Source organism: Engystomops pustulosus, chromosome 6 (assembly GCF_040894005.1).
Source record: "Engystomops pustulosus chromosome 6, aEngPut4.maternal, whole genome shotgun sequence".
NCBI lineage: Eukaryota > Metazoa > Chordata > Amphibia > Anura > Leptodactylidae > Engystomops > Engystomops pustulosus.
In genome coordinates this window covers 35,036,133-35,097,080 of record NC_092416.1, presented here as the reverse complement: position 1 = coordinate 35,097,080, position 60,948 = coordinate 35,036,133, and the positions used below count along the sequence as shown (strand labels likewise).

Sequence of the window (60,948 nt, the reverse complement as noted above, 5' to 3'; positions counted from 1 at the left end):
TTATTTTTCCAAGTAAAGAGCTCTGTGAGGACTTGTTTTCTGCGTAACAAATTTCACTTCATAGTGATGGTGTTTAATCTTTCATGCCGAGTACTGGGAAGTGGGGAAAAATAATCCAAATGCAGTGAAATTGGTGGAAAAACGCATTTGCACCATTTTCTTGTGGGCTTGGATTTTAAGGTTTTTACTGTGTGCCCCAAATGACATGTCTACTTTATTCTTTGGGTCGATGCGATCACTGGAATACTAAATTTATATAGGTTTTATTGCATTTTTTTTTAAACTTGTAGAAAAATTAAAACATTCTGTAAAAAAAAAAAAATTTCATTTTGCCATCTGGCGTTTAATAACTTTCTCATACTTCAGTATATGGAGCTGTGTGCCATTTTTTGCAGAATGAGCTGACATTTTAATTGCTACTATTTTGAGGACTGTATGACCTTTTGATCACTTTTTATCAATTATTTTAAATGTTGCAAAAAAAGTAGCATTTTTTTACATTTGGGCGCTATTTTCCGTTTATATATTTGACAGATTGGACATTTTGGGTGGTGGTGATACCTAACATGTTTAGTTTTGTTTTGTTTTTTTTTCGTTACGGTGTACAAACCCACTGGCACAATGAAACAGATGATCAGAAACTATACAGCCTTGGGTCTTACAAAGACCCGAGGCTGTCATAGCAACAGATCATTGCCACGGGGAGTGACGTTCTGAAGGTACATTCACACGATGCGTTGCGTCGCGTTTTTGATGCATTCCACTGGCTTCAGCCTTGATTTCATGCTGAGGTTACATTGCGGTTCCACTGCATCTGCTAAAACGCAATGTAACCTTAGCATGTAATCAAGGCTGAAGACAGTGGAATGCGTCGTATGAATGCGCCATTAGCCAAGATGGTGATGCCCACAATCTTGGGTTGTCACCTTGTATGGAGAGGGCTTAGGCCATGTGATGTACTAATATTTCACAAGTCGGTTAGGCTGCGGTCACATGTGGCGTTTCGAACGTGGTTTTTACCTGTTTTTAAGCAGTCCGTAAAAAACCGCATGCGTTTTGTGAAAACTCATCCGTTTTCGACAGGTTTTACCAATTATCTTAATTAAAACTGGTAAAAAAAACGGATGCGTTTTTTTTGACGGGCTGCTTTAAAACGGGCCAAAAACGCATTCAAAACGCCACGTGTGACCACAGCCTAATGGATTAAACGCCACAGCCTGATCACATTCTATATAAAAGCAAGAAGCGCACAGTGTCTTGTATTGCATGGATGAGATCAGTATGTGGCATGCCCCAGTGCACACTTTAATTACGTTTCTAAACGAGGTTGAAGCACCACCTCAGGGCGCATTCACACGATGCGTTGCGCGTTGCATTTTTGACGCATTCCAATGACTTAAGTCTTGATTACATGCTAAGGTTACATTGCGTTTCCACTGCATCTGCTAAAACGCAATGTAACCTTAGGCTGGTGCCACACGTACCGCAGGCAAAGCCACACCCATCGGGGGTGGGCCGCGGCCCGATCGCATCAGCGTTTCTATGCAAACGCCTGCGATCAGGAACGAGCCGCCGGTGTTTTGCATTAAATTGAGGCCCGAACACACTTACGTTTCCAGAGAAACTTCATGCGATCGGCTTATCAATCGCATGCGTTTCCCTGGAAACGCATGTGCGTTCGGGCCGAGGACCTCCCCCTGTGACCGCTCGCTAGCGTCGCGTTATGAACCGACGAATAGCGGTACATGTGACCGTGGCATAATGCTAAATACCGCGGCCTGCCCCGGTGGGTGCGGCTTTGTCTGCGTTTTCAAACACAGACAAAGCGGTACGTGTGGCACCAGCCTCAGCATGTAAAAAATACTGAAGCCAGTGGAATGCGTCAATAAAGCAACACATCGTGTGAATGCGCCCTCAATCTCCCCCACTAAAAAAAAATCCAGATCTGAGCTATTGTGTACAATGTTGAAATGAGACGTTTTTATTAAATGGTGTATTCATAGCTCCCAACCGTCCCGCTTTTGACGGGACAGTCACGGTTTTTCAGACCTGCCCCGCTGCCCCGGATAGATAAGAAAATGTCCCGATAAGTTCTGCATTGTCCCGGACCAATTGGCTTGTGGTTCCGACACAATGCAGAGCGGAGAACACGAGGCAGGAGCTGCAGGGTGTACTACCTGGCAGAGCGGAGTCTTCTGCCTCCTCAGTGCAGGCTCCGCCCCCAGTGTCAGTCTCTGCCGGGGGATGACAGAGACACAATCTCCCGGGTCACAGCAGCAGGAGATGAGCTGATATGGGGCACAGTGTGAGACGTCTCCTCTGCAGCTCCGTTCAGTTGTCGGGTCACAGAGAGGACAGAGGGAGAGATGCCTGACACCAAGGCTGCAGGTGGGAGCAGCCTCACAAGTAAGAAGTAATCTGCTCCGTGCTGTGTCCTCTCTTCCCCCACATTTAACCCTCTGTTGACTGAGGGCTCCACAGGAGACACCAATAAATAACTGAATAGGTGACTGCCACTTATGTCATAGTGTAACATGTCAGTGTATGGTGGAGTACATGTGTCTATGTGTGACTAGAGTGTATTTATATGTGTAGGTATGTGTAACCTGAAGGGGTTGTTATGGAGATAAGCTATTAACCCATTGCCACTGACTGGAGTAACAGTACGTCAGCAGGAGGCAAGGGGGGTATGGAGAGGGGTCACAGACAGAGCTTTCTCCATACAGCAGGGGTAAGTATTGCAGCTAACACCCCAAATTGGTGCGGCCAAGGAGGAGTAAATGTGTAAAGGACTATAGGAGGAGGTGGGAGGACAGGAGGAGGCAAGAGGTTAGGAGGATGAGGCTGGGGGACAATAGGATGAGGCTGGAGGATGCTGGGGGACAATAGGATGAGGCTGGAGGATGCTGGGGGATAATAGGATGAGGCTGGAGGATGCTGGGGGATAATAGGATGAGGCTGGAGGATGCTGGGGGACAATAGGATGAGGCTGGAGGATGCTGGGGGATAATAGGATGAGGCTGGAGGATGCTGGGGGATAATAGGATGAGGCTGGAGGATGCTGGGGGACAATAGGATGAGGCTGGAGGATGCTGGGGGACAATAGGATGAGGCTGGAGGATGCTGGGGGACAATAGGATGAGGCTGGAGGATGCTGGGGGACAATAGGATGAGGCTGGAGGATGCTGGGGGACAATAGGATGAGGCTGGAGGATGCTGGGGGACAATAGGATGAGGCTGGAGGATGCTGGGGGACAATAGGATGAGGCTGGAGGATGCTGGGGGACAATAGGATGAGGCTGGAGGATGCTGGGGGACAATAGGATGAGGCTGGAGGACAGGAGGAGGAGGGATGGAGGATAGGAGGATGCTGGGGGACAGGAGGATGAGGTTGTGTGACAGGAGGATGAGGCTTCGGACAGGAGCAGGCTGGATGACAGGATGAGGATAGAGGACGGAGGGGCTGGAGGACAGGAGCAGGATGCTGGAGGACGGGAGAAGGAGGCTGGAGGACAGGATGCTGGGGGGCAGGAGAAGGATAGATGACAGAGGGGCTGAGGACGGGAGCAGGAGGCTGGAGGACAGGAGGCCACAGGATGAGGAGGCTGGAGGACAGGAGGAGGCAGGAGGGCACAGGGTGAGAAGGCTGGGGGACAGGAGGGCACAGGGTGAGGAGGCTGGGGGACAGGAGGCCACAGGGTGAAGAGGCTGGAGGACAGGGGGCCACAAGCTGAGGAGGCTGGAGGACAAGGGGCTACAGGATGAAGAGGCTGGAGGACAGGGGGCTACAGGAGGAGGCTGTGGGACAGGAGAAGGATAGAGGACAGGGGGGCTGGTGGAAAGAAGGGAGCACAGGAGGAGGATGCTGGAGGTGGAGGCTGGGGAACAGGATAAGGTCGCTGAAGGAGGAGGAGGATAGAGGACAGTGTGGGCTGAAGGATAAGAGGAAGCTGAGGGACAGCAGGAGGAGACTGGAGAACAGGAGGAGAATAAAGTACAGAGGGGCTGGAGAACAGGAGGAGGCTGGAGGATGGGAGGAGGTGGCTGGGGGAAGGGAGAAGGAGGCTGGAGGACAGGAGGCCACAGGATAAGGAGGCTGGAGGACAGGAGGCCACAGGATAAGGAGGCTGGAGGACAGGAGGCCACAGGATAAGGAGGCTGGAGGACAGGAGGAGGCTGGAGGACAGGAGGCCACAGGATAAGGAGGCTGGAGGACAGGAGGCCACAGGATAAGGAGGCTGGAGGACAGGAGGAGGCTGGAGGACAGGAGACCACAGGATAAGGAGGCTGATGGGCAGGGTGCTACAGGAGGGTCTGGAGGACAGGAGGCTACAGGATAAGGAGGCTGGAGGACAGGAGGCCACAGGATAAGGAGGCTGGAGGACAGGAGGCCACAGGATAAGGAGGCTGGAGGACAGGAGGAGGCTGGAGGACAGGAGGCCACAGGATAAGGAGGCTGGAGGACAGGAGGAGGCTGGAGGACAGGAGGCCACAGGATAAGGAGGCTGGAGGACAGGAGGAGGCTGGAGGACAGGAGACCACAGGATAAGGAAGCTGGAGATCAGGGGGCTACAGCAGGAGCTGGAGGACAGGAGACCACAGGAGGAGGCTGGGGGGGGGGGGTTGCCAAAGTTAGGGGCATCATACTATGGACTATGCTTGTGGCTGGGGCAATGGGTGTGGTTTAGAAAAAGGGGAGGGGCTTTTGTCCCTCTTTCTCTCGCCCAAAAGTTGGGAGGTATGGGTGTATTTGTGTGGTAGGTGTTTGCGTTTTAAACAGTTTTCTAATATTTTGTGAGAGGACTCCACACATGGACTTCCCCTTTAAGACTACTAAATAGCCAATGGCCTTCCTTTCTGCGGGGCAGTAGATGAGGAGACTATCCCTGCAGCGTGTCATGGTTACACGGAGCGGCGTGGGGGCTCAGAGGCGGGAAGAGACCGGTGATTCTCCATACACTGACTGTACTGAGGCAGCAAGATGGAGGCGGGCGGGACGTGACGAGAGGCGGGGGCTGTGCTGTCGGTAAGCAGGAATAGCGGCCATATACATTGCTAGTGAGGAGAAATCTCCTCTAATGCCGCTTACACGGCTGAGGGGACGGCAGACAGACGTAGCCGCCATGTTCTGCTGCAGCCTGATGCAACGTGTAAATATGTGACCTGCGGCAGTGCGGTACCGCACATTCACCTCACGCACCTCACACGCAGTTACCTCAGAAGATAACAATTTATCATCTTTCAGGAAGCCATTATGTAGCCTTACATTAGTGCAGAGCTGTGTGGTTATGAATTGGGTACTATATCGAGTCAATATTAATATACAAATTCCAATTAACCCCCTTACACGTTCACATGATGCATTTGAATTGTGTTTTGAAACGCGTTTCAAGCACATTGAGGCCGCGTTCCCACAATGCGTTATGGCACACGTGGTGTGTTGAACCCGCAGCACCACCCGCAGGTGTTAACCATTAAAATGCAAGCGAAAACGTTCTTAGCGTCACAATATGGCGAAACAAAGACATTTTTTCGCTGGTAAAATTCAGCAGTTCCCAGGAGCCAGTCACGTCACAGCTAGCGCAAATGCCGGTTGTGGGAGCCGACAGCGAATCCGTTCCTGGGGGTCATGTGACTTTATTGGCTTCTCACTACTGAATCCAAAAAACGAACCGCATTTCAAGCATTTCTTACGTGGCATCATATGTTGCAACTTACCCAACTCAAGCATTTTTATCTAAGGCTGCGGTCACACGTGGCGTTTTGAACCCATTTTTGGGCCTTTTTTAAGCAGTCCATCAAAAAATGCATGCGGTTTTTGAAAACGCATCAGTTTTTGACAGGTTTGACCAATTATCTTAATGCAAACTGGTCAAAAACGCATGCGGTTTTTAATGCATGGGTTGATTGACGGACTGCTTAAAAACTGGCCAAAAACGTGTTTAAAACGCCACATGTGCCATCACCCTGAAGGCTTCAACCGTGATCACATGCTGAGGTTACATTGCGTTTTGGCAAATGCAATGGAGACGCAGTGTAACCTCAATGTAACGTGACCACAGCTGAAGCTTTTGGAATTGCGTTTTAAAACAAAATGCACTACAACAGCTGAGGAGAGGAGATTTGTGTAATTACGTTGCGCTTAAATGTTTTTGTTTACGTGCGTTTACGTACTGTTTACTAGACTCTTGTGTTAACACATGAGTTTACATAGCATTTTGTAAATGGATATGTTAACAGCAATGTAATTCTATATCTCCTTTTCTCACCTGTTGGATTGTGTTTCAGAATGCAGTGTAAGCTCCTCCCAGAACGCAGATGCATAAGGCTGCGGTCACATGTGGCGTTTTGAACCCGTTTTTGGCCCGTTTTTAAGCAGTCCCTAAAAAAACGCATGCGTTTTTGGCTGGTTTTGCCAATTATCTTAATTAAAACGGGTCAAAAACGGATGCGTTTTCAAAAAACATGCGTTTTTTAAGGGACTGCTTAAAAATGGACCAAAAACGGGTTCAAAATGCCACGTGGGACCGCAGCCTTAGATAAAAATGCTTGAGTTGGGTAAGTTGCAACATATGATGCCACGTAAGAAATGCTTGAAATGCGGTTCGTTTTTTGGATTCAGTAGTGAGAAGCCAATAAAGTCACATGACCCCCAGGAACGGATTCGCTGTCGGCTCCCACAACCGGCATTTGCGCTAGCTGTGACGTGACTGGCTCCTGGGAACTGCTGAATTTTACCAGCGAAAAAATTTCTTTGTTTCGCCATATTGTGACGCTAAGAACGTTTTCGCTTGCATTTTAATGGTTAACACCTGCGGGTGGTGCTGGCATAATGCAGCAAAGACAAAGTATGCTTCAAATATCCTTAAAGGGGTATTCTCGTCTGGGCATTCACATTCAGTTTGATTAATCTGCCATTAATAAACATTTCTTCAATTAGATGTTATTAAAAAAAATGTTCCTGTGTGAAGATAATTTTCCATAAATGTAGTGGTATGGTCCCTTAGAAACGAGATGGCTTCCTCGGATACGGCCACCTCTGCTGAAGGGATTGCACAAATAAACAAAAAGTTTTTGCATATGAAATATCTGAGAATTACTACATGTCCCACAGCCGTCCTGTAGTGATGATCGCTGAAGCAAGGTGGTCAGGCAGGACTCAATAGTACATGTCTGGCCACTGCTGCCTAAATGTGATGTGGTCGTAACCGAGGAAGCTATCTTGTTTCTAAGGGACAACATGGCTATGTTTATGGGAAATTATCTTCACACAGGAACATTTTTTTTAATAACATCCAATTGAAGAAATGTTTATATATGGAAGATTAATGAAACTGAATGTGAATGCCGAGACGAGAATACCCCTTTAACTGCATTGTGACATACTATTACATCACGTATCGTATCCAGGAATTCTGTGTTACCTTGTGGAGGCTGGTTCCTGTGTCGCTCTGGTACTTCTGGTCTGCTCCAAGCAGTACGTTCTGGCGGCTCATGGGACCCTCTTGGCCAATGAGTGACTTCCTTGGACCATGGGAGGTTTTCTCTACATACAAGTGGCGTCCCGTCATCCAAGGAGGCCACTCATTGGCTCCTACCGGAGTACCGGAACATCCAGATGGATGCAGTTGTTGAAGACAGAAGTACCAGAGCAGGCTGAATGTTTCATTTGCAGTGTCCTCAATATATAAAAGGGCAAAAGAGAAACAAAAGCTTTTTTTTTTTTTTAACTACCCGTTACTCCACCCCTCACCCTTGGTGTCAACATCCCTTGATATTGTGCATTCCCCCAGCATCTCCCCTTGATATTGAGTCCCTTTTATAGTGTGCCCAACCCCAGAATCGCCCCCTCATATTGTGTCCCAGCTCCCCCTGATATTGTGCTTTGCCTCCAGCCGATCTCCCTCATATTATTCCCCCCCCTCCCCCCCAGCAGCTCCCCCTAATATTGTGGCCCTTTTATATTGTGCCAACCCGCAGAAGCATCGCCTCCTGATATTTTGGCCCCGCATATTGTGCCCCACCTCCCATCTTCTCCACCTAATATAGTGGCCCCTCATTTCTTGCTTTATAATAAAAAATTTATGATAAACACCAAATACTTACCTCTCCTCGCACCCCTGAAGCTGACCTCTTCTTTGATGCCTTATGCCGCTATAAAGCTGTCAGGCATGAGGACATGACAACATCCTGCCAGCTGCCTCCCTGCATACACTAGCCGCAGGGGCACAGAGATAATGCATCACTTCCATTGATTTAAATGTATAAAGGTCATCTTGAAAACTTAGTGTTACATTGGTCAATGATCCTCCATTCTCATAATCAGTATTTTCCAAAAGTTGGAAAATACAGATACTTTTTATTTTATTTAAAGGGGTTGTTTTTAACGTAAGACTTTCTAATGTGTTATGTTTCAATTCCTCAATATTATCCGGATATCAGGTTGTAAATATTCAGAAAATAAATAATCTTTATTTATCTTTATACACATCCTAGGGCACATATATAAACGAAATAAGACATTATAGAGTAATAAGATGATAGGAATTGGGTCCTGCACCCAAGAGCTTACAATCTATGAGGAAAACGATGAGCAATTGAAATATAAAGTACATTAGATAGTTGTATCCCTTCATTTTTGCAAAATTGAAGAGCCCTGCACAATCTCCACACGGTGATTGTCCTGCAAAATATCCCCATGAACCTTTATACAGATCAATACTAGATCTTGCCGTCAGCAAACAGGTTGGACAGAATGTGCTGTTAGAAGTTGTTGTTCCGTTCTCCATGTCCTGCTTCTTTCTCACTTTTTCAGCTTGTTTGTCGATCTCACCTTTGCAGGAGATTGTTGTCATGAAAAACCCACCGGCTGCGTTCACATGTCTGGGTTGTGTTTCAATTTCACAATGCAAAACATTGGTGGATGGTAAACTTAATTTAGTGACCAGAGCCAGGCGGCTGCTGGTAAAGCAAATAAAAAGATAGGATGTATCAAGAGAGGAATAGATTCTCATGATAAAGACATAGTTTTGTCCTTATACAAATCCCTGGTCAGACCACACATGGAATATTGTGTACAGTTTTGGGCACCAGTGTATAAAAAGGATATAGTAGAGCTGGAACGGGTGCAGAGGAGAGCAACCAGGATTATTAGAGGGATGGGGGGACTAGAATACAATGATAGATTACTAAATTTAACCCCTTACCGACATGTGACATAGCCAGTAAGTCTTTGCTGCATATTGCAGCAAAGGCTTACCGGGAAACAACCACCATCGGTGCCAGCACCGATCACGGGTGTTTTCCCACCGATCAGCATGGGCACTGCCATCTTGCCGAGGATCATCGTCTCCATGACAGCCCCGTGTCTTCCGAAGACCCGAGGCTGCTTCGTGTAAACCCATTCATTACAATGTGTTATCAGCACATTGTAATGAATGAGGAGGAAAATTCCCATATACTGCCATACTGTAGTATGGCAGTATATGATAGGATCGTACAGACAACCCTAGGTTAAACCCCTAGGTTTAAAGTACCCTAGGGAGTCTGAAAAATAGTAAAAATAAAAATAAACAAAAAGTAAAAAAAAAATTATAATAAAAAAGCATAAAAATTCAAATCACACCCTTTCCCTAGAACTGATATAAATATGTTTATGATTTTTACTGTTTATTTATGTTAGTTATCGACGCTTCTGAAAATGCCCGATCTATCAAAATATACCGGTAATAACTTTTTTTCACTTTTTTGCCATTTTAAAAAATATAAAAAATGATCAATAGGTCATACAGTCCTAAAAATTATAAAATTGAAAACGTCATCAAAAGTCGCAACAAATTACACCTCCTAAAGCTCTGTATACGAAAGTATGAAAACGTTATCGGCGCCAGAAAATGGCAAAATCCCCCAAAAATTTTTTGTACAGGAGGTTTTAATTTTTGTAAATGTATGAAAACATTATAAAACCTATACAAATTTGGTATCCCCGTAATCGCACCGACCCAAAGAATAAAGTAGACGTCATTTGGGGTATACAGTGAAATCCGTAAAATCCAAGCCCACAAGAATACGGCACAAATGCGTTTTTTCACCAATTTCACTGCATTTGGAATATTTTTCCCGCTTCCCAGTACACGGCATGAAATATTAAATACCATCATTTTGAAGTGTAATTTTCCGATGGATCAACACTGTGTAACGTAGAAGTAATAGGTTGGACTTGATGGACTGATGTCTTTTTCTAACCTTAATTACTATAGGACTATGAATGGCTGTAGACATGAGCGCCTACATTATGGGATCTGGCCAATGAAGAGACCACAAAGTGTAATGTTATCTTCTACCTACAAGATATACATTGTCATTAAGCGATGTTCCGCCCATCATCAACTCTTGCTGACCGCGTCAGACATACTCACTACTCACGTCTGCACAATCAGCATCTTTCAGGATATAAGGCCAGACATGTGCACATGAAGCGGAGAATGCCTGACGCGGTCAGCCAGAGTTGATGATGGTGGGTGGAACATTGCTTGATGATGTCCGTAGGGGGGATAATGCAGGGAGCATCGCTAATCCGGGTGATGGGTGGTTTTATATACAGGCAACGCCCCGGGTTACATACAAGATAGGGTCTGTAGGTTTGTTCTTAAGTTGAATTTGTATGTAAGTCGGAACTGTATACTTTATCATTGTAATCCCAGCCAGAACTTTTTTGGTCTCTGTGACAATTGGATTTTAAAAATGTTGGGTTGTCATAAGAATCAGGATTAACACTAAAGCTTCATTACAGACACATTTGATGACTGTTACAGCTGATCATTGTAGCCTAGGACTAAAGGACAATAAATTACCAATATACAGAGGTCCGTTTGTAACTAGGGGTCGTATGTAAGTCGAGTGTTCTTAAGTAGGGGACCGCCTGTATTTTGAGAGAATACACAGAGGAGCGGTTTCCTGTGGGTCAGTGGGGGGTACCACTCCTCTATAGCCACTCCTAGGGGACATTTGGCCCAGTCACAGAGCACATGGCAGTGAAGGGTGATATATAACATATCTTTTTTTTTTCTTTAAAACCTATTTTTTTTACAAAAACTCTTGGGCAGTGTATGTGTACACTGTATCATCTATGGGGACTGGGGCTGTGCTAAAAATGGGTTTCCATGTGACAGGTTCCCTTTAAGGGCAAGTTTGAAACTTTGGAGGTTGGTTATTAGTCTGATAGTCCGGGGAAGGGCATTCCAGAGAATTGGTGCAGCTCGAGAGACGTCCTGGAGACGCGAGTTAAGGGTTTGAATCATAATCTGATCGGTGAGGGTCTGAGTGCTGGGACCCTGACCATCATGAGAATTCTCTCTAGTTGATGTAGCACAGCACTCGGCTATCTCGGGCACTCCCATTCACTGCACTTCTTATACTATAAGTGGAGTGGTAGGACGCATGCCCTGCCACTTCATTTAATACTATGGGCATGTTTGAAATTGCCGTGAATGGGAGTGCCGGAGATAGCGGAACAATTTCCACCACTCCTATAGTCAGGCCTCCGCTTGATCAGATCAAAATAGGAGATAACACTCAAACTTGGTACAACCCCTTTAAGTAGGGGCAGTGCAGGGTGTAGCAGCTTCTTTCGATTCACATGAAAACTGAAGTAACCTGGCAACAACACTTCTAAAACTATGAAGCCATAAAAACAATGGAGGGGCACAGCAATATTTGTCCGGGCACCGCCGCCCATTCATACAGCAGGTTATTATGACCTAAGGGACACCACGTTTCTTCTGTTCTTGCCTCTTGCTATGCGATGCAGTAACGTGTTACACCTCCACAGCCTGATCTTTTCTTCTCTTACCTATTTTCTCTGTACGTGTGATTATGACACTATCTTCCTGCGAGTTTTGTCTAATTTATATTAATAATATGAGCAAGTAGATGTCCGGGAATCTGTAAGTAGTATCTATAATTATATGTATGTGTCTGTTTCTTGACCTGTAGCTGTTTTGTATAGATCTGACCGCTGGTTAGTGATTATTTATATACCATTGTATGTTGCAGAGCTCCAGTGTGATGGATTCAGAGTCTTTCCTTTAGCTACAAGCAGTTAACTATCCCTGGTGCCTCTCACTTTGCCCTTTTGCCATTTGAGAAGGGCATCGTGCCAACCCCTGGAGCTGCAGCGTTCAGCATGTTTTATATTTAGTCGGTGCATTGCATGTGTTGTGTACTGTTCTCCAGCCTGCAGGAGGCCGCAGAAGAAGTTACCGAGCAGGTAGTGCGCTCTGTATTATCTGAATGAATGGAGAGATGTCAGGAGCTGGTGGATTTGCAAGGAGTGTTTTATTTATAGCAGTCATTTGCTTCGGCTCCTGGTTTGACGTCTACATTACATTTCTGTCTTTTTGAAATTATTTTGTTCACATAAAGATACTATATGTCAGAAATGTTTATAGCAAATAGTTTGTGGCTTCGTTTCTATAAAACTTCGGAGGCTTGGCTACAGATTTTCTCCAGAATAGCGCATTATTTAGCAATGTTTTTGCTATTAAAACTATAGACGGTGCAGCATATCCTGTAGGGTTCCATTATAAGGCAGTAGGATCTATTGTTTTTTTGGATTACAATTATGACAAAGATATGAACTAAGGTCAACTGTACACACTGAAAATTGTAATTCAGAAAAAATATGCTTGTAAATCTGCAATAGATATATGCAGCCTATATGCTTGTATTTTATGTGAATTTGTATTATGCGTAGTACAATTTTGTTCCAGATTTGGATGTGGTTTTCACGGCCCTGTGTATGAGCTGAATGCCCGAGACAAAAAACTTAAAGCAAGTCCTATTCTTACTGGATATGTATCTTGGACAGTCTTTTCTATTGCTCGCACTTGGCTGGCGCACGGGCTCGCACTCTGTGGCGCACGGGCTCGCACTCTGTGGCGCACGGGCTCGCACTCTGTGGCGCACGGGCTCGCACTCGGCTGGCGCACGGGCTGGCACTCGGCTGGCGCACGGGCTCGCACTCGGCTGGCGCACGGGCTCGCACTCGGCTGGCGCCCGGGCTCGCACTCGGCTGGCGCCCGGGCTCGCACTCGGCTGGCGCCCGGGCTCGCACTCGGCTGGCGCCCGGGCTCGCACTCGGCTGGCGCTCGGGCTCGCACTCGGCTGGCATACAGAGGCTCGCACTCGGCTGGCATACAGACTCAACCTTGGGCCCCTTGTTTGCAACCCATGAAATGTAGACGTTTGTGTGCCAGGGGGCTTACACCTATGATATTACATCATTTCCAGTGAAAATCAGCATGAAATCCACACCAATACATAGATAGCTTGCTGAATTTCACAAGCCCAAAGACTTGTAAAAAAGAGAAAAAAAAGTGCACACAAGGATCTACAAAACCATGGGCAGAAATGTGACATGTTCATTCATTTATTTTCACCGATGTACAATAACATTGAGGTTTTGTATGTTGTGATGCAGAATAAAGAAAAAAACTAATACAAAAGCAATAACGCTTCGATGCCGGACGTAAATGGGCTCCGCTATCAGTGGGCAAAATGGAGCATTTTTGCTGAGACAGCATTAATATGTGAGCATAATCTTTTTGAGTGTTTATGTTCTTGTGCACCCGCACCCCTGATATAATAACAGGTCTGGACTCAGTGGGGGTCATCCAAAGCTGCCCGTCTGGTTTGGCCTGTCCCTGTGGACCTTATGAAGGGTCAGAGTTCAGACCTTGTAAATTTTGTTGTGCTGCAGTCTCCCTTGCTGTACAGAAGAGATGTCTGACCCCGGAGGGATAAAAACACCTTCTGGAATTTGTCCCTTCCCAGCTCATTCACTTTCACAGCTTTTACAACGTAGTTTACTCTTGTGTTTTGTAGGTTTGTTAGATAAGGCAAACCTTTCCCTGACTCCTTTAACACAATACGTGCTAAGGTATTAAAAAGACAAATGATGTGCTCTTCTATCATGTCAGCCTATGGCATTGCTGTGTTGGACTCCCTACCAATAAGTATGTAATCTTCATTCAAATCCCAATAAGTCTTTTGCACTCCTGTGAGTTTGTCACATATACCAGTGTAATGAATTTAGCTGAGAGAAGCCAGAAAAGTCTCTTTTGGGGTGATTTTTGTTTGCTGACTGCACCCATGTAAAATGGGAGCTGACTGATGTGTCTGGCAGCTGCCTAGTCCATTCTCCTCTTTCACAACACTTGTATGCTCTGCCCCCATGTGCATTGGGGGTTGGGAGGAATAGATAATGGCCAAACAAGCTTATGGCAGACAACTATCTATAGTGTATGGGAGCTTTCTTCCCTTCCCCTATTGTAAAGCATACCCCAAGCTCCAAAAAAGTGGTCAGAAAACAACTACGGTATGTAAAGTTTATGGCAAAACTATTAAGTCTGGCCGATAGTGTATGCCTAATCCTTGTACCTAATGTATGGATACATGTTTTTGTCCTCTGCCCTGGAACAGCTTTCTTATAAGTCACATACTTGTTACTTGTTATTATGTTGTGTCCTTCTTACATTAAATGATCTCTGTTCTTCCTGTCCCTGCAGGGTAACTTTTGTGTGACACCTCTGGGTTAATCATTGGCCCCAGAACAGATATAGCAGCCTACCTGGAAGAGGACAGGGAAGAAACTCACAGCTCAGCAGAACACAGGAAAGACTGGCAGAAGCTTTTCCCCTCCTCTCGCTGACTGACTGTCTCCATTTACCAACGTGGGGGCTCAGACTGTGGCTGGGAATCCATCTGTGAGGCGTGCTGCTCTATATATATATATCTATAGGACTGAGCCTGCTCTGACATCTTTAAATGAAGTTCTAGTTCAAAGTCTCTCAGAACACCCTTCGGATACAAGGCAAGATGGGAGCACAGGGCCAGGGATATGGATACTACAGGACGGTCATCTTCGGGGCCATGTTTGTGGGGTACACCCTGTATTACTTCAATCGCAAGACCTTCTCTTTCGTCATGCCATCTGTAATGCAGGAGATAAAATTAGACAAGGATGACTTGGGTAAGTGGCTTTTGATTTGCTGTCTACCCCTATACCTTACTGTGTGCATAGGTCCATGAATGATCTATCTATATATAAGCATAAGAGCACTCTATAGGCAGGAGTGTGCAGGATTACCCTTACAGTAATTTATTTCTCCATGTAAGTATAAAGCCAAGCTCCACTATTTTGCTATAATTTGCAGACCTTGCAAAATATAGCAACGACCAACTTCAGTAAATTGAGTAGATCTTGCGGGGACACTTAGTTACCATCACTGATTCTGCTTTGTTAATCATATAATTTTCCATAAAAGTAAGGCTCTCTGCACACGTTGTGGATTGTTGTCAGGATAATATGCATAAAATCTGCATCAAATATGCGCAGTTTATATGTGCGTTTTTGATCCAGATTTGTGTTGTGTGATGCTTTTTTGGCATGCGTTTTGTTTCACCTGAGTGGTGCAGATTTTCACATGCCCATAGATTTTAACATTAAAAAAAACATGCAAAAATACGCTAGGACGCACAAGAAAAGTGACATGATCATTACTTTATTTTATTTTTGCATTGAGCAACATTTTGGATGGGGGAAAAAAAAAGTACCATCAACATTACTATTTCCAAATGAGATTTACTTCAATGCTACTGTATTATGCTACAGATTTTCCACAACAAAATCCTGGCCTGCTTCTAAACGCTTATTTGACTGCCTCCGCATCACATTGTATACAGGAAAGGAATGGGACGCACTGGTCATAATCACAGCAGGTTATTTCGTAGAAGATTACGGACTTCCATCATTTTATAATAATAATCTTTATTTATATAGCGCCATCATATTCCGTAGCGCTTTACAAATCATAGGGGACAAGTACAAATATAATAAAACATGACAGAGCACAAACATTCGTATGGAACAAGAGGAGTGAAGTCCCTGCTCGCAAGAGCTTACAGTTTATGAGGAGGAGTGGGGAGACACAAGAGGTAAAAGAATATATAATGGTCAAGCCATTCTTCTTATTTGCATGAGAGTAATTGAGATATATTTTGGGTACAGAATTGGGAGAAGTTGTCCTATGGAAACACCTGTAAAGCCAACCTTGTATTGGGGAATAAATATATCATCCATATTGGTCTGATCGCTTGACTCCACCATTCATGGGTCCTGTTCCTTCGTCTGGATGGACATGTAACAAAACACATGGTATATAGTGACCACATTCCTCCTTTACAAATAGCTTCTCCTTGCAGTCTTTGTCATGTGTGGAGCTGATGCCTGGAGCATCTCTAGTTACGTCTTGATGTAATAGAAAGTGCTTGTTGTTGTGACCTTGTGTTCTCCGTCATTTCTACACATTTAAGTGGAATCTGTTGACTGTGCAAAACTGCTGACAATTTTAGTTTGTGAACCAGGAGATCTGGAGCGACAGGACTGTTTGTATTCCATATTTTAGTATACTAAAAAATATTCTATATTCCAGAATGTAATCTTTTCCAGGAGCACTAGATATGTATCCTCACACTGCTGTACTGTCTCTGCATTGAGCTGTTCCAATGCTCCTAATATGTGGTCCGAATAAAAAAAGGTTGCATGATTTTTATTGAATACAACAGCAATCACTAAGAGTGGAGGAGAGAGGCTGTACAGCAGCTCAGTGCAGAGAGCGGAGAACACAGCAGTGTAAGTACATGCCCTAAGTGCACCTGGCTTTAGGGGGCAAGTAAATTTAATCTCTGATGAACCCAAGGAGAGGGCTAACATGAACTTATTTTCTTGTTATAACTTCTTCTTTCCTCCGTAATAAGTGAGCATGGTTTGGCATGGCCTGGGAAGAGCACAGCAGTGTGAGGAAACACCCCCAGTGCACATACAGAAGCTACAATCTTGGAATATAAATGCATTTTTCACAGTCACACAGATTACACAGCTCTCTAGGACAATACCTAACTACTGTCTGCAGCTTTGTATGTTGAGAACTAGTGACGTAGTCCCAGAAATGTAATATGTATTCCTTGTATATAATTAGTATATGGAAGGCTGAGGAAAAGTCGGCTATCAGATTCCTTCTCACTGCTTAGGAAGGGCCTGTTCACTCCTAGCACTGATGGGTGCCATGCATGTTTGACATCCCTGTGGCCTAGTAGAGCATATAGAAGGGAGTGGTTGCGGAGGTATCCATGCTATATTACTATTAGTCTATTTCTATATGCACACTTCTCATCGAGGATTTTTTATTGATATATGTGTAACCAGTTATATGTCGTCCTCAGGTCTTATCACCAGCAGCCAGTCCGCAGCCTACGCCATTAGCAAGTTCATCAGTGGGGTCCTGTCTGATCAGATGAGCGCTCGATGGCTTTTCTCATCGGGTCTCTGCTTAGTGGGTTTAGCAAATGTCCTGTTCTCCTGGAGCTCCAGTGTGACTGTATTTGCCATCCTCTGGTTCTTTAATGGTCTCGCACAAGGGCTTGGTTGGCCCCCATGTGGGAAGGTTCTTCGCAAGGTAAGTGTATTTTCATTGTTTTCTCTTCTAGTGTGTTAGAAGATCAGTCTGTTGTTCCCTGTCCACACAAAGACCCCCCCCACTAATCACAAGAACTGATGATCCCCTAAATTCTTGGCTCAAAAGTGCAGCAGGTCAGGGGTGGCCTGTAGCACCAGTGCCAGAGTACGCCTGTATACTCTTTAGACTTACAAAGAGGACTGTACAACACAATCACAGTCATTTATACAGACTCCCACATACATAGTGCAATCTCTTCACTTGTTAACTGGAGCTTCTATGCACTTTCTTCCAAATACAGCACCATGCCTGACCATGGTTGGTGCCAGTATTGCAGATCATCCCAACTCATATAGGGATGAATAGAGTTTAGGTGCAATACCACGCACCACACATGGTCAGGTGAGGCGCTGTTTTTGGAAGAAAGCATATGGCAGTGCAGTATATGGTGGTGATGTAAAAGTAAGGGATATTATATAGCAGTGCAGTATATGGTGGGGATGTGTATATATATAAGGGATATTATATAGCAGTGCAGTATACAGTGGTGATGTATAAGTAAGGTATATTATATAGTGCAGATTATAGTGGTGATGTGTGTGTATATAAGGCATACTATACATCACTGCATATATGCAGGTGATCTATACATTATAATAAATGGCCTGTGATAACCACTGGATACAGCTGGTATTAGGTCTCCATGTCCCTGTAGTGGACAGGATAGGGCATGATTAATGTGACAGCGGCATTATTGTGACCTTTGGTACAGGGGTTACACAGAATCTGTAGCAGAATAATGGTAGGATGTTTAGTTGGAAAATGTTGCATTTTAAAGGAAACCTACCACTTGGGATAGGGCTTATAAGCAGCACATGCCGTGCACCAGCTCAGGGTGAGCTGGTGCCGGCACTTATCTCCGTTATGTTTTTAAACAGTTTTAAAGTGTTTTAACAGTTTATTGATGTTTGATGTTTATAACCTTACTAGCCACTAGGAAGTGGTAGAGCGCATGGTGCGCCAAGCGCGGACCTCGGTGCGGGGAAGCTAGTAAGGATATAAATATTAATAAAATTTTAAAACGGTTTAAAAACATAACGAAGATAAGCGCCGGCTCCAGCTCACCCTGAGCTGGTACACGGCATGTCCAGCTTATAAGCCCTATCCCAAGTGGTAGGTTTCCTTTAAAGGCAGAAACTAGACATTAATATTGTATGCTCAGATAATTTCCCCTTAGGCTGAACTTTTATATTACGTTATGTTCTTTACAAATACTAAAGCTAAACAATGAGCATTTTAATTTCCTCTTTGGTAGTTGAAGTGCAGGTTTTTCAGGGTTTGTAGTAGTTGACATAACATCAGTTGTTTGTTAATATGGAAATATACATGTGTACATATCTCTTTAATATATTTTATGAAATAATCTCTACTCTTCTTATTTTCAGTGGTTTGAGCCCTCACAGTTTGGCACATGGTGGGCCGTGCTGTCTTGCAGTATGAACCTCGCAGGAAGCCTGGGTCCTATTATCGCCACTCTGGTAGCAGCTAGTTACAGCTGGCGCAGCACCCTGTCCTTCTCTGGTCTCATCTGCGTGGGAGTCTCAGTTCTCTGCCTTATACTCATCAAGAATGAGCCGTCTGATGTGGGGTTAAAGAACATCGAAGTAGGACCCAAGAAGGGAAAGAAAGGTGAAACGCATCTTATTTTGCCCACAGTTATTAATAACATACAGAAAGCCTACGAGTATTACATGTCACCCAATCAATCTGTTTTGAAAAGAGGAAGAATGAGTTGATAACATTTTCTCTGAGGAGAGTCTAGTGGCTCTGTAAAAGCTGTATAAATCTGTATAGATTGAGCTCCCCCTAGTGGTGGCTGCAGGCAGACAGAATTTAGTCAATTTGCCATCAAATATACTCAGTTAGCCTCAAAAAGGTATGGCCTGTTTTCTTTACTCTTCTTCTTTAGTCAATTCTGCATTTAGTTTTATGAGTCGGAAATTGCAAAACTTCCAGCACTTTTCTAGACTGTGAATGGAGCGGCAGGTCATATGCTCAACCTAAGGCTTCCTTTAGTGAGTCGAGGACCCCATTCACATAGACTACAGGGGTCCGTTCTCTTGATTGGCGGAGGTCTCAGGAGTAAGATTGTAATCCCCTATCACCTATCCCCTATGTATACAGTTTAACAATGCAGCTTGGGACAACCCCTTTAAAGGAAATCTACCACCAGGATCAATGATTGTAAACCAAGCACAATGACCTGGTGGTGGATGTCCCCTCTGGCAGGATCTGCTCTTCTTTAAAGTTCCTATACCCCTGTTTTAAGAAAAAAAAGGTTTTAAAAATGATGCAAATGAGCCTGAGGGGCTCCAGGCTCCATTGACACCTATAGAATCTGGAGACCCTCAGGCTCATTTTCATTATTTTAAAAGCTTTTTTTTTTTTTTTTTAAACTAGGTCATTAGAAGCTAAACAAAAGAGTGGGGAGCACACAGTATGTCAGTATGGTTGGTTTACAATCCTTCATCCTGGTGGTAGAGATTAATCATTGTGGCCTCATTCAAGTGTATGGGCCAGCTGCAGTCTCTTGTATACTAAGAGGCCTCGGCTCTGAAAACTGGGAACATAGAGCTATACCAACACTAAGACCCCTATATTTTCAGGATGATGGGCCAGAGATACCAAAGATTGGACCTGGATCACAGTGAGGGTGGGAATGAATACATTTCCAGTAGCTGAGCCTGAGTAATCTGCAGCAGGAGCTATTTACACTGCTGTGATCCCCATGTGTTTATCCCCGTAGGTTGAATGCACATGACCAGGAAAACCCGAAGCTAGATCCAAATGTGTTTCATGCAGTTTTGCTTGCAGATTTTAGATCTCAGAGCAACCTTTAGAATTGACAGATTGCTCATGAGATTTTCTTAATTTCATAGACTTGAATAATGCTTTATTGTGCTACATGGATAATCATTTCATAATGTGGACTCTGCGCATTTGTCCTTAGATGCTCAATAGTGACTTACAGCAACAAACTAACAGGCAATATATTAGACTTTACATGCGTATTATTGCGCCAACTCTTGCTTTTGCACATTGAAAATATCTACATCCATTCCCAGGAACACAGTTTCTGAAATTGTCATACAAATAAATCTGTTTGCAGAAAGAGTTTAAAAACAAGTGTCCTGCCAATAAATAAAGTTAATTGATCATTTATGAAAATTACAGCTTGTCTGACTGCCAAATACATCACAGCTACAATATCAATTCACAATGCATCACATCACAATGACAATTAGCAGCTGAATAAATGTACCATAATTTGTGCATTAAAGGGAATGTGTCACCACTTTGCTTTTATACTTGTTAAAACCAGATAACACGACATATTACATACTTCATATTTGTGTTATATATAAAATACTGAGAATTTTAGACAATTTTGAATATTACAGTCACTCGGACCCTATACTTCAGTTATATGTGAATCCCCCTGCTCCTGTTTTGTACCAGGTTCCCAATCTGCAGATGAGACGACTCTGAGTGAGTTCCTGCTTTCTCCTTACCTGTGGTTGCTTTGTGCTGGGTATCTGGTGGTCTTTGGGGTGAAGACATGCTGTACAGACTGGGGGCAGCTCTTCTTGATTCAGGACAAAGGACAGTCTGCATTAATAGGTAAGTGATAGATGTAGATGTCATTTTCTTCTTCAACCCATGTAATTTATTATAACACTTACACAGGAGAAATAATCAGACGATATAAATAAGTATGTAAATTATTAAAGATTTGAGATCGCGTTGACCATAATTTTTGTACGTTTTTGAACCTTATTGTTTTGTCATACATGTATATAAACACTTTACATAGTGTCCTGTCTGCAGGGAGCATGTTACAGAGCAGGAGGGGCTGAGCAAATTATATATACTGTCCTACCTGCAGGCAGCATGTTATATAGCAGGAGGAACTGAGCAGATTGTACATAATGTCCTATCTGCAGGTAGCATGTTATAGAGCAGGAGAAGCTCAGCAGATTGTATATAGTGTCCTATCTGCAGACAACATGTTATAAAGCAGGTGGAGCTGAGCAGATTATATATAGTGTTCTACTGCAAGCACCATGTAATAGAGTTGAGTAGATTATACATATTTTGCTATCTTCAGTCAGCATATTATAGAGCAGGAAAAGCCGAGCACAGTATTTTATGACAACACTATGGGGTGGGGTTCTTAAAGAAATCTTGCCAGTTAAACTTACCCACACTAACTAAAACTATCTTTGAAAACTGCTATTATACATCAGTACACATATCCCTATATTGTTCCTCCCTATTCTTGAAAAGTTCCACAATACGTTCATAAAGTTGACTCGACCTTCTTTGCAAATTACCTCGTGTTAGTTCGACCATCGTCTTTCCGTTGAGCTGAGTCCAGCATATTTAGGTTCTTCCTGCCCAGCCGCACCTCCAGCTTCTTGATGGACAGGGGTTGCCGCTTTCTCTTCACTTGAGTCACCGTGTGACTGCTCAGCTCCCTCATTCTCCCAGGAATGAGAAAGACATTGGCTCTATGTGACCTCCTGAAGAGAATTCCTGAGAGAGGGAGGAATGAAGAAGTCGATTTCTCTTCAGGAAGTCACACACAGCCAATGTCTCCCTCGTTCATGAAGGATGGGGGAATGAGGGAGTATAGCTGTTACACAGTGACTTAGCTGAAGAGAAAGCACACCCTTTGTCAATCATAAAGCTGGAATTGCGGCTGAGCTGGAAGAACATGAATATGTCAAGAAAGATGATGATCAGTATCGCATCGCATAGATGGGGAGTCAACTTTACGAACGGACTGTGGAACTTTACAGGCATGGGGAGGAAGAATATAGGGATAGTGTTCAAAGATAAGATTAGTTAGTGTGGGTAAGTTTATCTGACAGGTTCCCTTTTTATATTGAATATTATATGAAAAACCTATGGGGAAGATTTATTAATCCTGACGCTTCCTTTAATCTCCCCTGCGTAGGAATGAAAATTCATCTGTTTCAATAAGAGGCATACTGATTCCCAGTCTTAAATCAGCCGTGTGAATAAGTACTGAATTGCTATTTATGTATGAAACCACCACTATGTTGAATATTGAAATATTTAGAGCTTTTTACTTGTTTTCAGGAAGCTCTTACATGAGCGCCCTGGAGGTGGGAGGACTGATCGGTAGTATCGCTGCCGGATTACTGTCTGATCGGGCAGTGGCAAAAGTAAGAATTATTGCAACCATCAAAAAAGTGTGTTTCTTAAAAGCTTGAAAACAAGACAGTGTATTGTACAGTGTCATCCCACAGGACAACTGTGGATCCTGGACAAAATGGTTGTTTGTTTGAAATTGATTTTACTTGGATTAACCAGTTTCTTTACTTACCTGATTCTTTCCTTGGTTGCCATTAGTCAGGTTTGAAGAATTATGGCAACCCCCGGCACGGTCTACTCCTTTCTATGATGGCTGGAATGGTTGTGTCTCTGTTCCTGTTCCGTGTTACGGTCACTCCGGGATCATCGAAGGTAACAAACAATTGAGGATGTATATACATATGATTTCTGTATCCAGTAGCTTCACATCTAGTTCATGTCATTATATACCCGTCCTAGTGCAGTGCTTGCTTACCTCTCATCTTCTCTCTGTACTGAAAAATGTCTACTCTTCTCTTCTTTGCTGTTCACGTTCTCTCAGGTTGATGGGATCTTGTCTCTCGCTCTCCAGCCTCTCGCTGAGATGTCAAATCTGACCGAACAAGAGGTTTCCTATCTTTTTCTTTCCGTTTTAAAGTCTGTCAGTAACTTCTGGTGTTCTCTGCTTTGGCTGCTTGAAACTTTTCGCGACATTCATTTTGCAGCTGAGCCCGATTCCAGTTAGATGACCTAAGTCTAAGTTATTCATATGAAAATCTCACAAACCCCTTTAAAGGAAATCTACCGTCAAAATCCATCATTCTAACCCATTCACACTTACTCATCGATTCAGGCATTGTGGCTGTGCTAATATTCTTATATTTTTTTTATCCATTGCCTCCTTTCTCCTAAAATCAGCTTTTGACATTATGCTGTTGAACCTGAAGGGCTAAGGGGGTGGTTCCCAGGACCACTCTGTGCTGCATATTTACAGACTGTTCCACTGTGCTGCAGCCCTTCCCACTGCATGCTCAAACTTCCTGTGCTGCAGTGAGATTACATCAGGCAGAGTGACAGGGAAGGGCTGAGGAAGCATAGGGTTGGGGAGACAGTGTAATAGCCTCTGAAGCTACAGCACGGTGGGGCTCTGGTAACGCCCCCAGAGCCCTTCAGGTTCATTAGCATTGTTTTAAAAGTTGATTTTTGAAGAAAGAAGACCCTGAATAACAAATATAAGAAGATTCCTAAAGTCACGGTGCCCAGATCTATGAGTAAGTGTCCCTGGTTTATCATGATGGATTTCCTTTAACTGTAGGTCCTAATAATGTAGTTGAAGCAGAGACAGCACTAGGGTGATGTGATGCAGGTTGTGATTCCTAAACACACCATCAAGCACTAGACAAAATGTATATTACATTATCAAACCCAATGATTTATGAATATATCAGAATTGTTGGCATATTATACGAGGATCTGCTCAAAAGGTAAATCCTTTAATATACAGGAAACTACAGAGCTCTAGCAGTACAATATACAGTATACCAGGGCAGCACCTTTGTAATGATATTATGGTTATGTGTATTTTGCTGTTGGTAGCTGATATCCCTAGCAGGATCTCCTGTGTATCAGACATGTGCTCACTGTTTGATCCTTGTATTCTATACCCCCTGTATGTGTCTATTACTTATTTCCGATATTTTCGGGATTCATGATTGTTTCTATCTTTATGACACATATTTTAGTATACTGTATTCAAGAGTGTAGCATAAGGTGAGTGATGGCACATCCTAAATGTTGTGGCTGTCAAAAATCTAAGGCCTCATGCTCACAAACTTTGTTCTAGCGGCTAGCACACGGCCCCCATGTATTTATATGGGCTCATATATACACGACTGTGTTTTCTCATGATCCGTGTGTGAGCAGCTCCTATTCCTGCCCAAGTTTATCATTCGGGCAGACTTGGATCTCAGACGCCAACTGCATACAGTTTACAAAGGACTAAATAAGAGCTTAGCCGGTTGTTAGCATACATCGCTTTATGTCTCAAGATCTCTCTATATTTCGGATGAATGTAGTCTGTCTCTTCAGTGCGGGTTATGATGGGTAGTTTAGAGACTGACATGTCACTCACCATATGCATAATGACCATCTCATTGTTTTACTGCCTTGTTTCTCTTACTACATTAGGTGTGGATTCTGATTCTAGGAGCCATCTTTGGTTTTTCCTCCTATGGTCCCATTGCTTTATTTGGAGTGATCGCTAATGAAAGTGCTCCCTCCAACTTCTGCGGAACGTCTCATGCAATCGTGGCCCTGTCCGCTAATAGTAAGTATCAATACGTGTTCTTATCCTTTCTAGGTATTCATATTTTCACGTGTCATGAACCCCCATCTATCACTACAATAAAGCTACATTAATAATTATGTAAGCTTCATAACAAAAATCTCCCAATTTTCTTGACGCATTCATTTCTGCTCAGAACTTGGTTCTAATGACTTATATTTTGTGTCCCACATCACGTCACCAAATCTAATCATTGTGTAAATAACATTCTGTAAAACATGAACTAAGGCTTGATAATACTATGCTTGATAATGGCTCTTTGGATGAGCTGAAACGTTGCACCTTATTTTGCCATTGGTGAATAAAGATCACCTTTATACTTACCGGAGTGCTGCCTCATTGCATTTTTTTGGATATCTGTACTAAGGCCTGGTGCACACGACTGTATGTGGAGGCCGTGAGATAGCTGCAAAAATGGCAGCTAGTTCACTCCCACCGTAGAGGTGCGTTGTTTCACTGCATCATAACCGAGATTTTAGGGCAGGACCTCTTACTGTCTGTATTTGGAGCGCTCCCCCCTTCCTTTCTCCACTAGACCGAAAACAGTCCGCAAACCAGATTTTGCACACATTCTTGTGTATGAGGTTTTACTGGAAGCAATAATTTTTACCAAAAATTTGTCAAAAAGAGAGTTCCATTCCCGATAATTTCCTGTCTCGTTGATACAGAAGCAGAGAATAACCCCAGACGGGAATGTGTGGTCCGCTCATCTCTGCTGAGAACCAGACCCTACCTAATGCAGGATATAAGTAAGACTTGTTATAGATGAAGAGTATAACATGTTTCCCTTCGTCTGTTTCCTTCCTAGTTGGAGGATTCCTTGCAGGATTACCTTTCAGCACAGTCGCCAAATACTACGGTTGGGACACGGCTTTCTGGGCGGCTGAGGTATCCTGCTTAGCCGTCACCATCGTCTTCTTTCTGCTAAGGAACATCAAGACCAAGATGGGACGTTTACCTAAGAAATCGGATTGAGTCGCATTTCCAGAATCCTCCCCAAACTACACGCAAGAACACGAAAGGACAAACCGGGAGGAGGGTGGAGGGGGAGTGGATTCTGAATTATCGGTAGCGCTCATTTCTGAGTATTGTAGGATTATTACAGCGTGTGCCAAGCAAGTTATATGGCCTTTTACCATGAAGACTCTGGTGTCTCCCACCAGAAGGACATCTCTTCAGTCCTGTGCTCCCGAAAATAATCATGTCACCTAACATTTCTGGCTGGAGGAAAACAGATTTTCATCTCTATAAACACTTGGGACGACTTCTAGGAATCTTATTGTAGTCTGAAATCTTGAAGTCCCTTTACATTTCATGCAGAGTGATGAGCAGTACAGCGCTGATCTCATAGTGATATATGCAACATAGTATTTACCGAAATGAAGAATACTCTCCAAGGTTTGGGTTCAACCTAGGACTTCTCTCCATTATATGATTGTATTATTAGAATTGCTTCTATTTGTAACTATAGAGCTTAAAACAAAATTTGGTAATGTGGAGGAAATTACACAACGTAACATATATACTCGTGTATAAGCATAACGTTTTAAATGTGCTGAAAAACCTCACCTCGGCTTATACACGAGTCAATAAAAAAATAAACTTACATACTCACCTTTGGGTGGTCCCGATGCTCGGCGCGGCTCCTGTTCTGTCTTCTCCGCAATGCTCTTATCACAGAGGCTTCTCATTTTTCTTCTCTCTGCTTTAACAGCCGGCACAGCCGCAGCAAAGCGCATGGCCGGGTCTCTGCCGGCTGTTACAGCAGAGAGAAGACAGAAGAGGAGCCGCAGGGACAGGAGCATCGGGACTGCCCGAAGGTGAGTATGTCAGTTTATTCTTTTAAGTGCTGGGCAAACTGGGGGCAGGCTGTATACTACAGGGAGCTGGTTGGCTATATATTACTGGGGGCAGGCTGGCTATATACTGGGAGGCTGTGACCAATGCATTTCTCACCCTCGGCTTATACTCAAGTCAATAGGTTTTCCCAGTTTTTGGTGGTAAAATTCGGGGCCTCGGCTTATATTCGGGTCTGCTTATACTCGAGTATATACAGTAGGTGTTTTTTTTTTCTCCTTTGTCAGGAAAACCTTTCCTGTGGTCATGTAATGGACACAAAGGTGTATAGCTTTTAAGGCTAGTACTGAAAATGGGTGTGGTCTATTCAGGAAAGGGGTGTGTCTTCTGTAAAAGTAGCCATGGTTTATATTACTCTGCCTTGCAACAAATTTTGGTGTATTTTCAAGCCTAAAACTAAGCCGACTAATAGTTAGACAAGACCGTCTTAAACCTTATCAAGCAGCATCAGACACTGGGGAAGAATAGGACTGTCTAGTGTAGTTGTGCACAGTATATATCACCTCTGAGGAATACACAACACACGCAGATGGGGTTGTGGAAACTCCGTCACACAAAAGCGAAAATCAATCTCAAGTTATCCACGTTATTTACCATGGATTTCACTTTTTAAATGATGCATTGATTGAAATCCATTATCAGATCTGCAGCAGAAGCCTCATGTAATTTATTCATTACATTTGGATAAACTGGACCTTAACTAGTTGTGCACCGACGTGTCCCGAACATAAATTGGATAAATTTGTATCCATTAAAGCTAAACATTTGTTAGTTTTCCATTTAATGATAGAGAGCAGAGATCTTCAAAAAGTTAAAAAACTAAATCTATGGCGATTGATATTGAAAATGGTGGACAATAGGGAACTTCAAATCTTGGGATTAATGTGATTCTTAATGAAGTTTTCTTTTTAAATTAGTACTTGCCTTGGTATAAATACAGATGCTGACGGTTATGGGCGGACCAGGCCCCTCCGTATGAAGTTTAGGACCCTTACATTGTTTTGGTGCAATATAACTCTACATACATTGTGCAAATAATAACTTTAACTGGAGTCTTCTTTGGAAAAGTGCAAGACCTGGGAGAAACTGGATTATGGGCAATCCTTATAGGAAGGCACATGGTACAATGCACAGAATGTAAAGTCATGATGATCTTGTAAGTTATGACAATAAAGATGAAGGATTCAGAAATGTATGTTAAGGCTCAGTGTGAAAAGTGGAAGCACCTTGAATACAGGACAATATAAGCAGAATAGCTCTGGATTGTCAGACAGCAATCACTACAACACTGAACAATCCATGTTAATGAAATCACCTCTTAGTTTTTTTTTACAAATTCAGCTAGTGACTAAATGATGCCCTGCTAATGGCTAAAAATTGTTTCCTTCACATCCCAATACAGCCAGGTTCCATCAGCGAGTCAGAGGGGACTCTGCCGCGTTCAGTGACCACTCCCATCCTCAGTCACTTCTACTCGTCCCAATGCCTCCTTTTCACCATTCAGTACTTCCTGTCATGTGACCAGGGTGATGTCATCTATGGTCCTTTACCCACTTACGTGTGCAACATCTACTACATGTATGTATCTGATGACATAAAATCACAGAAGCCTCCATGGAGGATGGGGAGGAGTAGTCCATGGAGACCGTGCGTAGGTGCTAGATACTCTCTCCCAGAAAGGCTTAATTTTATCACACTCCCACCACACATGAAGCATGGATCCACCATCACTCCCACAGCGCCAGCAGACATCTGGAACACCAGGATAGTACCTATGCAGCATCTCAGGTACACAATACCATCGGGTGAGAATTTTGTCGTTTTTTTCTTGTGCGGCGCAAGCAATAGAGAGTTTATGTGTGAAGGTGTACATCTTTTCCAAATCTTGGGGAGTAAGCTCTGTATCCAGCTCCCGTTCCCACCTGCCGACATATCCCCGGTCGCCTGTGAGTCTCTCCGACTGTAATAGGGAATAGATCTGTGAGATAGCGTGGGGCTGAGGAGACTGTGAGCTGAGAAGATCCTCAAAGGGCGTCCTGCTCGCATCGAATGCAGCCCGTTCGCCTGAAGTAATTTTTAAAGGACCTTCCACCTACCCCTTAGTTTGTCATTGGTGCCAATGTTGACCATGATCACTGGATCATCACCAGCCCCTCCCAGTAATCTGTCATCCCGATCTGCAACATGCCGAACCCGAGCACCCGGCAAACAACACACTGTTCGGTATGCACGGTCTTTGTGACAGATTGCCCTGTGTTTTCCCCTAATAATCGAATCTCCCACTACCAGCACCTGTCTGACCTTGCCTGTGCTCCCATTACCCTTCTTACTGGAGCAGACATTCCCCTGGTTGCTAGCGGCCACGTCTTGCTGCAGCATTGCTACCCCAGAGCTGATATCCCCCTCATCCGCCAGCCTGGCAAACTTATTGGGGTGCACCAGATCAGGACTAGACTCCCTCTACCCCACTTCTCCATGTTACCCAACTAGCTGCCCCCTCACTCTGCACCTCCATACTTCCCTCCTCACACCCATCTTCCTCCATATTGTCAATTGCCCGCAGCCTAGAAACTTGCTCTTTTAGATCCAGAATCTGGGCTTCCAGATGAGCAATTTTCACACACCCCACACAGCAGTATTCCCCCTCGACCGGCTGTTCAAGGAAAGCATACATGGCACAGGATATACACCGCGTAGCAATGCCACTTATGGAGTCCATCGTGCTTATGGGGAATACAAGAGAAAATAATTCACAAATAATTCAAAACTGTACCACAAACAAGAACAGCAGTTACCTGCTAAAATCCATTAATCCTAAATCCCACTTTGAATACTGCACACACACTTGGGACCAATGCAGATTTGCTTTTCTGTTTTCTATATAATAGGTTAGATACAAAATAAGCTGCTGCTTTCACTGCTAAAAAAGAGCTGGCTGCAAGAAATAACATTTACATTTTTATTGTTTTCAAGTGTAACCGTGATATCAATATTTTTCACGTCCGGTCAATAATTGAAATGTACACAATACAGAACTGCCAGGAATTATTATATGTGCCGCATCTTTGTAACTACACATAAACCGGCTGCTCGGGCGCCCACATTGCTTACAGTCCAGAAAACATGAGATTCTTCTAGTCGGCAGAAGCCCCACAGCATGGCACCTTGTACAGGGGTCAGTGAAGGATCTTCCTTACACATTGGAGCCGACGCCTCCTTAACATTTGCTTAATATCAAACAATAGTCATAAGTTACCGACTTTACAATATATACAGTACAAGACAAGGTAAAACTCTAGATGAGGGAACCGCAGATCAGGAGTTACTAGGGTCCCCACAGAGGATTATCCTTGCATCTGCTTTTCATGGAGGTGTTGGTAGCTAAGAACTGGGTCCAAATGTTCCGGCTTTTTCTGCTACTTCCAGGGCAGATTTAAGGTTCTGGTCAAAAAGCTCACACCTAAAAGAAAAGAAGGAGCACCATGGGTCAGACATGTTTTCTCCAAAGACTCTGATGTTTGATAGAAATTAGGAGGATGTTTTAACCCCTTATCAACATGTGACGTAATAGTACGTCACATGTCGGGTCCCGGTACATGGAGAGGGCTCGCGGGCCGAGCCCTCTCCATAGCCGGTAAGTCTTTGCTGCATATTGCCGATTTACCGCTGTTTTACCGCCGGCAAAGATGCCGGCGGCTTCAAAAAGACGACGGCGCGCATGCGCCGCCATCTTTCCGTGGATCGTTGCTCCCCGTGACGTCATTGGGAAGCAGCGATCCGTCACCATGGTAACTTCGGGTCTCACGAAGACCCGAAGCTACTTCGGGTTAACCCAGCACATGGTAAACCTGTCAGCACATGGTAATGTATGAGTAGTAAAATCCCCATATACTGCCATACTGTAGTATGGCAGTATATGATAGGATCGATCAGACAACCTAGGGTTAAAGTACCCTAGGGAGTCTGAAAAATAGTAAAAATAAAAAAAAAAAACTAAAAATTCAAATCACCCCCCTTTCCCTAGAATTGATATAAATATAAATAAACAGTAAAAATCATAAACACATTAGGTATCGCCGCGTCCGAAAATGCCCGATCTATCAAAATATGATAACGGTTTTTCACTGCGTTTAACCTCGTAACGGAAAATCGCGCCCAAAGCCGAAAATGGCACTTTTTTTGCCATTTAAATTTTTTTTTTAAATTATCTAAAAAGTGATCAAGAGGTCGTACAGTCGTAAAAATGATAACATTGTAAACGTCCGTTGTAATCAAAATCCGCAAAAAACGACACCACCCACAGCTCCAAACACCAAAGTATGAAAAAGTTATGAGCCCCAGAAGATGTCAAAATCCCCCAAAAAAATTTTGTACAGGAGGTTTTAATTTTTTTAAATGTATGAAAACATTATAAAACCTATACATATTTGGTATCCCCGTAATCGTACCGACCCAAAGAATAAAGTAGACATGTCATTTGGGGTGCACAGTGAAATCCGTAAAATCCAAGCGCACAGGAATACAGCACAAATGCGTTTTTTACCAATTTCACTGCATTTGGAATTTTTTTCCCGGTACACGGCATGAAATATTAAATACCACAATTTTGAAGTGTAATTTGTTACGCAGAAAATAAGCCATCACACAGCTCTGTACATGGAAAAATAAAAAAGTTACAGATTTTTGAATGTGGGCAGTGAAAAATGAAAACGCAAAATCAAAAAAGGGCCGCGGCGGGAAGGGGTTAAAGGGGCTTTAAAGGAAATCTGGAAAAACACTTGGCCTGGCGTAAGAAAAACAAAAATAGAGAGTAACCTTCCAATCATCTTGTTCAAGCATCAATCCTGCCACTCGTCAATGGTAGTAGGAATACAGGATAAGCCAGATAAGGCCTTATTCACATGGTCCTAATTGTGCCCATGATCTGGCTGCACAAATTTCGGACAGATCACAGTCACGATAGAGGTCTATGGCACCCGGTCATGGTGCGCTCAGCACATGGTGTTGCAGCGCAACTGAGCTGTGGCGGCGGCTGCTCGCCTTTCAATGTAGAGGTGAGGAGTGAAGAGCGCTCACTCCCGCTGAGCGTGTGCTACGCCCGGTATCCAGGCGAGCACACGGCCGTGTGAATAAGACCTTAGTATGAGACGACACTACCCCCACAGGCTCATGCTATATAAATTCAGCACCTTTTGATCCATGCTTGAGCTACAGCCCTGCCCCAGCTCCCCGTTCTAGCATCAAAGCTACATTGCACCTTTATACCAAATTGGTTTAAGGAAACCTACCACTGCCCGCATGATGAAATCATGCGAGCAGACCACCCGGTAGGCTACTTAATGCTGATGCCGGCACATAGTTTTGTTAGGGTCGGCGAACTTTAGTTTAGCTAAAAAAAAAAATATTTTCTTACATATTTAAATGAGCCCTCTGGTGCTACCCTGCGTCATCTTCGGGCTGGCGATGGCTTCCGATGTTTAATTATTCCTCCTTCAGGTGCCGAGAGCCGTGACGTCACCAAGCTCTCGGCACCTATCGCAGGAATAATTAAACATCGGAAGCCATCGCCAGCCCGAAAATGACGCAGGGTAGCACCAGAGGGCTCATTGAAATATGTAAGAAAATAGTTTTTTTTAGCTAAACTAAAGTTCGCCGACCCTAACAAAACTATGTGCCGGCATCAGCATTAAGTAGCCTACTGGGTGGTCTGCTCGCATGATTTCATCATGCGGGCAGTGGTAGGTTTCCTTTAACTGTGTGGAATACTGATTTATATTCTTCTCCTTACCTAATTGGCATCTCCAAGGAATAAAATGGGTTTTTGAGAGCGTAGTCAGAATACAGTTCATAAATCTTCCGAAGCAAAGAGTCTATGCCAGCCTGGCGAGGGTCCGACAGCACCATGAACTTTATACCTAATGGAGACGAGAACCAGGAGATAATAAACCCCAATAATAGGGATCAGTAAGTGTATTGTGCACCCTAGCACTTCATACACTGCTACTACTTTGAGCGTAAGTCATGTGAATACCCAACATATTCCTCCCAATGCCCCCCAACGTCATTCCTAAATAAGTCCTGCAATCTCTTAGTAGAAGTAGCCACTGTTCCCTCCTGCCAGCTGTCAGACAGATGGTTCTCCTCTAGTATCTGCCAGCAATAAGCTGCTCAAGTGGCGCCCTGATAGCAAAGGTACAAAGCCACAGCACACAGGTGAAGTGCATGGTTTTAGCATATTTCACCTCTGTACAAGCATCACAGCAGTGCCAAAACCAAAAGTTCAACAGTTTGTAGTAAAACTTCTTCCATTTCTGTCCTATGTGAATATTCCCATATGCCAGTAATGAAATAAGCGGACGCAAAGCTACGCCAAACCCGGACATATTCCTTAATGGGATGCCGAGCAGACAGACACCTTTACACCCCTAGCATCTAGGCATGGCTGTGATTGGCCAGCTGGACACAACTATCCAATCACAGCCATACCTAGTTGCTAGGGGCGTAAAGCTGCCTGATTGGCTGCTTTGGAGCCCAAACAATAACATGTCCAGGTTAGGCTGAACTCACAGTTGTCCATGGTTGTGGACTGTGAAAAGTGCCACGGACTGAACAGATATGGGATGCACTGAGGTCTTGTTTGACCCCTTATGCAGACACAGAGTATCCAACCCAGTTTTCTGTAACATTTTAAGGATGAACCCAATGTACTCATAGTGCAGTCCCATATACTGATACAAATTTCCTTCCAGCTTGTTTCGTCTATAGTAGGTTGCGCTGCATCAGACTTAGATGAGGTCATATTTTCTGTGTCCCCATCAGTACAACCTGCTGTATATCTATCAGCTCACCTGTCAGTGTCTGGTAACAATGCAGCTTGAAAGTGTCCGTTTCCAACATTTCGATGCCAGAACTTCCCGGTTCTGGTGACAGCTGAGATCCAATGGCAAATAATCTGAAGACAAAGATGAAAGCAAGAAGATACACAGCTTTATGAAGAGCATCTTACAACTTCCTTTATTATAGTAAAATGTCTCAATGCTTCTGTATTACAGTCCTATTAGTCTAGCAGCAGCAACTGTTTGGCCAAGTGTGCAAGTGTAAAGCAGCAGTGCTAAGTACTGCAGTTGAGTTACATTCCCCATTAAATAAAGTTAAACAAATTTTGATTTTGTTAGAGGGAGTTTAGTTCTTCCGTTTAAAGGGGTGGATAAAAGAGTTCATTCTCATTCTGGGTGTATTTCATGTTTCTGAATATTTAGGAATTTTTTAAGTTATTTATTAATAAATTGATTAATTAAATATATGTCACCACTTAAAGGGGGTTTCCCACAAAAGAAAATTCTCACATCTCAATCCCTTAGTGATGTTTACACAATAAAGATCATCTTTAACCTCTTACTTTACAATTTGACTCTGTAACAATTTATTGCGGTTTTAGATTATATCACTTAATGATGGTCAGTGTAAGATTCCAGAGAGTGAGAGTGGGGACTCTAAGCAGACACTTCATGATCCCTCTACTGCTGTGAGATGCTGTGTGCTGACAATGTGCTTAGATTATCAGGGTACAAGGTTTATCTACACTTATTTAGCTTCTGAACATTTTACTAGTCTCTGACACAGAGATAAGATCCATAACACGCATATTACACACAATAACATTCTGAGCTCTGCTATATCTCAGCCATAACATACACTGTGAGCTCTGCTATATGACTCCCAGCCCTGGATAAAGACATAATATGTCTGTAGCTTTTAGATTTATTCTCCGCGTGCTGTTTGCCGGCAGGAAGTCTTTGTGCGTGTGTGTATAAGAGTTCGTCCTGGAATGCAAGGGTGAAGGTCACTGCAGAAAGGAGCTCAATGCAGTGTCAGAGAGATAAACTATCTGCCACGCTGGACCCTAGACATCTGATTGAGGGTCAGATCCCGGATTAACCAAAATAGTGTACACCAGGACTGATAGAGACAGGTTGGACTTATATCTGTGAAATGCTGTATTTTTGTCAATAACAGTGAATTAGAGACTGTGTTACTTTGTTATCCTGAGTATATTTAAGAATCTTGTCTTTGTGGGAATATCCCTTTAAGCCGACAGAGGTTATATGAGTGATGTTTATCAAGTACCGACCCCTGATCAGTGCGGGGTGCCAGATATCTCCATTTATCACTATAAAATATGTAGGTGATAAATACCAGAAGAAAAAAAAATAAATAAATCAAAACACCCCTTTAAATCTGGAATACTAACACTTATAATATTCTAATATTTGAATAACTATGGAAATACTTCTGGCCTTTCTTATGCAACTACATTTCTTTATTTTATATCTCTACCAGGAATACTTAGTTGGAAAACCCCTTTAAGGGCCCTGTTCACACATGCATGTGCATTAGGAGTTACTTCTCCCTGAATGCATACACATTTACAGCCTAAGGCTGCATTCACACGACCGCAAGGGGGACGTATATACGGCCGATATACGTCCCCCATAGACGGCAATGGGCTTGCTGCGCCCTACGGGAGCGGTACGGTGCCGCACACATAGGACATGTCCTATTTTTTCAGGGCATACGGCGCCGTGCGCCATATATCCCTATGGAGAGGGGCGGGGGTGAGCTGCGCTCTCCCCCTCCTCCTCTCCCCGCGCGCTGCCGTGTGCCCGCCGTGCTACGGTACGGCGGGCACCAGTCGTGTGAATGCAGCCTAACACTTGCGTTTGGCAAGTAGCAATATCAGTTTTTCCCGGCTGACCGGCAAATTACACGTTGCTACTCAAGTAACGCAAGAATTGAGATCTAAACATGAATGCATTTGGTGGAGAAGACGTATCATTCAATGCACATGAATTGAGTTTCAGAGCACAATTCAAGGGCACTGTGGGAGTACAGCCCTAGACAACTGAAGAATGGAAACTGTGAGAGGCTACAATTAGAGATGAGCGGACCAACGGTCTGCCGTTCACGTTCAGCCCCCTGACCCGGAACATTTTACCAGATTGTTATCCAGAAAGCCAATTGGACAAATTTTCACCACTATAAACTCGCCATGGCTATGATTGGCCAGGGGAAAACCATGGCTAGTTCTTAGGGGCATCAGTTTGCCGTATTAGCTTTTCAAATGCCAATATGGCAATATGTCCGGGTCAGGCGGCCGAACCCTGGCCATCAATTCTGCTGATCTCTAGCCACAAATTATTTAAAAACACCATCAACACCCCTCACAGGTGACTCACGAGTGGAACATGGAGGCCAGCATAAGTTTCTCATTGGAAGTAAGCCGGGGTCGTCCAAAGCGGATGGAGAGGGGATAATTGGACGGGATCGCCAGGTGTTCCAGAACTTCCTTCCCTTCTGCTGTGTATCTGCCATTGACATCTATTCCATTAATGGAGAGAACTGCATGTCCCACTGTAAAGAGAGAGAAAAAAAGTCACTGAGGAGCTAAGTTAGGTATTTCCCAAAAATACAGTTATTAGAGAAGGAATCACAGGTATAGATGGGGGAAAATTAAAATATAACTTTTAATGAATAAATGTTAAAAATGTATTCATTAAAAGTTATATTGTAAAGAGCGAGAAGGCAGAAATATGATGTACAGCGCTGATCAGCAGCAATCTATATGGAATATATATCTTATTACTACTGAGAGGTGAAACATATACTGTGACTGGTGTACATGGGCTCAAGCAATCAGACTGCAGCTTTCATCCTCACAGAGCGACGTCCACAATCTTACAAGCAACCCGACTGGTCGATACGTGATGGGGAAACAGGTCACTTCCCAGTCACTGGCCACTCCCGCCTCTCACCTCGGATTCCATCCCGTTGACCAAAAGACACGAGCACCCGCTCATCGTGCACCTTGAGGACCAGGTCCAGGGGGTAACTGAACGTCTTCTCCGTCTCGGCGCGCGGGTTCTGGTTGTCCAGCTGATAGATCAGGCCGCCAGCTTTATTCACCACATAAACACTGAAGATCGCCATGTTTCTGTAGTCTCCGCTGTCATCTGACCGGTAAACGTCACTTCCGGTTACAAGGACTCATGGGAAATGTAGTTTTAGAACGTTATAGTTCTGTGCGCAACCACAGCTGTAGAGAAGCATGCTGGGAGTTGTGGTTCCCTTACTAAGCACCTCTAGGCATGCTGGGAGTTGTAGTGTCCCCACTACACACCTCTAGGCATTCTAGGAGTTGTAGTATCCCTGCTACACACCTCCAGGCATGCTGGGAGTTGTAGTTCCCCTGCTACACACCTTTAGGCATGCTGGGAGTTGTGTCCCTGCTACACACATCTAGGCTTGCTGGGAGTTGTAGTTCCCCTGCTACACACCTTTAGGCATGCTGGGAGTTGTAGTGTCCCTGCTTACACATCTCTAGGCATGCTGGGAGTTGTAGTGTCCCTGCTACAGTAGTAATAATATAACTTGCTGGGAGTTGTATTTTCCCAGCTTCACACCTCTAGGCATGCTAGGAGTAGTAATATAATTTGCTGGGAGTTATAGCCTTCAATTTTCTGCACAGAAATTTTCAGCATTACACTAAACCCGCATCAGTGTACTGGATCCATACAATATGAGCTCCACACAAGCAGCTCTTTCTCCTATGCCAATTTTGGTTTGACAAACTTAAACCCCATTCACACGACTGTCGCGGGGACGTATATTAGCAGATTTACGGACAGATATACATCCCCATAGATGGCTATGGCAACCGAGAGGCGGTACCGCACCATCCATGGGGAGAAGATAGAACATGCTCTATCTTGCCCAGTGTGTACGGTCGTGCGGCCGCTTGGTTTTCTATGGAGGGGAGGAGTGAGTAGCGCTCATACCCCTCCCCTTATACACCCTTTCCGGTGTGCACCAGGCTGTAGGTTAATACAGGCTGAAAACCACTGATCCGTTGCCTGTATTATTGCACGTTCACACTTGGTGTTTAGAATCCTTTTTGAAACGCATTACAACAGCCAAGTAGAGGAGATTTGCCTAATTACATTACAGAAAAACAACCACTTTGAATAGATGTAAATAATTAGCAACCCGGAGTTCTGGACATCTCATACCATACTGTGGGCTGCTAATTATATGTTTTTTTTCTCCAGGCGATCTCGGGGTGTCAACATAAAGGAAGACCAGTGCCGGTATCAAGATAAAGAGGAGCGCAGGTATCTGTAGTTTGCTTTTTGTTATTCGTAGTGATAGTTTTTATTTAACATTAGCGTCAACAAAATTCCACAGTGAACACAATGTTAATTGTAATAATATATTACATAGTACTATATAGTATAAAGGTAATAATACAAATCTATCCACAGCTGTTGTATTACGTTTCAAAATGTGTGAACGCGCCTTTTCTCCTCCGTTTGTATTCTGTTTCTCTCCCACATGGACAGGACCTGGGCGGATGATATCACCGTGGTCACATGACAAAGTTCTGAATGCTGAGACAAGGCATGGGGAGGAGGGCGAGAGGGATACACCCCTTCTGATGCCAGGTAATATAACAAGATTGATTTATAGGGATGTAAGAGAAACAATTTATCTATAAAAAACAAAAACTGACAAGTAGTAAGGTCACTATGGGAACCTGTCGTCTGTATTTGTAAAATGTGATGACAGGTTCCCTACAAGAGCAATGGATTCCCAAGATTGGTGTGAATTAGGCCAGATTCACCCGAAAAAGGCTGTGCCCTTAAAGGTCTCATTTTTTCTGTATATGGGCTTATTTCTGCACAACAAATCGCACATTGCATTGACAGTATTTATTATTCCATGCCTGGTACTAGGAAGTGGGAAAAAAATATTTCAAAATACTAGAGTATAAGCCGAGACCCCTCATTTTACCACCAAAAACTGGGAAAACCTATTGACTTGAGTACAAGCTGAGGATGGGAAATGCATTGGTCACAGCCTCCACAAAAAAAAAAAAAAAAAAAAACTCACCCTCCAGCATCCTTGATGCTCGACGCGGCTCCTCTTCTTTCTTCTCCTTGCTGTATTAGCAGTGACGTGTCCATTGCATAGTTTGTGCTGGCAGGCCAATCGCCTAAAATGAAAGCTTCAGGTCCTTTGTATGACCCAAGGCTGTCACGGCAGCAGATTCCTGATGATATAATTGGGAGCAATAATCAAATCAAAAAGAGAGGGTGGCACCCGCACACCGCCATCTTTTAAATACTGCCGGCAACAAAGAGTTAACACCTGCAATCTGCACAAGATGCCACAAACCTCAACTATATATGAAGAGGGCTCAACCCGTGAGCAAAACGCAATATAAACACCACTGGTCTAATGACCAACATAGCCCACCCCACTACTTATTGGAGGGGGAAAAAAAACAAGCACAAGCCCTTTTTTGGACATTGGACCTCATGGAGTCAGTTTCTACCAGTTTGAGCAGACACATGGACATTTGTGGCCATTTTGTAGGGCTCCGGTAGTGCTCCTCCTGCTGCGTGCACAAAGGTGGAGGTAGCAGTCCTGCTGCAGGGTTGTTGCCCTCCTATGGCCCCTTTCCACATCTCCAATCGTACTGGCGTGTCCTGGTAGCGCCTCCAGCCTTTGTTGTGCGTTTGGTAGTGTCCAAACCTTCTGGCCACAGCTTGCATCCTGGATGAGCTGCACTACCTGAGCCACTTGTGTAGGTTGTAGAGTCCATCCCTTGTTACCACGAGCACAACCAACATTCAAAATTGATGAAAACATCAGCCACAAAGCATAGGTACTGTAAAGTGGTCTGTGGTAGCCACCTACAGAACCACTCCTTTATCGAGTTTCTTGCCAAAAGCATACAGAGCATGTAGCAGCTAGGTTCTACCTGACTGAATGATGCCCTAGAAGCTAAAGGTAGAGTTTTTGGACCAATTTATGATTGGAGCATAGAATATCACTGTCCCCACACAGAACATACCTGTGAATGAATCATACAATGCTGCAACAGAACTTCCCTACAACTCACTTACATAAAATATATTTGGAAAAAGCTAATATAAATATATCCCCATAACATATCAGTTGAGCAAAGAGATTCTGTAACTAGATGTCCATAAAATGTCACTACTAGTTTACATTCAAAAGTAAAACGCCAAACAAATACTTTGTCACAACTTTTTATTTTATTAGATCATTTACATAGAAAACACGGCTGCTCCCAGTCCCGCTCCTGTAATAAAAAAAAACAAGATATTTAGTACCACCACAAGTGTTTGTGACCAAATTATACTTGTCAGAAATATTCCAAATTTTATTTAAGTGCTTGTTCCACAACCAGCTTTTCACTAAACTTAAGATTGGAAAAGTGTGATCAGAGAGGCGCAACCACTGGGGCACCCAGTAGACACCCATTATGTGCCAGTCATTTGAATTGAGTCATGGTTGCACCATTCATCTGAGGTGGACGGATAACTCCCTGTTCACAATTGCTTTTGAGATTTCCATAATGCCCTTACATTATACATGATTGACCCAAACATCAAAAGTGAACCAATGTTCAGCAAAGTCCCCTTCACCTCCATGGACTGGTGCGTAAACACTTTAAAGGAACACTCCAGTCACAGCTAACGCATGATGCAGGGAGTGAAGGGAGCAGCCAGACTGTCATTGTATTCCTAGAACCTGGAATCCAGCTCCTTTTTCAGGCCCTGCACTGTGACTGGACTGTTCCTTTAACTTTGCATGTACTGCAGATATTTAAAGGGACAGAATAGAAATATTCCATATGTTATTCCCTACTCACCAGTTTATGCCTCCTCAGTTCCTGCAGGGGCGTCACCTCCCTTGGTATTTCTAGTGTAGATGACCTGCGCTCTGTGTTTGGACACCAGCTTGATCAGACCTTTATAGAAAAGAAAATTACAACGTAAAAAAGTTATCCTTGCGTTAAAGGAAAAACTACCTACAATACAGATCGAATGCCTGAGCAGCACATACACAGGAGCGGCGGCCTCCAGCAGACATATAGCTGTGGTATATAGGAGTGTGTGAAGGTCACGGGGTTCAGTAGACAATGACTGGTCTCCAAACACGGTAAAACCTTTCACAGGATTCTCTACCTGCACTATCAATGACCGGGCCACAGACAGAACCACAATCACTATCGATGCAGGACATGGGATCTACAGTGTTATACCAATTATCCTAAACTTGTAAACATCAATGAGAAAATCCCATCATCCCTTCCGCTTTACACGTGGCACCAGTATTGCCAATTCTTTGCACTGAAATTTACATATAAAACATTTGTTATTACAAAACGACACATTTACTGGAAGAGATGTGGGGATTTCATGTTATTTGGTTCCCATTTGTACTTTAGAGATCTAAAAAGTCTTAGTATAGGTGGTTTAGCTATAACACCTGCACCCCCCACCATACATTATCTCAGGGAATGCCAGGGTATAGCAACTGATTAGACACTGAAGGAACTCATGAGATTTGACCCCATTAAACATTCAGCTACCCGAAAGGAGGGCATAATAAGAAGGGCCTGCCAATGGCATGCAAAACAGTGCAGTAAAGAGTCAAGTTTAGAGGCAGCAAGGCGAATGTCACTTCAAATGCCAACATCTTCAGTTCTACAGCACCTAGAAACATGCTGCTGGTGTCATATTAAAGATTAGATTCTCATCCTTCAGATAACCAAATTGTGGTTCAGTAAAAAGCACAATGTAGATAAAGATCCAGTTCCTCCATGTTATCATGACACCAGCAGCAGGTTTCTAGTTACCACAGAACCTGAGATCAGAACATGTGAAAGTAAACTGCATCCTCTGATCTTGACTCATCTCAGGCAAATATGACTCTTCTGCTCTTTTTCACATGACTTTGTAGGAGATGATTTTAGGCAAATGGGGGAATTTCTAGTACGGACATTCCAGAAGTGACAAAGGGAGTCTAGTAGATTAATGGGGTTCCCCTAAATACAGAGCATCACAACATCAGCTCTTGTAGCAGGAGCCCAAACACTCTGTACCTTTATAATTGAGGTCATTAACCAAACATCTTACCTTTGTTGAGCAGTTCCTGGAGAGCGGCCCGGGCCAGAGAGCCTCTGATCTTCAGCCTCTCAGACACCACGGCAGGGGTGATCAGCTTGTAGTTGGGAACTTCCTTACACAGCTTCTCATAGGTGGCCTTGTCAAACAGGACAAGATTGTTCAACTTGTCCCTGACTTTCCCCTTGGACCACTTCTACTCAGGAAAAATAGAAAAACGAAAATCAGCACAAACAAGTAAAGTTAAATACACAAAATTTTACAAAAATTGAGCACTTGGGTACAGACTCCATAGCTCCCCACACACACTAGTGGTGATGCCCGGAACTGCAGCTCAACTTAAAACATCTTTACTAGTTTAATTCAAAAGAACATGACCGTGTAAAACGTTTATCCCAAGTTAAGGGGAAACATGGAAGCAGCTAGAGAAGCTCCGGCCTCCAGCAGACATACTGCTGTTTTATACTAAAGGTGTGTGAAGGTCACGGGGTTCAGTAGACAATGACTGGTCTCCAAACACGGTAAAACCTTTCACAGGATTCTCTACCTGCACTATCAATGACCGGGCCACAGACAGAACCACAATCACTATCGATGCAGGACATAGGAGCTACCAATTATTTTACCAATTATCCTAAAATAAAAAAAAAACTCTCTTGTCCCTTCCGCTTTACACGTGGCACCAAGATTGCCGATTCTAGTCACAGGTGGCCTTGTCACACAGGACAAGATTGTTCAACCTGTCCCCGAAAACTGCAGCACAACTTAACTTGCATGAATAGGACCAAGTCCCCCAAAACTAATGGTGCGCCATACACTTGCACCATGACAATACTGACTGTATGAAGACACCACTACTATAGACTCGCCTTCTTCTTGGCCTTGCCCCCAGACTTGTTGACGGGATCCTTGTCCTTCTTGGCAGACTTGCCCGCATCTTTCTTCTTCTTGTCGTCTTTAGGTGGCTGTGGGGGATAACAGAAAATTCGGACTAAATATTAAATACATAGAACATGTTAGATCAGCCGAGTATTGTACAGCAACCAGGCATCACTTCTGTCAATATCGATGGGACATTAATGACTATCCTAATCAGTACTTGGGGCTCAAGCCGAATGTTGTGACATTACTGTCACCAGTAATAGACACATACTTGACCCACTTTGGTACATCCGATTTCAGGCCCCAAATCCAGCCAGATCTTCCACAGTGGGGGGGTCACGGTAGCGGTTTTAGCTATCGAGTTGCCTCCCCAGACACAGGACATCACTTCCTATGTGGTCCCCTCTTCCAAGAAGGCCGCTCAATAAATGAAGCGGGTCAGAACTTCCTGTAAAGTGCTAGTTCTGAAGGCTAAAGTATTGGATTCATGTGGGAATCACAGGAAGTTACATTGCTTTTTATTGTCACGGTCAACTGGGGTTGCATAGGATTTGAAACTATGGCAGCTTTCTTCCACTAAATAGCGCCACACCTTGCCATGGCGTGTGTCGGTATTGCAGCTCAGCTGTACAGTGATGGGCAGCACTAATCTGCAGTTACATACATCAGGTGTGATGCTGCCACATTAAGAGGCCTTTTATATGTCAATTTTCAATACAGGATCTGATATTAAATATCAGCTGCAACAAACCCATCGCACATCCCTGTGATCAAAGTTGTCAAGTCTCTCAACTCAGGCAGCGTTCACACTAATCATCTGCATCTCTATTCTGGAGCGAAATACACATTGTTTTCCCTCTCCGTAATCACATGATGGACACAATTTTTTTTATCAGGATCTCCAGGACATATCGGAATTTTCCATAGGACAGGGATAGACAGGGGACAATATTACAGCTTATAGGGGGTCAGGCTGCTCCATGCACATGGGTATCACCCCAGGCCATACCATGACATGGAGAATTAGAGCCACACGTTATATATGAAACAAAACGCATCACTATCGCATCCACGTCGTTCACACTCAGCAACGCCTACGCGCCAGGTACATCACAGACCCGCAGTCACACAGTAACAGCCGTGCGGTGAGGCCGACACATCACCCCAGCAGCGCCGCCTCTCCCCCGGACTATGCGGCCCTACAAGACGCCATGTATGATGCAGGAGGCTCCGGGAAACACATCCCCGCCGCCCAGGTCGCCACACCCCGGAGCAGGACGGGAAAAGTACAAAAAGCCGTCGCCCTGATCCTCACCATGCTGCTGCTCGATCAAAGATGTCGGACAGAAAGGAAGAGAGTCCGTGCCCGCAGCGCAGGAAACCCCGTGGTGGGCGGGATCTTCCGCTAGAAAGAACTACAGGGATCTACGCCGAGGACTACATTTCCCGGCATGCCCGGCGTCACATGTGACCTTAACGCATTTTACCAATTAATGGACTACATTTCCTGGCATGCCCGGTGTCACACGTAACCTGTGCGCATGCTCTCACGCTTGGACTACATTTCCCGGCATGCCCGGTGTCACACGTAACCTATGCGCATGCTCTAACGCTTGGACTACATTTCCCGGCATGCCCGGTGTCACACGTAACTTGTGCGCAGGCTCAAAGGCTTGGGACTACATTTCTCGGCATCAGATTTTATAGGGAATATAAAGCGCGTACCCCACCAGGGGGCTGTTCACACAACATTTGATTTTGAGATAATTCTCGAAATCCAATCCATAAACACCCCCTCAACTGTTTTATAAGGGAATATTTTACAACACAAAGGAGGTGATTTCTTTAGGCAGGACATTTGTGCGGGTCTTTTTTATTTTTCTGTTTATTCCATTGACATGTCAGGCATCTGATTCTGTGGGAGTTTTGCAACTTTTTTTAAAATGTCTCCCAAAAATTGCAAACTCATCTGAAACCCCTTCTAAAAGTTTTTCTTACGACTGGTAGGGACCGGATCTATTTGCATCTTTTAAATAACAATTTGTGCCAATAATATTGTGCATCTTTTTCACACGTCCACATCTGGATTTTAGAGATATGTCAGGCGCAACTAACTCTGCTTAGTTAGGTGCCAATATAAACGCAAATGCATTACAAAATGCAATGAAAATGTGGCGTTTTCTCCCCCGAGTTTTTTGTGTCTGCATTTTTGAGGTGCGTTATTACTGAGCTTTTCAAAGCGGTTGTGTTTTTGGTTTGCATTTTGAAACGCATGTGATTACATGCACAAACAGCAGGGAGAAGGTAACTGCATTTTTTACTAATTCCATTAATTTCATTAATTTTTAAAAACAGAAACGCAAGCAAACATTTGAAAAACACATGCGTTTTCAATGCATTCGGAATCGTAACAGAAACGTAACAAAAATGCCTACCGAAGGCCTCATGCACACAACCGTATGGTCTTTTCTCAACCGTATCTACACTTTATTCTGGCCATAAATATGGGACCTATTGCAACCGTATGGCATCATATCAATATAAAATAGGCTGGACCGGCAAATGATAGCTGCGGTGCACAGCCGTATGCAGCACGTATTTAGCCTGTATTTTATACATTCTCATTGATTTCTATGGGTCATATGGAACAGAAACACGGTGGAAAATAGGACATTATCTATATTATTATACGCCTCACTTACGGTATGGTGAACAATACGTCCATGTATGTGGATGGCCGTATTTCCCATTGGAAGGCATGTGGCCGTATGCCGTCCCTATATACATCCATTTTTATACGGTCGTGTGCATAGGGCCTAAGATAAATGACCCCCAAAGTATTCAGTATTTACGACAAGTGACAAGAGCATCATCCATGCTTCCCTAAATTTTCCCCAAAACTCCACAGACCTCCATTTTTGCGTTTACATTTTTTTTCTCTCCTTCTTTCGAAATATATTTGGGGCCTTGTTTTATGCATAAAAAACTGTATTTCCTAGTGAAACCATTTAATAATCTGAGAAGCTGGAAAAAATATTCCAAACTCAGAAAAATATTACGAAAAGACCCAGTTGGGCGATTTTTTGGGGATTTCATAATTCCGACTTTTACTGTAATATCCAAAATACTATGTAATTTTTTTACTGCTAAAATGTTGCTGGAAAACATAAGATAAATGTCCCCCACTGTATTTTGTTTAGGGGAATCAAAAGTACAGGAGACTGAATCCATATGTACACCAAACCTTTTAGGAATTAGGAAAAGTTTGTGTCATTTCATACTTTTTGTTTTTCTATTACATGAAATATCAATAACATAATAAATAAGTTTGTGACTGTAACATATAAAGGAAATCTACCATCAAAACCCATCATGATAAACCAGGGACATTACTCATAAATCCAGGCACCGGGGCTGTGCTAATCTTCTTATATGTGTTATCTATGGCCTCCTTCCTTCTAAAATCACGCTAATGAGCCAGAAGGGCTCTGGGGGGGTGTTTGCAGAGCCCCAAAGTGCTGTTATCTTCAGTCTGTTAGACTTTAGCACCCTCCCCCTCTGCTTCTCCAGTGGGAGAGGGGAAAGTGCTACTTTGTACATTGCAACAGCCCGTAAAGCTTCAGCACAGAGGAGCTTTGGTAACAACCCTCAAAGCCCTTCTGACTCATTAGCATTATTTTAAAAGCCGATTTTAGTGGGAAGGAGCCCATGAGACACATGTATCTTTGTTTTGGCTTTGTGCGCTTGCCTTTAGAGTTTTGCTTTTTCATACACTCAGGGCATACTGCAAAAAACTAAACAATTACGAACTTTGACAGGTGGTTGCCTTAAGTGCAAAAAAAAAAAAAAAGCCAAGCCAAAACAATGGTATTTGTCGCCATGGATAACAAATAAGATTATTACCACACTCAAGGTGTCTGGATCTATGTGTAATGACCCTGGTTTATCATGATAGATTTCCTAAATCCTCTTGCCCGCGAGCGTCACATTCTTGCTGCAATGTCCCATCTGCACGTTGAGAAACTGGAACCGCATTCAGTATCGGTTTATGAGCGTTCGGGCCGGACATTGCAGCAATAAGTGATACATTAAAACTCGCTTGTGGCCAAAAGGCCTAAACTTTGCCACTTTTCAGAATCTGAGGCCTGCGTATTCATTGCGTTTGAAACGCATATACAACAGCTGAGGAGAGGTGATTTGCCTAATTACATCACTGTTAACATTTCCATTTACAAAACGCATCGTAAATGCGATGTTAACGCATGTGTTATTAAAGCGTTAACGCATGCGTTCACATTGCGTTGACAAAAGTAAATTAAGCAAATCACCTCTCATCAGCTGTTGTATATGCGTTGAAAACGCAACCAAAACGCAACGTGTGAACGCGCCCTGACGAATTGCCTAGAACTGACTGAACTGGAAATTAGGGAGGGCCCTGTCATATTTAATGTTGGCATGTCATTACTGAGGGCAGTTTGTCAGTAGGAATTACAGAGGTGAGTTTCCATCACATGACACAAGTGTCCTGGGAGCAGGAAAGGCAAATCTCCCACAAAGTCTGTGGCATCTTTGTTAGGAGCCGTCCCTAATGACTCCTCTGACAGGCTTGTGGCCACAAAATTGGGGAATCTCAGCTTGAGACTGTTATATAGTCAGTAACTTTTCAACTAACGTTGCATAAGGATACGGTCACACATAAACAGCGCAAGCGCATAGGGACGTGACTCAGCCTGAGCGCATATGAGCATGCATGGAAACGCAAATGAGATCGTTCAAGGCACGCCACCTAGCGTGCTAGCGTTGTGCCTATATAAATGGCGCTTCGGATACGTGTGACCACACCCCAACTCTCCCCCCTCCTCAGTGGATATGATAACTTGTTGATAGTTGAGATTCGGCATTGGGGTGTGATACTATCAGGTAATGTGGGGGAGGGTGCATCTCATTCCCAGTGAAAAAAACAAGTCAAAACAATTGCATCCAAGCAAGTGGAAATGGAAAGCTAGTCACATATGTGGAGTCTTTAACCCCTTAGGGACGTGGCCCTTTTCTGTTTTTGCATTTTCATTTTTCACTCCCCACCTTCAGAAATCTGTAACTTTTTTTATTTTTCCATGTAGAGAGCTGTGTGATGGCTTGTTTTCTGCGTCACAAATTGAACTTCTTAGTGATGGTATTTATTATTCCATGCAGTGTACTGGGAAGCGGGAAAAAAAATTCAGAATGCAGTGAAAATGATGAAAAAACGCATTTGCACCGTTTTCTTGTGGGCTTGGATTTTTACAGCTTTCACTGCGCACCCCAAATCACATGTCTATTTCATTCTTTGGTTCGGTGCGATCACGAGGATACCAAATTTGTACAGGTTTTATAATGTTTTCATACATTTAAAAAAAATTAAAACCTTCTGTACAAAAAAAAAAATTCATTTTACCATGTTCTGGCACTAATAACTTTTTCCTACTTCAGTGTACGGAGCTGTGGGTGGTGTCATTTTTTTGCGACTTTTGATGAAGTTTTAATGCTTTCTTTTTGAGGACTGTATGGGCTTTTGATCACTTTTTAGCGATTTTTTTATATTTTTCAAAATGGCAAAAAAGTGACATTTTCGACTTTGGGCGCCAATTTCCGTTACAGGGTTAAACGCTGGGGAGAAAAAAAAAAAAAAAAAAAGAAATCGCTAATATATTTTGATAGATCAGACATTTTCGGATGCATAGATACCTAATGTGTTCATGATTTTTACTGTTTATTTATATCAGTTGTAGGGAAAGGGGGGTGATTTAAACTTTTACTTTTTTATTTTACTATTTTTTCATATTTTTTAAAATTTGATTTTTTTTTTTTACCATTATTTTAGATCCTCCAGGGTAATTTAACCCTGCAGGGTCCGATTGCTAATACTATATACTGCAATACTACTGTATTCAGCTCGTGAGCTCTCTCCATACACCCCTTGCTGCGCGAGGATGATATAGTCTCCTATAACTCAGTGATGGTCAATGTAAGATTCCAGAGTGTGGGCGGAGACTCTCCGATTCCTCTGTGATGACAATGTGATTAGATTATCAGAGTACCGGTTTATCTACACTTTTATTTAGCTTCCTTAATTAATAACTTTCACAAAGAAAAAGAGATGAGACAGATCAGAGATGATGAGATGTATATTACACACAATGAGGGACATGTATCTGTCCAAATGCATTCTTTTTATTTTTTTGTGTGGCTTTTCGCAGTTTGTGCCTAATAAGTCGCAAAACAGAGCATACTAGACCCAGTCTTAGATTCACAGGTACTATTTCAAACTAAAAAGTCGCACACCAAAACAAAAAGTCACAAAAGTAAGAACAAAACAGGCAACTCATCACATGTATCAGAAAAGCAAAAAACTTAAAGGAAACCTACCACTTGAAGTGGCAGGTTTCCGATGGCAATACCGGGCACCAGCTCAGGGTGAGCTGGTGCCGGAGCTTATTTTAGTTAGTGTTTTAAACCGCGGTATAAAACACTTTTTAAACTTTATAGCCGGCGCAGGCAGGTACGCGCTCGGCGCTTACCGTGCACGCGGCTCTCATTCACTTCCTATGTAGCCGCGTGCTTGGTAAGCGCCGGCTATAAAGTTTAAAAAGTGTTTTAAACCGCGATACCGCGGTTTAAAACACTAATTAAAATAAGCTCCGGCACCAGCTCAGCCTGAGCTGGTGCCCGGTATTGCCATCGGAAACCTGCCACTTCAAGTGGTAGGTTTCCTTTAACCCCTTAGCGCTCTGCGCCGTAGCTGTACTGCGCTGAGTCCCGCGAATAGCGCTCAGCGCAGTACAGCTACTGCGCAGAGACGATGCCGGTTCAGCGCTGTATAGCAGCCGAACCGGCATCGTTAGCCGCGGGATTTCAACGGTAATCTACCGTTGACATCCCCGGCTATCACCCGCGGTCGGAGTGGGCTCCGATCGCGGGTGTTTAACCCGTTAAATGCCGCGGTCAACGCGACCGCGGCATTTAACATGCCTTCTGGGGGTCTTTACCCCACGATCGGCCCCCCCGCACCGTTTTCGGGGGGGCCGATCGCTGTTTTGGCTCCTCTGGGGTCCGATCGGGACCCCAGAGAAGCCTGGAGGGTTTACCTTTAAGATGGCGTCTGTGACGTCATCTTAAAGGCAAAGTGTCAGCCTATGCATCTGCATAGGCTGGCACTGATAATACCCTGCAATACATTAGTATTGCAGAGTATTATCAAGAACAAGCAATCAGATGATTGCTTGTTCATATCCCATGGTGGATCATGTAAAAAAATGTAAAAAATAATTTTTTTCAATAAAAAATTACTTTATAAATCACTAAAAATGCCCATAAGCCCCAAAACATATAAAGAGACATATAACGCTCAAAAAAGTCTAAATCATAACACAAACCCCACATATATAGTATCACCGCGTCCGTAACAATCCATAGAATAAAACTAAATAACTATTGAACCCATATGATGAACGCCGTAAAAAAAAACGTCAAAAACCCGCCAAAAATTATGATTTTTACCTATTATATCCCACTAAAAATGCAATAAAAAGTGATCAACAAAACATATGTACTCCAGAATGATATTGTTGCAAAGAACAACATGTCCCGCAAAAAACAAGCCATCAACCAGCTCTGTAGCCAAAAACGTAACAATGTTATGCCACTTGGAAGACGGCGATGCAAAAATGATAGATTTTTCCCCACATTAGGGTTTTATTTGGCAAATTTAGTAAAACATAAGAAAAAATATTCATGTCTGGTATCCCCGTAATCGTATCGACCCATAGAATAAAGATAACAGGATTATTAGGCTATACGGTGAACACGGAAAAAAAAAAAAGTAAAAAATCCAGTACAGAATTGATGCTTTTCTACTCATGACCTCAAAAAAAGTTCCAAAATTTTCAACAATAGGTGATACCAACCCCAAAATGGTAACACTGGAAAAAGCATCTCGTCCCGCAAAAAAAATGCCGTCACATGGCCCAAATAACGGAAAAGCGAAAATTTTATAGCCTTCAAAAGGGGGCAACCAGAAAACTAAAATCCTGGCAGCTGCAGGGTGCTCCTTCCCTTCTGCGCCTCGCTGTGCCCCCATAACACAAGTAACGGCCACGTGTGGGGGGTCGCTGCACTCAGGAGAAATTGTAGAACAAATTTTATGGTGAGTTTTCTCTTTTTCTCTTTTGGAAATGTGTAAATTTTAGGGCTAAATGAACGTATAACCGACAAAATTTGATAAATTTGAAATTTCTAAATTTCACCGCCATTTTGATTCAATTACTATGAAGATCTCAAGGGGTTAATAATCTTTGTAAATGCTGTTTCTGATAGTTTGAGGGGTGCAGATTTGAAAATGGGTTGGTTATATAGGGGGTTTTGTTGCTAAATATGTAAAATTTGATTTCAAACAGTATTTATCCCCAAAATAGTCAATTCCGAAAATACGGAAAATCGCTATTCGATTTGTAAGCCGCGTGACGTCAAAATAAATTATCCAAACATTTCAAAAATTATGAAAATGTAAAGTAGACAAATGGGAAATGTTATTCTGCAAGTTATTTAGGTGGTAAATCTATCTGCCTGAAAACGCGGTGATTTTGAATTTCGAAAATGGCAAATTTTTCTAAAAATTCATAATTTTTTCCCTTTTTTTTGTAAATAAACGCAAAACTTATCAGCCAAAATTTACCACTAAAATGAAGTACAACATGTGGGGAAAAAACAATCTTAGAATCGCTTTGATAAGTAACAGCGTTCAAAAGTTATTACCACAGGAAGAGACACTGGTCAAATTTCAAAAAAAAGTTGCGAGCCTTAACCTGCAAACAGGCTGCGTCCTTAAGGGGTTAAAGGACATCTATAACCAAAATGAAGAATTGTAAACCAAGAACACAGACATACTACTGTGTGACCCCTCTGGCAGGATCCGCTCTTCTTTTAGCTTCCTATTGCCTGTTTTGGAGGGTTTTAACAGATTTTAAAATTATACAAGTGATGCCAGAGGTCTCAATGGAGCCTGGAGGCTCTCAGGCTCATTTGCATAATTTTTAAAGCCTTTTATTCATGAAAACAAGGCCATAGGAAGTTTTAAGAAGAGCAGATCCTGCTAGAAGGGGCACACACCACCTTGTCCATGTCCTTGGTTTACCATCCTTGATCCTGTGGTTGATGTCCTTTACGATACATTGCAATGATGAAGTAGGCCAATCAGGAAACTTGAAAAAGTGGTAGCAGAAAAACTCAGATTCATGTGCCCCAATGACACACTCTGTTCTACTACCTCACCTATAAAACACACACAGCCAGCACTGCTATGCCTCCCTCCAATCCAGTGCTCACCTTGTCTGTAGAGCAGCTGCTGGACAGGAAGTACCTTCTTCCCCTCCCCCTGCAGTACAAGAGAAGCTATTTATGCCAGAAGAATCTGCCCCGCCATAGTCAGGAGTTTATGGTCGTATCCAGGGACAGCCAAAATGTAAAACATCAGGACAGATAGAGACAAGTTGGATTTAGATCTGTGAAATGCTGTACTTTTGTTACTAAAAGTGAATTAGAGAATGTGTTATTTTGTACATTTAAGAATATGGTCATCGTGGGAATAATAATTAATAGTAGCGCGATACAAGGGACATCTGTTCCTGTGACCCCCTGTCTATAACCCACATCGGAAACAATAAGAGAAAATCCTGGTATCAGTTCTGCAGGTCAAACAGAAACATTTTATTCACCTAGACAAACAGGTTAGTATTTCCAGGAGAATTTACAAAAGAAAATCCTTCAGTGTTTAGAATAAGATATATACAGCATAAATAAATTATTAACAGAATGAAGTTTACAGATCTCATGGACCCTGGGCAGCGCTTTATGTATCCTCGGTCCTTTTTCTTTTTTCTCCCTTTCCCCCGGCTTCTTTTCTGTATTGATGTCTGCAAAAAATACAAAGAGAAGTAAGATTAGACTAGTTATACACAGCAGACTAAACATACTGTACGCTACATCTCCGGAGAAAATCAAAAGGTAGAAGATCTGAACCCCCTGCTCCATTTAAAATGGACATTCCAGGGGATTTGCAAGCCACAAATTCTCATGACCAGTGTCCCCTTACATATTATTTATCTTGTGAGGACAAGCTCTTTAATGGTCTTTTATTGGAAGTTGAATCGGGACATATAAAAATGGCAGAAGACTGAAGAGTATGGAGTAATGTGCAATCAATGAGGATACATTACTATTTAGATTTATTATCTATAAAATTATGTATTACGTTATTATAAATAATTATTATATTGGCAAGATCACCATGTAAAGTGAATCCGGACCCGTCAGCTGGAATGTCATTTTTACCTGGTGACAGGTTCCAATAGCCTGTGTTAATACAGATTTTAAAATTGCCTTTGTCAGCATTCTGAATACTGCCGCTACTTAAAGGGGTTTTCCCAACAAACAAAAGTTAGGCCCTATCCACGGCTCAGTGTCAGTGTCTCCCTAGTGTAAAGGGATTCCATTGTGGTTTATGGTAGCCAGTGGCCGCTCACCTTGACTCCCATCTCCTTCCGCTGTTCCACACTCTGCCGAAGGATGGAAGCCAGCCCTCATCCGTCTGTGCATTGTGATCAAAATTAGCCCCGACCCTGTTTGGAGGAAGCTTCTTCAGGGCCATCTTCTCCTCTGTTATAATACAAGGTGCAGCACATGTCAGTTTCCGATAACCACACATTATATCTCCTCTACTTAACGGCTCTTACACACGAACGTATGGTGGCACGATCCCACGGGCTGCACATAGTGCATTGGACAAGAGTATATAGAAATATAGGGGCGTTCCCTCTACCGGATGAGTGGCTGCGCTGGAACTGTAATAGTTAATACCGTTCCGGCTGTTCAGCCGGCAGAGGGAACATTACCATACGCCACGTTTACACAGGCTGCACACCTTCGAGCGCAACAAACATAAAAGTTAAAGATTACCTCATACAAAATGTTGTGAGTTTTGTTTGTAAAGGAAACTTAAAAGCACTTAAGTGTTTAAATATATTTTTTATCTTAAATATTATATATATATATATATATATATATATATATATATATGTATGTCCGGCCAGGAGCCTTGAATATACATATGGTTGATCACAGGCCGCAAGTTGATCAGAGGCGTAAGTTGAAGCTGCACCTCCCATAATTATGTATTACTAATTGTAACAATTTTCTTCATACAGGGTCTCTAAGGCTCCTGATCTGGGGTGTATCTTACACCCGTGTTCATAAACTACTGCCAAGAAATAATCTCCTTACTGTGTTTCAAAAAGTCCTCCATTGATGGTCCAATATCCTGTGAACTTCCAGCCTCATCGTCATCATCAGGTAACATCCAGGGAGGCAGCGCACCTGAAATATTGCAGATATTATAACTGGTATAATAAAGATACTGTCATATGTGAACCTTATGGGTTTAATTATGTGTTTCTTTGTTATGGAGTCTTCATGAGTAAATGTAGAAAAGTTTTTGGAAAAAAAAAAAAAAAAGTGACGTTTATTCTGGATTCTGGGTATTTTTTGAGCTGCAGATTCTAAAAGTAGCTTAAATTTCTCTCTAGCAGCTCTAGTTTATGAGATGATGATGTAATGACTACGGCTCTAATAGCTTATTGCTATTGAAGCAACCAGCGTGAATGTCCAAAAAACCTCATCGCAAGTAACAAGGTTTCAGTGACCTGATGGAAAATCTCCAGTCTACAGTGATGAAATGACATCAATTCGTTTTCTAAATTTCTTTAGCACAACATTGAGTGATGACTAGTTTGAGCAGCGAATACTTCATAAGGTAGCCATGTCAGATCTTCAAAAGTACAGCTGAGGGGGAAAAACTATCAGGACTCCAAAACTTACTTAAAACGGTTCCAACTTTTAAGACATGAAATGGAGTGTTCCCCAGCTAAAGGGGTTTTACGACAAAGGAAAGTACTAGGACCCCTGCAGATCGTAAAACTAAGGGTCTGTCAAACCCCTCGACGCTCCATCAGATTCATGGAGAAGGCGGCTGCACAAGACCGTTTTGCTCCATTAATCTCTAGGAAGCTGACAGAGATCGGTGAGCACCGCGCTCAGCAATTTCCATCAGCTCTATAGATATTAATGGAGCAAAGATTCCGTCTGCTCCATTAATCTGACGGAGCAATGAGGGGTCCAGCACTGAGACCCCCGTTGATCAGCAAGTTAGTCCCTATCCACGGGATAGGGCCTAACTTTCCTAGGTGGGGAAACCCCATTAACCATAACATGATAGGTCTCACTATTGCGCAGGTTGTTAGGTAGAATGCTAGAAAACTGTCTGAGAAGCGTATTCATCGATGATATAATAATTAGAATTCTTATTTATATAGCGCACACAGATTACGCAGCGCTGCACAGAGCTTGCCAAATTGGTCCCTGTCCCCATGGGGCTCACAATCTAAACAGCCTATCAGTATGTTTTGGAGGAAACCCGTAGGAAACCCACACAAACACGGAGAGAACATACACATTCTTTGCAGATGTTGACCTTAAAGGGACAGGACCCCAGCGCTGCAAGGCTGTAGTGCAAACCACTAAGCCACCATGCCACCCATATAACAAAACATTCTACAAGATATGTTCTCGTCTTGCAGAAATGTCTCCCATACAGGGGATAATGGTCAGCAACAGCTAACTTTTCTGAATCAGTCTTACAAAATATAGGAGTTGACGGCCTTGTCGAAACACGTGTCAAGAGTTCCCTTTGTTCTGAATGATAGACAAAGAAACGTCTATCGGCAGCTCGTGTCCCAATAGTAATAGGAACAGGCAGTGCTATTCCATCATGTCCAATCCTCATCTCTTCCGATATCTACCGTCAGAGGGTCAGGAAGCCCCAAACATATTAGATTTAGTTTTTACCAGATATTAATTTCTCACCTGTGTGAACATTGCCCTGGTCAGACACCTATGGAGACAACAAAGGAAGAAGTTAAGAATTTTCTCTTTTAAACTGGTTCAGTTGTGAACTTCTCTCTTCCTTCCTGTGAAGTTTATACCTGCTGCCCGATAAACGTGAGAGGTGAAGCTTCTGATAAGACGGAGACTTCATTTGGGAGAGAAGGCCAATGGCTGGGACCGGGTTTTTCAGAGTCTGCAAGTGATGTTACACTAAAAACAGACAATTTTTAGATAGATGCAAAAAATATATGGTCACCGCACAAGGGTTAAGTAACCTTTCCCTAAAAAAACATAGAAAGCTCTGACAATTGCAGTGGGATCAGACACCCATTTAGTGTGTACGAGAGCCAACCATCTAGGTCATGGAAAAAAGGTGGGACCAAGCAGTTGGATTTTAACATGTTTAAGTCTATTGTTCTCAAGGGAGATAAGCATCCATCACAAGCAGGGTCCCAGCTACCCCATGTCTATACTGAGAACATACATGTTCGGCTGCTGCGTGCATGGCCGCATCTGCATCAGATTGCAGCCCCTTTTGGGAGGCGGCGTTCAGGCCGATCGGCTGCTGGGTACTATCCTGTGTCTATTGAGACCACATGCATGCTCAGCTGCTGCGTGCTACCCTACGTCTATTGAGAACACATGCATGCTCGGCTGCTTGTTGGCGTTTGATTGTCAGATCATCTTTCTCTTTAGGAAAAAGTAAATCATAATTATTCTCCTTACCTGTCTGGGATCAGTTCACCATTGCTCCAGACTTCTTCATCCTCTCCAGTAATTGGGGTTTCAGGCTGGATATTATTCAGGAATTATTAACATTTTCTCAATTTTTTTTTCAATATTTCTCAAATTATGAAATATAATGAAGATGGTTATAATGCTACAGCTTTCCTTTTGATACACAACATATGTTCTGATGCTAATGGAAATGTGAGCCTGCCAAGGTGCCAAAAACTGAACATGAATGTTAATGGAAGATGCTCATCCCCTTACCGTCCCACTGTTTGCAAACCGTTTATATATGGCTTTGTTTCTATGGGCTAAAACACATGACCACGCTTGATCCTTAAATTCTACATTTCCTGGTGGCTTGATTACATGAAGTGAACACTATGCAGAGGACAGGACTCCAAGCATCATAGTAATACATGAAGCAAGGAGCTGTCACATAACAGCGCTGTACTGAGAACATGATTACAATTCGGTGCCATTAATAATAATACTCTTTTTTTATATGGCGCCATCAAGTTCTGCTGTGCTTTACAAATCAATGTTCTGCAGAGAAACAGGGACTCATCTTGTACCACTAAGACATCACTGGCAGCGTGTCCGTCAAATCCGGCTACAACATGGCCCGAGATTCAGAGCAGAGCACGATTTAGCCCTTAAGCTGTTGAATATCTTACCTATGAATGTGGTCAGGAATAAGATGTTGAACCCGCTTCATTCTAACACTGATGACATATCATAGATATATGTAATAAATATTGAAGTCCTGAAAAAAAACCCTCTAATAAATCTATTCAATGCCCTAACAAATAACACTAGGTTCATTTAATGTATTTGTTTTAGTGTAGACCAACACATGCCTTAATTTACATCTACAATAATTGACCACAGTGGGTAGATTCACCTATGTAATAACATTCCAGTATATCCTGCACCTGATTCTCAAAATAGTAACAAACGTGTGATCTGCACAACAGAATAAGCCTCCATGTACATGTCCATGTGAGTAGATGTGTGCCAGGAGCTGCTGCCCACCACTCCCCTCTGCATAGGGAGCAGAGTGACCGCGTTGCAAAGCTGGGTAGGAATAGGACCTGCCCCTTCCTCTACAGTGCGGCCATCTGGTTGAGGCAACCACAATGAGGCCTGCACTATGAAAGCTGTGAGCAATCCTCCATTTTTGTTTGTAGCTTAGGGCCACCATTTGCAGACGTGTGCATGGAGCCTTAAACTAAGATATGACAACTTGAAGCTGAGAGACACAAGATTGCAATAATAATCCTATCACACGGACGGACGACATATCACTTGTTATATAACCAGATCTGGTTTGATATGGATACTGTTCTCTGGCTTTCTTGAAACAAACCTCTAGGACTGCCTTCAACATCTCCATCCTGGACTCTTCAGTTTCTCGAATCTGACTAGCAATCTGGATAGAAAAGAAAAAAAACAAACAAAAAAAAAACTATTTATATTCTGTATTCGATAATATTTAAAATATTTAATAAACACACACTATAGACCTTTAGTTCTTACAGAAGCATTCTACATTATATCATCCCCCTATATTTATAGCCTGGACTTATCCTTTTTATATAGTTTAGCTTCAAGCCCGATTATGGTCAAACACAACCTTGAATTTTCAATTTACTATGCTACCAATCCCATGATGCCTCAGCAAATCACCACACAAGTGGCTATAAACAAGTTCCCTTCTCCAGGAATTAGCCCTCACTATTCACAGTCCAGTAGTCTAGATGGGAAGGATGAGCTGTGCTCTGTAGTTACCTGCTTTATCAGAACGTTTTCTGTCTCCTCATAGTTATCCAAGGCTTTAGTGACCGACGACTTGAACCTATTGGCAAAAAATGTAAAATGACTTATCTATGTAATGTATGTAGCACAGGTGAATTACCAAACCACACCTGAACAGATACAACTAGGACAATCAGTGTTTCCATCCCTCCAGACATGTCTGCACTCACCTTTCATAATCAGCTTGAGTGAGAATAAACTGCGGCTTCAGCTTCCCCTCTGCCTGATGCGTCCACCAATATTTGCTTACCGCTTTAATGTGTTCTGGTCTGTGAAAGAAATGATTAACTTAATTTTTTAATTTTTAGCTCAATCTTGTGAAGAATCAGTGGTAGAACTTCTGGCCGGACGCAGGGACGAAAATCAGAGGACACTGAGCAACCAGTGTTCTTCAGAATTCCTGAAAAAATTCCTAAAAGCTGTTTTGAATATATTATGGGTTTAGATGATTATTCATGAGGGTTTTCTATTATACAAGGACAGAAAACCTCCTGCATGCCAGGCTACGCGTGACGCCCCGGAGCCCCCAGACCAGGCTATGGCTGACCCAGGGACATACAGGGATGTGTGCTAGCCAGGAGAAACCATGGCTTGAGACTTTGGCTCCATTCACTAGTCCGTGAGACCAGATGTGTGCCCGGAGCTGCAAGCCAGGGGGAGAAGGAGGGGATGAGAGCTGCTCACCCCTCCTCTCTCCAAAGAGATTGTGGCTGCGTCACAAATCTGAGCAGGATAAGGACCAGCCCTATCTAAGGCTTTTCTTTGGCAGCCTTGAGCTGCTGTAGTCTTTGCAGCTATCTCACAGCCACCATTTGCGGACGTGTGCATGAAGCCTTCCCCTTATCATAGTTATTGATAGCAGTCACACATATCCCCATGGGATTGGGGGACTTCAGCGCCAGCAATCTCCCGTAATCCCATAGAAGTGACCGGACTACACTGTACCTGCACAGGTGCTCCAGCATCCCTCCATACATCACAGTGATGTCACCGTCACTTGTGTGTTTTATCACTTCTTCCTCGCAGCAGTAACACCAGAACTTCTGCTCGTGCTCCAGGGGGTCATACCTCACTATCGTCGCACCTTTAATCATTTTACGTGCACCCGCCACCTAGAATGATACGATTTCGGGAAAATGAGAACTTACAATATAATATATGGTATTTTCTTTATGTTTAGGCAACATTTTTGGGGGGAGATTTTCGTTTCACTTGACTTTATGGTCAGATCATTCTGAAGAATTTTTTTTTCTTTTTATTATATACTTAAACTGAGGCTGCTGCCCAGAGGCTAGTTCAGTAATAAGTGTCCATCTCAGTCCTCTGACATTTTCTGTATCCAATCCAAAAGTGCTACAGACTGTCTGGCACATTTGACTCTGGACACAGATAGAATTGGATGCAGTCGGGGGTTGAGCCAGTCTGAACCTGTAACTAACTTCTCCCAATCCCTTAAAAAGGTTACAGGCTCTTCCTATACACTTTCTGTATCAATTCCTCGTGTTTTTCTAGATCTCTACTTGCGGTCATTCTATAGGAAGCTTCGTTGTTTACCTCCTGTGAATAAACAAAAAACATCCCCAATCATGTGATGTCACACAGGTGCATGGCTCATTATATCCCTGGTCATGTGAGGTCATAGAGGTGCATGGCTCGTTATATCCCTGGTCATGTGATGTTACACAGGTGCAAGGCTCGTTATATCCCTGGTCATGTGATGTTACACAGGTGCATGGCTCGTTATATCCCTGGTCATGTGATGTTACACAGGTGCATGGCTCGTTATATCCCTGGTCATGTGATGTTACACAGGTGCATGGCTCGTTATATCCCTGGTCATGTGATGTCACACAGGTACATGGCTCGTTATATCCCTGGTCATGTGATTTCACACAGGTGCATGGCTCGTTATATCCCTGGTCATGTGATGTCATAGAGGTGCACGGCTCGTTTTATCCCTGGTCATGTGATATCACACATGTGCACGGCTTGTTATATCCCTGGTCATGTGATATCACACATGTGCACGGCTCGTTATATCCCTGGTCATGTGATGTTACACAGGTGCATGGCTCGTTATATCCCTGGTCATGTGATGTCATAGAGGTGCACGGCTCATTATATCCCTGGTCATGTGATGTCATAGAGGTGCATGGCTCGTTATATCCCTGGTCATGTGATGTCATAGAGGTGCACGGCTCGTTATATCCCTGGTCATGTGATGTCATAGAGGTGCACGGCTCGTTATATCCCTGGTCATGTGATGTTACACAGGTGCATGGCTCGTTATATCCCTGGTCATGTGATGTCATAGAGGTGCACGGCTCATTATATCCCTGGTCATGTGATGTCATAGAGGTGCATGGCTCGTTATATCCCTGGTCATGTGATGTCATAGAGGTGCACGGCTCATTATATCCCTGGTCATGTGATGTCATAGAGGTGCACGGCTCGTTTTATCCCTGGTCATGTGATGTCATAGAGGTGCATGGCTCGTTATATCCCTGGTCATGTGATGTTATAGAGGTGCACGGCTCATTATATCCCTGGTCATGTGATGTCATAGAGGTGCACGGCTCATTATATCCCTGGTCATGTGATGTCATAGAGGTGCACGGCTCGTTATATCCCTGGTCATGTCATGTTACACAGGTACATGGCTTGTTATATCCCT

General features: G+C 43.3%; 4 protein-coding genes and 2 non-coding genes across 19 annotated transcripts in view; 1 reads left to right on the top strand and 5 right to left on the bottom strand.

Annotated features, from left to right (window-relative positions):
- The first annotated feature begins 2,160 nt into the window (after nucleotides 1-2,160).
- Nucleotides 2,161-28,072, top strand: SLC37A4 (solute carrier family 37 member 4). 10 transcript variants are annotated; one of them, XM_072155667.1, is made up of 10 exons: nucleotides 2,161-2,388; nucleotides 14,568-15,031; nucleotides 17,284-17,516; nucleotides 18,962-19,205; nucleotides 21,036-21,197; nucleotides 22,683-22,768; nucleotides 22,956-23,069; nucleotides 23,239-23,304; nucleotides 24,864-25,002; nucleotides 25,829-28,072. In XM_072155667.1, the coding sequence occupies exons 2-10, from the start codon at nucleotides 14,878-14,880 to the stop codon at nucleotides 25,993-25,995; spliced, it is 1,365 nt and encodes a 454-aa protein (XP_072011768.1). In that variant the 5' UTR covers nucleotides 2,161-2,388; nucleotides 14,568-14,877; the 3' UTR covers nucleotides 25,996-28,072. The 10 variants fall into 10 exon arrangements, with proteins under 10 accessions (XP_072011768.1, XP_072011761.1, XP_072011763.1 ...); XM_072155660.1 differs by having other exon boundaries at nucleotides 2,161-2,406; XM_072155662.1 differs by having other exon boundaries at nucleotides 2,161-2,506.
- Nucleotides 28,073-29,822: 1,750 nt separating this feature from the next.
- On the bottom strand, nucleotides 29,823-36,908 carry TRAPPC4 (trafficking protein particle complex subunit 4). The gene is made up of 5 exons (XM_072155658.1): nucleotides 36,690-36,908; nucleotides 36,114-36,288; nucleotides 33,726-33,829; nucleotides 32,666-32,792; nucleotides 29,823-30,337 (listed from the first exon to the last, which is right to left on the bottom strand). Exons 1-5 carry the CDS (start codon nucleotides 36,862-36,864, stop codon nucleotides 30,259-30,261), a joined length of 660 nt encoding a protein of 219 aa, XP_072011759.1. The 5' UTR covers nucleotides 36,865-36,908; the 3' UTR covers nucleotides 29,823-30,258.
- A 3,065-nt stretch (nucleotides 36,909-39,973) lies between these two features.
- On the bottom strand, nucleotides 39,974-44,229 carry RPS25 (ribosomal protein S25). The gene is made up of 5 exons (XM_072155657.1): nucleotides 44,071-44,229; nucleotides 42,743-42,838; nucleotides 41,886-42,069; nucleotides 40,616-40,714; nucleotides 39,974-40,042 (listed from the first exon to the last, which is right to left on the bottom strand). Exons 1-4 carry the CDS (start codon nucleotides 44,071-44,073, stop codon nucleotides 40,620-40,622), a joined length of 378 nt encoding a protein of 125 aa, XP_072011758.1. The 5' UTR covers nucleotides 44,074-44,229; the 3' UTR covers nucleotides 39,974-40,042; nucleotides 40,616-40,619.
- LOC140066574 (small nucleolar RNA SNORA71) lies at nucleotides 40,857-40,986 on the bottom strand. The gene has a single exon (XR_011848414.1). It is a non-coding gene; the product is annotated as a small nucleolar RNA SNORA71 (small nucleolar RNA).
- LOC140066572 (small nucleolar RNA SNORA71) lies at nucleotides 42,346-42,475 on the bottom strand. Its single transcript, XR_011848412.1, has one exon. It is a non-coding gene; the product is annotated as a small nucleolar RNA SNORA71 (small nucleolar RNA).
- An 8,243-nt stretch (nucleotides 44,230-52,472) lies between the features above and the next one.
- The window catches only part of CENATAC (centrosomal AT-AC splicing factor), a 9,379-nt gene continuing 903 nt past the window's right edge, over nucleotides 52,473-60,948 (bottom strand). For 3 of the 5 annotated variants that reach the window (XM_072155651.1, XM_072155654.1, XM_072155656.1), the window contains exons 2-11: nucleotides 59,220-59,386; nucleotides 58,445-58,543; nucleotides 58,248-58,314; nucleotides 57,826-57,888; nucleotides 56,454-56,518; nucleotides 55,826-55,937; nucleotides 55,707-55,734; nucleotides 54,069-54,161; nucleotides 53,312-53,444; nucleotides 52,473-52,702 (exon numbers count right to left, since the gene is read on the bottom strand). In XM_072155651.1, the coding sequence (XP_072011752.1) occupies nucleotides 52,639-52,702; nucleotides 53,312-53,444; nucleotides 54,069-54,161; nucleotides 55,707-55,734; nucleotides 55,826-55,937; nucleotides 56,454-56,518; nucleotides 57,826-57,888; nucleotides 58,248-58,314; nucleotides 58,445-58,543; nucleotides 59,220-59,386 (891 nt within the window). In that variant the 3' untranslated portion in view covers nucleotides 52,473-52,638. Of the gene's footprint in view, nucleotides 52,703-53,311; nucleotides 53,445-54,068; nucleotides 54,162-55,706; nucleotides 55,735-55,825; nucleotides 55,938-56,453; nucleotides 56,519-57,825; nucleotides 57,889-58,247; nucleotides 58,315-58,444; nucleotides 58,544-59,219; nucleotides 59,387-59,828 lie in introns of all 5 variants that reach the window. The other 2 variants (XM_072155655.1, XM_072155653.1) reach the window with 2 other exon arrangements.

Excerpts from the sequence above, each read along its gene's own strand:
- SLC37A4 (XM_072155667.1), top strand. The coding sequence starts at position 14,878 with ATGGGAGCACAGGGCCAGGGATATGGATACTACAGGACGGTCATCTTC. Across the intron at positions 15,032-17,283 it reads ATTAGACAAGGATGACTTGG|GTCTTATCACCAGCAGCCAG; the intron begins GTAAGTGGCTTT and ends TGTCGTCCTCAG. Across the intron at positions 21,198-22,682 it reads AGGACAGTCTGCATTAATAG|GAAGCTCTTACATGAGCGCC; the intron begins GTAAGTGATAGA and ends ACTTGTTTTCAG.
- TRAPPC4 (XM_072155658.1), bottom strand. The coding sequence starts at position 36,864 with ATGGCGATCTTCAGTGTTTATGTGGTGAATAAAGCTGGCGGCCTGATC. Across the intron at positions 32,793-33,725 it reads TTGTTACCAGACACTGACAG|GTATAAAGTTCATGGTGCTG; the intron begins GTGAGCTGATAG and ends CGTCTCCATTAG. Across the intron at positions 30,338-32,665 it reads TCCTTGGAGATGCCAATTAG|GTGTGAGCTTTTTGACCAGA; the intron begins GTAAGGAGAAGA and ends CTTTTCTTTTAG.
- RPS25 (XM_072155657.1), bottom strand. Across the intron at positions 42,070-42,742 it reads GGGGCAAGGCCAAGAAGAAG|AAGTGGTCCAAGGGGAAAGT; the intron begins GCGAGTCTATAG and ends TTTCCTGAGTAG. Across the intron at positions 40,715-41,885 it reads CCAGGAACTGCTCAACAAAG|GTCTGATCAAGCTGGTGTCC; the intron begins GTAAGATGTTTG and ends TTTTCTATAAAG.